Genomic DNA, 72,089 nt, shown 5'->3' with positions numbered 1-72,089 from the left:
TTTTACAATCACAACTGATTCATTTTTTCTAAAAAGATTAAATGCAATTGCTTTCATTTAAAATCATAGATTTTCTAAAGTGCATTTATATCTCATTCTGTTCTTTGGAACTTTATCAGCCTCTTGGCTTTCCTAGATAGTCACAAGGTTGAAAACCAACAATCTTTATCCCAGACTATAAAACCAAATTCAGAACACATCCCAACTTTTCCCCTGGAGTAATAAGGAACTTTTTAGACTAGAGGTCAATGAGGGAGAAACTGTACTCGTTACAGCAAATAAGGATGTGAGGGATATAGTGTACCCACAGCTCTACCTCTCAAGAAGAAAAGGTGTTTTCAAATTTGAGGTAACTGTTGCTCATCTGTATTCGCCCAAAAAAATATAGAGCTGAAAAGGCAATAAAACAGTCTCTGGAATCATTCTCTCAACAGGATGAGTCCATTGAAATTCGCTCGTCAGCCAGAGCATCTTGTATTGAGTCAAGCACATTATCAGTCATCACTCTGATGAAGAGCCTAAACAAAAATCTTATGAACACAATACAAGAGAGTGCACAGTGAAGTTAAAGGTTTTGTTCCAGAAGCAACTTCTTCATTTACCATTTTACGGTAGATAAGATGGTTGATGCCTTTACAGGTGTAAGGAGGAAACGAGGATCTCAATTGCCAAATCTTCAGGATTCTCGTCTCCCTCCCCAGATAAGAACAGATCTGGATCCAATCGGAATGGATTTCCTATTTATAGGAGATCGGCAACTCTCTGACTATGAGTCAATTTATTGATGAGTCAGTTGAGGATTGGGGATTTACGAAACCCCATTGCACCGCCAGTGACCTCTCTTGAAGGGGCTATGGTGATTTTCTCATGCAGGTACAGAAGACCATACTTTGAGTGCTGAGAGAAACACTATGAGCCAAACACTGAGAGCTAAACACTTGGTGCGATTCTGAGAAGAACCAGTGAGATATCAGAATGAGAAATCTGTGAGCATGAGTGAGTGCAAACACATAGGAAATTGAGAAGAGTGAAACACTTGTGAGGTACATATTATAATATTTAGTATCGAAAACTCACATGTTGTTGAAAGAATTGACGGAAGCAACTACGGTTCATTCCATTTCACGGTGTGAACTTGTGGTTGATGATTCTCTTGAATCAAGTGTCTTCACAGACATTGAGGAGGACTTAGGCCTTTGCCATAATTATGCCTTTGTCTAACCTCCCAGAGCAAACAACTCTGGATCCTTAATTGGATAAGCCACTTAGTGGTTGGCAACTTGTGGACCATGATTCGGATTTATCTGATGAGTCTATAGGGACTGGGAATTACGAACTCCCATTGCACCACCGGTGACCCCCTTTAAGGGTGGCTAAGGTGATTTTCTTGCAGGTACTCAGCATTTTGGAAGCTCAGTATTTGTGTGGAGGGATACACTTACAGAACTCGTGAGTGACACCCTTACCCAAAAACCGAGAGAAAATTGAGTGTTGAGTGATACACCTGCAGAACATTTTAGTGAGACACCCACTAATTACCAAATTTATACCTACAGACATAGTGGATGTTGTTACTGGAATGTCAGTTTTTATTCCTTACTTTTCCGTTTGGAACCTATTCTTTCAGCATAGGCACCAACCCAATCAAAGTAAACCCTTCTTCTGAACTCTTTCTTTGACCCCAGCTTTAGCGTTGTTTAGTTCTCTACGGGGATATTATCTTTTGGTACAGGATGTATTGGACACGTTCCTTGACCATATTTGATACCACATATCCTCGGAGGATTCCACAACTAAGGGGGAGAATATATTTAGGGGGAGAATATATGAAAGGGGGAAGAAAAAGTAAGTTAGCTTTCTTCTGCTGTCTACAACTAAGGGGGATTAAACTACTCTTTAGCTGTGTACTACTGAGGGGGAGATTCTTCTTTCAACTAAGGAGGAGGATTGATCTTTCATCTAAGGGGAGACAACTACTTATCACTAAGGGGAACCTGATCAAGGTAACGGGAGGAGAAGTATAAGGTGATACATTTATTCTTCAGTAAATGGTAGACATGAACTCATTCATTACCACTGAAGAATTCAATGAAGCTGCTGATTGTTCTTTGCATAATGGAATGTTTTGAATTCTCTTCAAGACAGACTATGAGGATTATCTGGCAGGTAAGCAAGAACTAGAGGAATAAAGGTGATATGCACATTTGTTATTTCTATTCATGAAATCTGGAAATGTATTATATGATCCAGAAACTTTGTAGCATTATTTACTAGTCCAGGACTTTACTTTTTCTAGTGTTAGTTGAGTTATCCTCCAGAGGATTTGCTTGTTATGATTAACAAACAAATAGGGGGAGATTGTAAGTCTAAATGTAAAGACAACCCTATCTGTTACATAGGGATGATAACTCAACAATAGAACAGGACAAGTAAATAACACTACGCCTGCACCGGAATTGGAAGATACGAAGACAAAGGTTGAAGAAGCCATCTACAGTCTTGAAGGAATAAGTTCACTGGAAGAAGTTCATTAATATGTTCATGCCTCAGTGAAGAATAAAGATTGAAGTATTCAAGATTGTGGAAGCAATGAAGATGTTGTCCAAGTACTCGAAAGATTTCAGTGCAACCCCTGAAGCAAGATATGTCTATATCTTGGTTGGTTAATTATAATCAACAAACTGAAGCATAAACTAACCCGGAACCGACTGATCAATGTTTGCTGACAAAGACGGTACAATGTTTAACTTCAGTGTTAGTCGCTTGTGAACCAGACCAGTGCACTAAGCGTCAGCACGTACGGAGCTTTGCAAAGTATTTATCGATCGAAGAATTGATCCAGTCATATCAAGTCATTTGTTCCACAGCCAAGCCAAGCCAAATGCCAGCTATGCCAAACTTACTGCTCAAATGCCATATGTCAAAGCTTCCACAGAAAGCCATATCAGGAAGTGACATTTTATATATGTGTGCACTTATATATTTGTATATGTACAAATATAATAATATATGTATATATATGTATATTTAATTAAATATAATATATATAATATATATGTATATATGTTCTTAAACATATGTATATATATATTTATATGTATATATATTTAAATAAATATATATGTATATAGTATATGTATTTATATTTTACATAAACATTTATATATTTAAGTGTATATATATATATTATATTATGTGCATAAATATATGTATATTTATATCTATAGGTAATTATATATATCTCTATATATATATTTATATTTATATTTACATATAATTATATGTATATTATATATATTTGAATATATGAGAATATATTTAAATATATGTATATATATATATATTACTATATGTTTGTATAAATATTATTTATATATATTTATATGTATATCTTTATTTATACATATATTTATATAATATTATGAATATAATATAATATATATAATATATGATTTGTGCCAACTCAAGATTTGAGCTAATTTGGCTAAGTTGGGAGAGGAGCAAACTCAAGTCAATCTCAGTCAAAGGAGTGATAACAAGGAAAGCTTTTACAATGGTGGAGCAACTTTTGACTAAGTCAAAAGACACTATGGTGGAAGCTATGTGAGGAGCAACATTTGACCAAAGTCAACAGCTCTTCCTCACTTAGAAAATTCTCTAAGTATCATCACAAGTGAAGACAATGCACTCTTGAGGAGCAAACTTTGACCAAGTCAAAGTTCGTCCCCAAGTGATGAGAGAGAACAAGGAAGCTATGTGAGAAGCAACATTTGACCGAAGTCAACAGCTCTTCCTCACTTAGAAAATTCTCTAAGTATCATCACAAGTGAAGACAATGCACTCTTGAGGAGCAAACTTTGACCAAGTCAAAGTTCGTCCCCAAGTGATGAGAGAGAACAAGGAAGCTATGTGAGGAGCAACATTTGACCAAAAGTCAAAGGCTCTTCCTCACTTGGAAAATTTTCTAAGTACATCACAATGGAGTATCCACACTCTTGAGGAGCAAACTTTGACCAAGTCAAAGTTCGTCCCCAAGAGATGAGAGAGAACAAGGGAGCACATTCACTATGGAGTTTCTTGGAGTTAGATTTATTTTGTTAAATCGAATCCGTCCAGGACGAACTCAAGTCGTCCAGGACGAACTCGTTAACCATGGTTAGTTTATGAAAGCCTATAAATATGTGATTGTGGTTCTCACAATTTACATCATCCTTCGGGATGGATGGCCAAGTGCTATGCACAAACTCTCTCAAATATACACACACCCTAGCCTAGTTTTGTACCATAAATATTTGTAGTGGATAGGGATTGTAATATTTAGAGGAGTGGTCATTGTAGCCAACCTTCGGGTTTGGATTTGTAGCACCTTCGAGGTATTTATCAATATACAGATATACCTTGGAAAATATTGTGTGTTGGTTTAATATTTTCATATCCTCAGAAACCGACCCGATAAATATCCGGAAAATTGTAGTGAGTATCGTATTCAACCCCCCCCTTCTACGATACTTTGGACCTAACAAAATTTACTAGAAAAAGCGGGTGCATAAAACCCGCCCCTTGTATATTTCAATTCCCGCCCACTTATTCTGATTTCAGAAAAACAAAAAATAAAACACAAAAACACTCACACTCATCTCTGTTTCTCTATTACACGAAAACACTCACGCTCTGTCTTGGCGTCTCTCTCCGCTCATCTCTCTCGGCGTCTCTCTCTGCTCGTCTCTCTCGGCGTCTCTCTCTGGGCTCATCAGCTCGTCTCTCTCGACGTCTCTCTTCGACCATCTCGACATAGAGGTAAACACATTCATCCTTTTACTTCTTCGGTTTAATTTGGGGGTTTAAAAACCCTAATTTGTTAAATTTGTTAGTCTGTGTTCATCTCTTTGTGGTTGTAATTTGTTAAATTTGGAGGTATGATGAACCCTAATTTCTGTGGGATTTTATATTTTTAAGTTGGGTTTAGCTTGGGGATATGTTGATTAATAAATGTATAAACCTAGCTAGTCTATTTATTGTTGATTTTCTCGGGCTAATTTGGGGGTTTGATGAACCCTAATTTCTGTGGGATTTTAGATTCTTAAGTTAGGGATTTTATATTTTTAAGTTGGGTTTAATTTGGGGATATGTTGATTTATATATGTATAAACCTAGCTTGTCTGTTTAATTTTGATTTTCAGGGGCTAATTTGGGGTTTTGATGTTGTGGCTTTATTTTGTTTCTTGCTTTTAGTGATTTGCTTTAGATGATTTGCTAATCTGGTGGACATTGTGTTCTGTTTTGGTTTTATGAGATAGATAACTATGCACACACATTTAAATCATGATTTTTCACAGGGGAAGTAAGTAAGCAGACCTCATGTGTGAATATTACTATGTGAAATGATAGATATCATGTGCATCTTATACTGATTATAGGATTAATTGATTAGTTAGGTTATATATTTAGGGGTGATTATATTCTTGTTATGTTTTCAAAATGTTTTAAATGTAGTTATGAGTCATAAAGGCCAAGTATGGATAAATCTTCCACGGTTCACTGAAGAGTATAGTAAAGGGGTCGGAAATTTTGTCAAAAATGCCATGGTTAAGTATGCAGTCGACGATGAATTAAAGTGTCCATGTAGTAGATGCAAGAGTAAGCACTGGTGGGGTCCTGAAGACGTCTATAATCACCTTATCTGCAAAGGTCCTTCACTGGAGATTGCAGATTGGGTGTATGATGTCTCAAATATGAATGGTGGTAGTAGTTTGGTAGATTCTGAAGCAAATATGGGGTTTGACGATGATTTGGAAGGGATGTTGAATATTACTTATGCCAACAGGGGACCGAATGCAGATGCAAGGAAATTCTATCGCCTAGTTGAAGATGGCAAAAAGCCCTTGTATCCCGGTTCCAAAAAACATTCTCGGCTAAGTTTTTTGCTTAGGATTTACCACTGGAAATGTTTTAGTGGAGTAACAGAGTCTGGTTTTAGTGGATTATTAGAAATATTAAAAGAGGCATTTCCTGAAATTGAGGTACCTAGTTCTTTTTTTGCTGCTAAGAAAGTTATTAGGGATTTAGGTCTAGACTACGAGAAAATACATGCATGTCCAAATGACTGCATGATTTACTAGGGTAAAAATAAGGATTTAGTTTCTTGTACAAGCTGTGGTGTCTCAAGGTGGAGTGATAAGCAAGAAGAAAATAAAAAGAACAAAATTCCAGCAAAAGTTATGAGATATTTTCCTTTAAAACCAAGGCTGCAGCGACTGTACATGTGTGAAGAAATCTCAAAGCTAATGTTGTGGCATGCAGTAGATCGAAAGAAAGACGGAAAATTGCGGCATCCGGCAGATGGTATATCTTGGAAGACGATGGATGCTAAATATCCAATGTTTTCATCCGAAAATCGTAATGTCAGATTAGGTTTAGCTTCCGACGGGTTCAATCCCTTTCGTACAATGAGCCTTAGTCATAGCACGTGGCCAATTATCCTAGTCAACTATAACCTGCCTCCATGGCTCAACATGAAACCTGAAAATCTAATTTTGTCCACACTTATACCAGGTCCCAATGATCCCGGGAATAATATTGATGTTTATATGCAACCTTTGATTGAGGAGTTGAAAGAGTTATGGCATGTAGGTGTAGAAACTTACGACGCTTCGAGGAATCAGAATTTTATGCTAAGGGCATCAGTTTTGTGGACGATCAGCGATTTTCCCGGTTATGGCATGTTGTCAGGTTGGAGTACTAAGGGGTACCTTGCATGTCCTATCTGTAGTTACGAGACATCGTCGATGTATTTGAAGAATAGCAGAAAAATGTGCAATATGAATCATCGACGATTCTTGGATTCAAATCATAAATGGAGGTCAGACAAAAGGCGGTTTAATGGTCAAGTTGAGGTTGGCCAAGCCCCACCAGTTATATCAGGAAGCATGATCAAGAAGTTGTTGGCAGGTTATCAGAATAAATTCGGTAAAGTGCACGGGAAACGGAAAGTCAGCTGCGATGTCAATCCTTGGAACAAGAAGTCAATCTTTTTTGACTTACCATATTGGAGTGAAAATTCAATAAGGCATAACCTTGATGTTATGCATATTGAAAAGAATCTATGTGATAGTATTTTAGGTACATTGTTAAATATTCCTAGTAAAACTAAAGATCATTTAAATGCACGATTAGATTTGCAAGAACTCGGAATTAGAAAGGTCCTTCATCCTATCACCTCTACTGATGGAAAGCATCTCGAGATCAGGGCAGCAAATTTTGACATGACAAACAAAGAGAAGGATATATTTTGTTCAGTATTTGAAAATGCAAAGTTTCCGTACGGGTTTGCTTCTAATATTAGCAAATGTGTCCAAGATAGAAAGATTGTCGGGTACAAGAGTCACGATGCACATATTATTATGCAATACTTATTGGAAATTGCTGTTAAAAAGGCACTGAAGCCTGAGGTTGCTGTTCTGTTAATTAGACTCGGTGAATTTCTTCGGAAAATATGTTCCAAGGTAATTGAGGTGGAGGATATAAAGAAACTTCAGCAGGATATTATTGAAACAATTTGTCAACTAGAAATGATTTTCCCTCCTGCATTCTTTGACATTATGGTGCACTTACCAATACATCTCTGTAATAAAATTGAGCTTGGCGGCCCTGAAAGGCATATGTTAAGCCTATTTGTATTTAAGAGTATTAACTCAACTTTGATAAGAAAGAAAGTAAATTAGCAAGCTCTAGTGAAGGAATCCGTACGAAGAACGTCAAGTGATTTATTAAAATCATATGTCTGAAGAATTTCAGGATGCTGCTGCACACCACTGAAAGAAGTTCATTAATATGTTCAAGCCTCAGTGTACAAATAATATTTTGTAGCACGTCCAGAAGTCCAGAAGATATAAAGTTTTAATACTTTATTTATTCAGAAGATTCCAAACTATTTCTACTTATGAAGATGAACTACGAAGACAAAGACTCGATGAACAAGCCACTTCTCAAATGTTTATTTGATAAAGAATATTTGATTCAGCTAGATACAGATGAACCAGACAGTACATTTGTGTGTCAGCTACTCCAATTAAATATTCTGCATCAACAATAGGTGGTCGTTCAATCAAGACAAAGAATCAGATCTTTTAAAGGATGTCAGAAGACCTGCTGCTGAAGACTGTGCTCTGTATAATTATTCTTTTAATTTATTCACATCTCAAAATAATTATATAAGTTATGTAATTTATTTATTAAATTGATTCACACTTGAATTAATTTAATTTATGAATTTATATGATTAATATAATTAAGTGAATAATTATTGAATTAATTATATTAAAGAAAAATCAATTTATATTGATTTTGGGCACGGTATGACAATCATATAGATTGTCATACCGCACCTGGAAGGTTCCATTCATCAGTGGCATGACAATGTTTCAGTTTGTCATACCGTTCCAGTTGGCATGACATTACTCAGTTTGTCATACCGAATTGAACAAGGCATGACAATCTCCTTGATTGTCATACCGAGTTCAAGTGGTATGACATTACTAGAGATTGTCATACCGACTCAACACTTAGCCACCAAGTCTCATGTCATATTCAATTGTCATACCGAAAATTGTATAGTATGACAATGCTTCAGTTCGTCATACTGATTCAATTATAGCATGACATTAGCTCCTATTGTCATACTGATTTCAATTGTAGCATGACATTAGCTCATATTGTCATATTGATCTTTGTAGCATGGTCATACCAAGTTTGTCATACAAGTTCAAGGTGTTGCCTATAAATATGGCTTCAACCTCTTCATTAGTTCTTGTTCAAAGCTTTGTAAACTTTCAAGTTGTTAGTAACTTGTTATTCGTTATATCCACAGTTTTCTGTGCTTTGATCACTCGGTTGTTTTAAGCACTAAACTAGAATACATCTTGTCGAATTTATTCTACGAACTTTAGTGGACATTAAAACAAACCATATTAATTATATAACGACTTAACAATTGTTATATTAATTAATTTAAATCTGATTAACAAGTTAAACTCCGATCAGATTATTCCGCCGCGATTATTTTGTGACGATTGTATTCAACCCCCCCCCCCCCCCCCGTTCTACAATCGTATCTGGACCTAACAATTGGCATCAGAGCGGTTGATACCATTTTCCGTATCAGATCCTATACACACTCTGTAACGTCCAAATATTTTTTATTCGAATTAATTTTATTACAAAAATTAATTTTGATTTAAAATATTTTTCTTTCAAAAATCCAAATCTCTCCAAACACTATTCACTTTAAATTCTTAGAAAATGAGTACGCAAAAAATCAGTGGCATTAAAATCCCACTGTTCAGCCAGGAACACTTTGGCCTATGGAAAAGGCACATGTTCCTATTCCTCCGAACAGCGAACAGAAAATACATCGGGATTTTGGACAAAGGTGTTACTACTCCGATGAATGTCATATTAGCACACGAAGAGGATGGTGTGTTAATACCTCATCAGGTCATTCCGAAAGAACTTTCTGAGTACACAGATGAAGAGAGTGAACAAATGAACTTAGATGACGCTCTTCAACTAATTTTGGTTGAATCTCTAAATCCAGTGATGTACACTGCTGTTGTAAATTGTACGAACGCCAAGCAAATCTGGGATACATTAGAGATTATCAATGAAGGCTCAGAGGAAGTTAGGGAAAACAAGAAAGAGATACTGATGGCTCAGTATGAACAATTTGGTTCCAATCCCGGAGAAGGGATTTCAGAAGTGTTTATCAGACTTAACAATTTGATAAACAATTTAAATCTAAATGGGAAATTCTATGACAAGAAGGAGGTCAACATGAAGTTTCTTTTAACACTTCCCGAACATCTGGAACACAGAATCACTGCCATCAGGGAAAGCAGAGATCTGAATGAGATTTCTCTGGAAAGACTCTACGGAGTTTTGAAAACTTATGAACTGGAGCAAGTTCAGAGTAAACAGAGATATGGCTGGGGTAAAACACAAAACCATTCGAGAGCTCTAGTTGTTGAGTCACCTGTACCGGAAGAAAAGAAGGATGTTGTTGTTCCTTCTAAGACCACTCAGGAATTTGTTGTACCTGAGATGGGTCAGACTGCTTCTTCCAGTGGTGACGAAGAGTTCTATACAATGGAAGAGCTTGAACAGTTAGAAGATCAATCTCTATCACTGTTTGCCAAGAAGTTTGGAAACATGAGATTCAGGAAGAACCCCTCCTACAAGTACAAACCTACTGTCAATAGGTTTTAAAAAGGAGGTTACTCATCTTCTACAAGCAAAGGATAATACAAGACTGGGATGGTGGATAGAAGCAAATTCAAATGCTTCAACTATGGTGAACCTGGACACTTTGCAACTGAATGCAAACAGCCCAAGGTTCAAGGAAAGATAAAAGATTCGTACGATGAGCTGAAGTAGAAGTATGATGCATTGGTTAGAAAGCATCAGGGTACTTCTGGAGGTCAAAGCTTCAAGAGCAAATCATATCTAGCCGAAGGGAAAAGCTGGGATGATACAGATAGTGATGAAGAAGAGCAGATTGGGAATGTTGCTCTCATGGCTAATGCTGGATCATCTTCACCTCCTCCTGCTGGAAGCTTTCAGGTAGATCCTACATGCCCTAAACTGTTTATGCAATTAGGACTTGAAAGAGATGATGCTATTAAAAAGATGAAAGCTGCCAATCTTAAAATTGATACTTTAGTCTTAGAAATTCATGCTTGAATGAGATGAAAGTATTAAAACCTAAAATAGAACAGTTGACTATGGATTTAGGATTACAATGTGCTAAAGTCAAAGTTCTAGAAAAAGGTGAGATTGCTTTAAGACTTCAGCTAGACGAAGGGAAAGTGAAATGTAAAGCCTTTAAGGATGCCTCCATGATAGTCAGAGAACTTAATGATAAACAAGAGATCAAGAGAACTGTTGGAATCGGTTTTGACTATAATAAATCTATAGGTAAGGCTAGTAACATTACTCCTTTTAAGAAGAGTGCTGAGGAGAGAGGGATTCCTTTTGTGTTGAAAGATTCCCTTAAACCTTTGTTTAAAACCTCAGAAGCTGAACCTCTTTTAGAGACTCCTGTTGTCATTAGATATGAACTCAAACAGGAAGACCTTAAATTAAAAGAGAGTAATGAGAAGAGAGATGAGATCCTGACATCACTGAAACCAATCAAAGTGAAAGGCAATGTTAGGTTGTCTAAAGCTGGTTTAGGTGTCAACTCTGAGAGAACTAAGTTCAACAAGCCTAATAATTTTATGAATAGTAAGAACAAGAACAATAGATGTCATTCTACTGAAAACTTTAAATCTGATAACAAGGTTAGAGTAGAATCTATTGATGTTCCTACTACTATGACTGATACTCCTGTTGTTCCTACTTTTGATGCATGTCATAAATCTTGTAGTGTTGATAATTGTATGACTTGTGCTTTCAATTTGATGTCTGCCTATTTTAAAAATTTGCATGCTCAAAATGAAAACACATCACCTAGACAACACACAAACAACAAGCATGCTAGATCAAAGACTGCTAGTCCTACTTGTGTTAGGAAGGAGACTTATGTTCCAAAGCCTAAAACTAAGGTTTATAAGGCTGTTGTTAAGGAAGTAAGTTCAGTCAAGTCTGAACCAAGTATCAGTCCAAGAGGCTCTGTTGTATTACCTGATAGAAATCAATTCTTTAAATCTGCTGGACCCAATCAAGTGTGGGTCCCAAAGAATGTTTAATCAAGTTGTCTTGTGCAGGGTGCCAGTGGAGTTGTTCGAGTTACTTGGGTGCTTGACAGTGGAGCGTCAATGCACACGACTGGCAATAGATCCCTGCTGGAAGACATAAGAGAAGGAGCTGGCCCAACAGTCAGTTTTGCTGATAATAGGAAAGGTCGTACTGTGGGATATGGCAAGTACAAGTTTGGAAGAATCATCATAGAGGATGTTGCTTTAGTTGAAGGACTTCAACATAATCTCCTGAGTGTCAGTCAATTTTGTGACAAGGGATATTATGTTCACTTTGAAAAGGAGATATGTATCATCAAACATATCAAGGATAAGCGTCCTTCACTATGTGGCGTAAGGAAAGGCAACATATACGTAGCTGATTTATCTTCAGGACCAGGAAACGAAGTTCACTGTTTCTACGCTAAAGCGTCTGCTGAAGATAGTTGGTTATGGCATAAGAAGCTCTCACACCTCAACTTCAAAACCATGAACTCTCTAGTCAAGAGAGATCTAGTGAGAGGTTTGCCTTCCTTGGAATTCTTAACTGATGATCTCTGTGAAACTTGTCAGAAAGGAAAAGCGAAGAGAGCATCTCACAAAGGCAAGACCATCAATACCATTACAGATCCACTCCATTTACTGCATATGGATTTGTTTGGCCCCGTAAATGTTGCATCAATTGATGGAGGAAGATATGCCTTGGTTATTGTGGATGACTTCTCTAAATTTACTTGGGTTTACTTCCTTGCTTCTAAGGATGAAACTCCGTTGACAGTGATTGATCATATAAAGTTAGTTGAGTTGGATAAGGGTGTGCCAGTTAAAGCTGTAAGGTCAGATAATGGAACAGAATTCAAGAATCAAACTCTAATCAACTTTTACTCTGAAAAGGGAATTAGAAGGCAGTATTCAGCACCAAGGACTCCTCAGCAGAATGGAGTCGTCGAAAGAAAGAATCGTACACTGATCGAAGCTGCAAGGACTATGATTGCTGAAGCAAAGCTTCCTCTGTACTTTTGGGCTGAAGCTGTGTCTACTGCCTGCTATACCCAGAATAGAACTTTGATCAACAAGGATCATATGAAAACTCCATTTCATTTGTATAAAGACAAGAAACCATATGTCAAACATCTTCATGTCTTTGGAGCCAAGTGTTATGTTCTCAAGGATGGTGAAGAGAACTTGAATAAGTTTGAGCCAAAGGCATCTGAAGCAATTTTTGTTGGTTATACAAATAATGCTTACAAAGTTTTTGTAATTGATACTCTGTCAGTGAAAGTTAGTGTCAATGTAACATTTGATGACACTAAACTACCAAGTTTACAATCTGCTGATCCATCTGAATCTCTGAAGTTTGACAACTATCCAGATTCAGATTCAGATGATGATGTGCCACCTGAGGTTGCAACAGGTGATGACAACAATGATAATGATTCAGGCAATGGTGGAGGAAATGGCAATAATGCTGGAGATTCCACTGATGCTAGTGGTGGATCATCAAGTCATCCTGGCAACAACTCAGGGGGAGCTGGTGGATCAACTAGTCACACACATCAGCCTAATGATAATACTGCTGAATCATCAAGGACACAACTTCTAAGGGAAAGGATTTGGAGCAGAGATCATCCCTTTGATCTGATTATTGGTGATCCTGATGTTGGTGTAAGGACTAGAAGTGCTACATCAAATGAATGTCTATTCTCTGGTTTTCTATCTCAATTAGAACCAAAGAAAATAGATGAAACACTTGCTGATCCTGATTGGGTTCTTGCCAAGCAAGAAGAACTCAATCAATTTGAGAGACAAGAAGTCTGGGCCCTGGTTCCAAGACCAAAAGAAAAGTCTACAATTGGAGCTAGATGGGTCTTCCGTAACAAGTTAGATGGTGATGGCATTGTTGTAAGAAACAAAGCCAGACTGGTTGCAAAAGGTTATTCTCAGGAAGAAGGAATTGACTACGATGAAACCTATGCTCTAGTTGCTCGTCTTGAAGCCATCAGAATATTTCTTGCATTTGCTGCACACTCCAACTTCAAGGTTTATCAGATGAATGTGAAAAGTGCATTTCTGAACGGAAAGCTAGAAGAAGAAGTATATCTGGAACAGCCCCCTGGCTTTGAAAATCCAGAGTTTGCTGATTTTGTGTACTTCTTATTCAAAGCTGTCTATGTTAGGGTTATACTAAAATATTTGTTTGAAGTATATAACAATTATTTGAGAATCTTGAATGCATGTTTTCACATTGTCTGTATATTATATATTGTAGACAATCTAGTATCAAATGGGATAGCAGAAGATTATATTGTCAGACTCCTTATATAATATAATAAAGGTTCACAGTCGAGGTGGTGTTAGACAAACCACTGGAACGGCTGAAGTATTATTTGGAAATAGTTTATCTTGACTATTGAATAATACTTATATACTTTGTGTATATTGAACGGGATCAAAATAGTAGAATAATTGTTTCTTTAATTCTGACAATAAAGAACTAAGATTCTATGATGTTATTAATGCTTAAGTTCTTAATCCGGATATAGTGATTGACACTTGTATTTAATGCACATGCCTTGACTCATAAATTAAGTAATTTATTTTAAATTACGAATTTATGTATTGGGCAATGACATTATATACAGAGTGGGATATTGACTATAAAAGGAAACCGTGTCCGAAAAATATATTCGGGTGATGATGTCCTCTTGAAAGCTCATAAAGATAATTATGCTTTAGTCCTGCAGGCAGATTTGTTCTTGCATAATTATAAGGTTGAGTGGATGATCAAGGATAAAAGATATTAATTAAATTAATTGTCAGAAATTAATTTAATTAATGGACATGCGATATCTTAAACATGGGGAATTTATAAGCAATTAATATGGGAGCCGAATTAAATAATTAATTTACGGAATTAGGAAAGGTAGTGCAAATATTAGTTCTTTAGTGGATAGAATTAATATTTAATGACATTGGGCCTGGCCCGGAATGTCATTGGAAGGCCTGACCTAATGATTCATGATCCCTGCTGTAGCCTATATATATTCTCGTTCTCCTAAAGCTGAAAACACACCAAAACGAATTAATCCTAGAGTCAGAGAGAGGCAGACGTTTTTCTCAAGGAGACAGCTAGGGTTTTGGGTTTTCGGAGCTTTAAGGAGAGGCACACCTTGGGAGATCGAAGGCCACACTTCATCCAAGGAGAATCAAGGAATACAGTAGAAGACGTGGATTTGAATCGCTTGCGCCGTAGCGATTAAGGTTAATATTCTGTTCGAACTTTTGATAAGTATCATAAAACGCAGGGCCAAGATCCGATTGTTCTTACAATGGCATCAGAGCGAGGTTGCGGTACTGCGATTTATGATATGTAGTCCATGTCATGATTATATATGCATGTATATAGTGATTCTGTGTTGCAGGTCGTTGTCCACTATTATGGCCGTGTTTTAATTATTCTGTTATGTTTGGATTCCACGTGGTTTATCGTGGCTGTTGTAAATCACGAGGGTTGATCGTGATAGTTTAATCTTGTAATTCAATTTGTAATTGTTTTAGATTATGATCTGATGTAATAGAATAGGCTGGTTCACCTGTACAATTTGTATGTAATTGTTTGATCAACGGGGCTGCAAGAAACTGTAAGTCTAAATGTAAAGACAACCCTATCTGTTACATAGGGATAATAACTCAACAATAGAACAGGACAAGTAAATAACACTACGCCTGCACCGGAATCGGAAGATACGAAGACAAAGGTTGAAGAAGCCATCTACAGTCTTGAAGGAATAAGTTCACTGGAAGAAGTTCATTAATATGTTCATGCCTCAGTGAAGAATAAAGATTGAAGTATTCAAGATTGTGGAAGCAATGAAGATGTTGTTCAAGTACTCGAAAGATTTCAGTGCAACCCCTGAAGCAAGATATTTCTATGTATCTTGGTTGGTTATTTATAATCAACAAACTGAAGCATAAACTAACCCGGAACCGACTGATCAATGTTTGCTGACAAAGACGGTACAATGTTTAACTTCAGTGTTAGTCGCTTGTGAACCAGACCAGTGCACTAAGCGTCAGCACGTACGGAGCTTTGCAAAGTATTTATCGATCGAAGAATTGATCCAGTCATATCAAGTCATTTGTTCCAAAGCCAAGTCAAGCCAAATGCCAGCTATGCCAATGCTTACTGCTCAAATGCCATATGTCAAAGCTTCCACAGAAAGCCATATCCAGAAGTGACATTTTATATATGTGTGCACTTATATATTTGTATATGTACAAATATAATTATATATGTATATATGTATATTTAATTAAATATAATATATATAATATATATGTATATATGTTTTTTAAACATATGTATATGTATATTTATATGTATATATATTTAAATAAATATATATGTATATAGTATATGTATTTATATTTTACATAAACATTTATATATTTAAGTGTATATATATATTATATTATGTACATAAATATGTGTATATTTATATCTATAGATAATTATATATATATACCTATATATATATTTATATTTATATTTACATATAATTTTATGTATATTATATATATTTAAATATATGAGAATATATTTAAATATATGTATATATATATATTACTATATGTTTATATAAATATTATTTATATACATTTATATATATATCTTTATTTATACATATATTTATATAATATTATGAATATAATATAATATAAATATATATAATGGTGCAAATTTGTCTAAGTGATCACTACAGGGGAAGCATCATCACTGATGAAGCGCAAACTTTGACTAAGTCAAAGTTTGCGCCTCAACCTTCCTTTAAACACTTAGAAAATTTCTAAGTCACCACTGTCACACTAAGGATGAGTGTTTGGCGCAAAGTTTGACTGAAGGGAATGGCGCCACCTTTGACCAAAGTCAAAGGCGCAACCTTTGACTTTGTCAAACTTGGCGCTAACAATTCTCCTGAATTGTTTTTCTAAGTAAGAAAATCCACTGGGCACAGAGGAGAGTCTCCTGGAGCGCAAACTTTGACTAAGTCAAAGTTTGCGCCTCCAACCATTATCTCTAGGCGCAACTTTGAAGAGCTGTGGAAAATTCTAAGTTGATCAACACTGTGGAGCACTGTATAAGCGCAACTGTTGACTGAAGTGGCGCAAAGTTTGACTTCTGTAAAGGTGGAATGTATTTGAGGCGCAACTTTGATTTATATATATATATATACTCATATATATGTATATGTAAGTTGCGCCACCCCTTGGTATTTTCTGAGTTAGATTTATTTTTATAAATCGAATCCGTCCAGGACGAACTCAAGTCGTCCAGGACGAACTCGTTAACCATGGTTAGTTTATGAAAGCCTATAAATATGTGATTGTGGTTCTCACAATCAACATATCATCCTTCGGGATGAAATGGCCAAGTGCTCTGTACGGCTACTCCCACTATACACACACCCTAGCCTAGCTTTGTAATAGAAATATCAGTAGTGGTTAGAGTTTGTAATAGTGAGAGTAGTGGCCATTGTAGCCGAACCTTCGGGTTTGGATTTATAGCACCTTCGAGGTATTTATCAATATACAGATATACCTTGGAAAATATTGTGTGTTGGTTTAATATTTTAATATCCTCAGAAATCGACCCAATAAATATCCGGAACACGAAACCCATTACAGGACTGCAATTTATTTATCCGCAAGATTCGAAAGAATTTTAAATTGTAGTGAGTATCGTATTCAACCCCCCCTTCTACGATACTTTGGACCTAACAATTGGTATCAGAGCGAGGTTGATTGATATACAAATCAGGATCCTTATCGTACGGAAAATCAAGAACCTAGCTTTTGATATTTGATTAGGGGAAATGTTCTTCCGGTTTGTGTTGCTGAATTTGTCCGTAGGCCTAAGCAAGGATTATCTGTTGGATACTGAACTTTGGACTGGGACTTATAAATTTATATTTTAAATTTTAATAAGTTTATTTTATAAATTTGATTTAATTTATTTTAAACTTATTAATTGAGTTTAATATGAATTAATTAAATTTATCTTATAAACTTAATTAAATTTACTTTATGAACTTTACTAAATTCATTTAATAAATTTGAATAAATTTATTTTCGACTTGTAAAGTTTACTCTTAGACTTTATTAAGTTTATCATAAATTTTATAAATTTATTATTTAAATTTTTATAGTTTATGATTTAAATTTAAGTTAAAATATAAAATATAAATTTAAGAGGATTTAACTGATTATGGATATAAGTTCAAGTTCAAGGGTTCAATTTCATTTGTTCTGGAAGCTATGATTTAATTGGAGATGAGACACTTGAATATTTTCAAAAATTAAATTTATCTAATAAATTTTAATATATTTACTAAATGAATTTGAAATAAATTTGTTCTAAACTTATTCAGTTTATTATGAATTTATTTGAATTTATTTTTTAAATATAATTAAATTTACTTTATAGATTTAACTAAGTTTATTTTATACTTTATTTTCTTTTATCTTTTAAAACTTATTTTTAAAAATTTTATTTTCTTTATAATTTAAACTTAGTTTAAATAATCAAGTGTCCCGTAACCTTTTTAATTATTCTACTCCAAAACAAATCAAATTGACATTTAGTTGAGACAGATCAGGCTGACAGATTACAAGACAAACATCGGACTTTCAAATACCAGATTCTCAGAACCGGTAATGGAAGTACATTGATGACCCAATCCAATTGATTTCTCAAAGGATTATTAGAAGCAGTTTTCTATGTTCGACAAAGCTGATTGTGATTCGAAGAAGATTCTATTGAAGACTAATTTGGTACTACTAAAAGTGGATTTTGAAGAAGGTACTTCAGGCCTTGATTTGAGTAATTACTCCGACTTGATTATCAGATCACCAGATCAGGATGGGAATTTGCTACATCTACAATGAAGCATCTTTCCAGGGCTCGGAATGTCAACTTTGAATGGCACCACTAGTAGTACGAAAAGAGAAGTTTTTGCAGAAGAATCTTCAAGGGATTTCAATCTAACTCAGTGATTCAGGGATATACAATTACACAGTGAATTGTATCAATGCTAAATCCATCCAGAATCAACTGAACCAAAGACAGAGAACTGTGGAGGTTTAAGGATATAATTATCGAGTTACTACCGCACCAAATCAGTTTCGTGCATTTATGTCAGAACCTTAGGATTGAACAGAAGAGTTTGTAACTGCTGAATTTGAGGAAGCTCAAGTCGACGAAAGTTAACACTTTTGAAGAATGTGAGGACAGAACTTCAAGGATTAGTATAACACTGTCTGAGAGGTTTAGTCATGTCAGATTCAGATGGAATCCATTGGTTTCAAGTGGAGACTCTTCGGGGTTCAGTTCGACAGGTTTATTGAAAACTGAGTTGGTCAGTACACACAATATTGATTGGTATTTTTAGCAAAGAAGGGTTGCTATATATATTTGATGCCTCGACAAACAAGGATGATAGGGCTTGTCTGAAATTCAAGTGGATGTTTTGAAAGAAACATCACAACAAGTTCTTATGCTATTTTAGGAAAGGTGTGAGCTGGATCAGTTGCTGATGAGAAGGATGATTATGGTTATCTGGCTATCCAAGCATTCTCTGAAGATGATTCACTTTGCACATCTCAGGCATGAATTCTTTCGAACTTTGCAATACTTATTTCTTTATATTCAAAGCATGTTATAAATCTCTGAGTAGAATTGTTTAATACACAAGCACAAGCATGATAGCATCACCATAGATAATGTTGAACTAGTATGCTAGATCACTTTTCTAGTTACTAGGATTGATGATAATCTTGTGCATGTGTCTTTAGCAGATTCTTAACATGTGTATGAATATTTAGGATTTGATTATTTGCAATGGTGAGATTAGAAGCTTTCCTTTGGAAAACAACTCTTAGTTTTAGGGGTTATGATCCTAGCATGTATAACTTTGTTAAAACACTTACTTTCAGATTCCCTAGTACAATTAGATTTGCTTATCTAATCTGAATTGTTTGTTAAGGATTTTATTTTGTTCTATGATGGAATGTCTACCTTGTGTCAGTAGAACTTTTAGAACTTCATGTTAGATCTAAAACTGACTTAGGTAATAGAGATAATATAATGCCATATAACAGCAGATTGGGATTAATATGAATTGATAATGTGATTATTAATTTCTTGTGTTTAATCCATATGCTTTTCGAAGATTATTGAATATATGTAATTCTACTTGCTACCTGTTGCACTTGTGTTAATTGGTTTAAGTAGAGAGTACTGAATCTTCTGAATTGCATAACTGCCTGTCTTGCTCTTGTCTTATCTTTGATTGTTTGCCATGTGTATTCAACATCATGTCTGCTTATTTTCATGTCATGAATGCATTTCTTTGTACTTGCATTGAATTTAGAAAAGCATGTTTGAGAATCACATTAGGGCAATATCTAAATAAGAATTAACATGTTAAGGTTGTATCTGTTGTTATCACTATTAAATAAAAATCTCTAATCCATCTGGACCCAGTTATGATTGGGGACCATAGAACTCTTTCCATTTGTGATTGCAGGTTACATATGATCCATATGATTTTTGGTGCACTCTGTTTGCTGAGTAGCTAAAATCATATGATTCACAAAAAGTACCCTGTTAGCAAATGTGATCGTGTGAGCAGTTCCGTCAATAATCTTTGAAAGATGACAACAAAGATTCTCTTGCGGGACATGCCTGTTTTCCTGGAATGTCATCATGGAAGTATATCTTTCTTGGAAGAGTCAAAGCACACAAATTCTGAGTATCAGACTGTTCTCTGACAAAGGACATTATGTCAGTTCATGGAATAGTGCTTTATCTCAAATCAGGAAAGATGTGAATCTGCTCGTAGCTAATATGGAACTTCAACTGAAGATAGAGTGAGCTATTTCGATAGTAAAGCCTCATCAGATGAGTATTAGCTATGGCACTTGAAGCTCTCGCACTTGTATGTCAAAACAAGGAGCTCTTTCTATTCATAAGAAGAGAATTGGTGAGAGGACTACCTCATCTGGGATTCTATTGGATGAAACTTATGAGGTATGTCAATAGGGAAGTCGAAGGAGCATCGCACAGAAGCAAAGATATGATCAACATTACTGAGCCGCTTCAGATGATACATATGGATTTCTACGGATCAGTTAATGTTATATCTACAACAAATCCAGATATCTTTTTGTGATGATCATTGACTACTCTAGAGTCATTTGTGTTGTTCATATGCGTTCGAAGGACAAGATGTCACAAATGAAGGTTGATCAAGATGAACCCTGATCATTGATAAATCCAGAAAGACACCATTCTTGTCAGTGGCCAATCAGAAGCAAACACTAACTCTTGGTATGTGTTTGGAGGAAAATGCCTCTTTGCAAGTCTTGCATTTGAAGCTCAAAGAATATTTTCCTCAGCTACTCAATGGAGTCTACAGTCTACAGGGTGATTGTGATTAATCAACAGAAGGTGATTGTAAGTCTGGACAGGACATTGAACGACACTTTGCTCCAAGCTGTTAAAGGTGATATTATTGGTTTAATAATAATTCAGATCCAAGCAGAATCTCTTTGCAAGGATAAGGATTATTAAAGAAATCCCAGCAACAGCTTAGGGGGAGCATTTGGTGGATCCACTAGTCAAACTCAACACCACATTGAAGATGAACAGGACATATCAAGAACGTATCTGCTTAGACAAAGGGTTTGGAGTCAATATCATTCCCGGGTTCTAGTTCTTAAGTGTTCCGAATGGTGAAGTGAAGACTAGGAGAGCTATTGTAAAAAGATGTTGTTTCTTTGGGTTTCAATCTGAAGTGAAACTAGAGGAAGATTCAGAAGCTCTTAAAGGGATCCCGATTGAGTGATTGCATAGCAAGGTGATCTCAATCAATTTGAAAAGCAGATTGTGCGGGTTCTGATACCCTGACATAAAGACAATTCAATATTTAGTATTTGTCGAGTATTTAGATTCCAACTGGATGTTTTTGGCTCTGTTACGAGGGACAAGCCAATTTGGTTGCTTAGAGTTACTTCAAAAGAGAAGGTTATGAAGATGATGGAAATAGAATCTTCAAGTTCAGGACTCTACATCTTAGAGGACTCAACGACCTTCATGATTGAACTAAAGCACCATTGACGAGACTCGGGTTCAGGATATTACAGTGAGCTAGAAGATGAAGCTTCATACAACATTTCAAGGACTTTGCAGTTGCAGATCCAACGGAATTTGTATATCTCTTTCTTCATCAGCTCTCATTGAGTTGCTATCCAACACCTGATGATCGTCACAGACATGGTATGACTTTTGACTAGCATATTATTTTAATATCTGTTTGCTAGAGTCACATTTGGTATCCAAATTATTACCTCTCATGATACAAGGCACACACAATACAACTATCTGTGCTGTGATACCATGATTATATTATATGTGGACTAACGTCACTTGTGCAAGATAATTGCTAAGTGAATGCAGATTAGTGATATGATGAGTTTGTTGGAAAGTTGCAATTCTTTATGGCCTACTAGTTAGCCTAAAGAATGATGGCAATAAAAGGAAGTCAAGGATCTTTTGAATATGCGCATTTTGGAAGATTCTAGACCTGCCAAGACTTAAGCCAACAACCACTGAACTTGATCAGTACAAGAAAGGTACATCAACTGAAATGTCAAGTCTCAGAGGCATTCAACTCATCACTTTACTCAACTGCAAGTGGATCACATACTATATTTTCTATAAGGTATTACTTCATTCATGAGCATGTCTATCGTATTTCTTGAATGAATTCATGAGTATTAAATTGTCTATACATAGGACTTGTGAATTTATTTAAAATCCAGTACCTCGTGCTTTTTGCTATTATATGTGATTGCCATGTTTATTGTTTTGCATGCTTAGATGGTGATTATATGTTTTAGCATGAGTGTTTGTTATTTCAAATTATTTAAATTATGGTGCATGACAATTAAGTGACTTATTTGTTCATGATTTAAATGATTAGAGATGACATGAAGCATGACTTAATTATGTTATTTTTCTTGATCTATACCTCTTCAACAATTGGTATCTAGTAGAGAACTTTGTCATAATCTAGTCGTGATATATCTGTATTTGTGAACATACTTAGGATTATTTTCTAGGTTGAATTCATTTTTATAGGTATAAAATCTGAAGCATGACTTATTTGTTTCTAGACTTGTGACTTGTATCAGTAATTGGTATGTGGTTAGAATCTAGTTAGAATTTAGTCATGATATACTAGTATTTGTGGAGTTACTTAGATTCTCTCTAGGCTGAATCCATTTATATTAGTGTATATACTTGAAGCATAACTGTTTGTGTTAGATATTTGATGATTTATTAATTGATATTTTATTTCATGTCTAACTACATATAGTTGTGATACTTTTAGTGTTAGTGATATTTTGGATGCTTATATGTACATCACTAATATTAATTGTTAATACTTTCTGCGAGGAGTTGTGTGAGTTTACTTGTACTCAATGCTTACATGTATAAGACTCGTGAACTTTTCTTCAACTTTCCCTCGGGCTTGCGTATATCTTTGTATGATTGTCATGATTTTAGTTGTTATATGCTGATTTGATAATTATATGATATTGCGTAGGTAATTATTATTTTATCTTAGTTAAATTGTGATCCATGACAATTATATGCTTATTTGTTTCATGATTGACTTTGATAGAATAATAGAAGCATGATTGATTCATTTTTGAAATATTTAATTGGTATCTATTTTTGATGCTTTATTGATGTTTTATTTTTGAATTGATTGTGATGTATTGGCACTAGTGAAATATTGTTGCATATTTCTTAAAACCATTGGTGCTAATATATTTTAGGTGTTTAATATTCTGAGTACAAGGGAGACAACATAATCTTTATTCTGTCTCATATTTATGTTCTGGAGTGGTGAGTTTCTTCAAAGAAATTTTCTTATCAATTGATTTCAACAATTGGTATCCACTACTCTATTTCATAAATATTTCTTAGAATATTTTGCATCTATACATGTAGCGTCATAAGACGAGATATTGATTATCTTGTATTTGTGTACTTGGTGATCTCTGTCACTTGCAACGTCTGTTTTGACGATGTGCTAGTATGAGGCCTTTTCACTAATTATTGTGGTGAGTGCTTTATACACTGTAGCGCATAAATTTTCTTTTTCCCTTTTTAAAATTGTAGTGAGAAACAGGAGTCTGTGTCTTCTTCAAAGACAAGTTCATTTAAACTTTTTATGCATAGATTCAGACTCTCGTACTCAAACCAGTTTTTAAAGGAAAACTTTGATTCTTTCATCGGTTGTGATTGTCATTCTTTATGAAAATCATTTTACACTCACAACTGGTTCATTTTTTCTCAAAAGATTAAATGCAATTGCTTTCATTTAAAATCATAGATTTTCTAAAATGCATTTATATCTCATTCTGTTCTTCGGAACTTTATCAGCCTCTTGGCTTTCCTAGATAGTCATAAGGTTGAAAACCAACAATCTTTATCCCAGACTATAAAACCAAATTCAGAACACATCCCAACTTTCCCCCTGGAGTGATAAGGAACTTATTTGACTAGAGGTCAATGAGGGAGAAACTGTACTCGTTACAGCAAATAAGGATGTGAGGGATAGTGTACCCACAGCTCTACCTCTCAAGAAGAAAAGGTGTTTTGAACTTGAGGTAACTGTTGCTCATCTGTATTCTCTCAAAAGAATATAGAGCTGAAAAGGCAATAAAACAGTCTCTGGAATCATTCTCTCAACAGGATGAGTCCATTGAAATTCGCTCGTCAGCCAGAGCATCTTGTATTGAGTCAAGCACATCATCAGTAATCACTCTGATGAAGAGCCTAAACAAAAATTTTATGGACACAATTCAAGAGAGTGCACAGTAAGGTTAAAGGTTTTGTTCCAGAAGCAACTTCTTCATTTACCATTTTACGGTGGATAAGATGGTTGATGCCTTTAAAGGTGTAAGGAGGAAACGAGGATCTCAATTGCCAAATCTTCAGGATTCTCGTCTCCCTCCCCAGATAAGAACAGATCTGGATCCAATCGGAATGGATTTCCTATTTATAGGAGATCGGCAACTCTCTGACTATGAGTCAATTTATTGATGAGTCAGTTGAGGATCGGGGATTTGCGAAACCCCATTGCACCGCCAGTGACCTCTCTTGAAGGGGCTATGGTGATTTTCTCATGCAGGTACAGAAGACCATACTTTGAGTGCTGAGAGAAACACTGTGAGCCAAACACTGAGAGTTAAACACTTGGTGAGATTCTGAGAAGAACCAGTGAGACATCAGAATGAGAAATATGTGAGCATGAGTGAGTGCAAACACATAGGATTTTGAGAAGAGTGAAACACTTGTGAGGTACATATAATAATAATTGGTATTGAAAGCTCACAAGTTGTTGAAAGAATTGACGGAAGCAACTACGGTTCATTCCATTTCACGGTGTGAACTTATGGTTGATGATTCTCTTGAATCAAGTGTCTTCACAGACATTGAGGAGGACTTAGGCCTTTGCCATAATTAAGCCTTTGTCTAACCTCCCAGAGCAAACAACTCTGGATCCTTAATTGGATAAGCCACTTAGTGGTTGGCAACTTGTGGACCATGATTCAGATTTATCTGATGAGTCTATAGGGACTGGGAATTACGAACTCCCATTGCACCACCGGTGACCCCCTTTAAGGGTGGCTAAGGTGATTTTCTTGCAGGTACTCAGCATTTTGGAAGCTCAGTATTTGTGTGGAGGGATACACTTACAGAACTCGTGAGTGACACCCTTACCCAAAAACCGAGAGAAAATTGAGTGTTGAGTGATACACCTGCAGAACATTTTAGTGAGACACCCACTAATTACCAAATTTATACCTAAAGACAAAGTGGATGTTGTTACTGGAATGTCAGTTCTTATTCATTACTTTTCCGTTTGGAACCTATTCTTTCAGCATAGGGACCAACCCAATCAAAGTAAACCCTTCTTCTGAACTCTTTCTTCGACCCCAGCTTTAGCGTTGTTTAGTTCTCTATGGGGAGATTATCTTTTGGTACAGGAAGTATTGTACACGTTCCTTGACCTATTTGATACCACATATCCTCGGAGGATTCCACAACTAAGGGGGAGAATATATTTAGGGGGAGAATATATGAAAGGGGGAAGAAAAAGTAAGTTAGCTTTCTTCTATTGTCTACAACTAAGGGGTACTCTTTAGCTGTGTACTACTGAGGGGGAGATTCTTCTTCAACTAAGGAGGAGGATTGATCTTTCATCTAAGGGGAGATAGCTACTTATCACCAAGGGGTACTTGATCAAGGTAATGGGAGGAGAAGTAATAACAACTCATGTACACCTCACCACTGTGTTGTATCTTTATTCAGGTGGTACGTGGTATGATTCCTAAGAAACAGTGGCATTGGTTCACCACTATCTCTGACAGAGGGAGAAGCATAAGCAAAGACTTGTTCTTTACTTGTGAGGAATCATGGTGATACATTTATTCTTCAGAAAGTGGTAAACAGGAACTTATTCATCATCATTGAAGAATTTAAAGAAGCTGCTGATTGTTCTTTGCATAATGGAATGTTTTGAATTCTCTTCAAGACAAACTATGAGGATTATCTGGCAGGAAAGCAAGAACCAGAGAAATAAAGGTGATATGCACATCTGTTGTTTCTATTCATGAAATCTGGAAATGTATTATATGATCCAGAAACTTTGTAGCATTATTTACTAGTCCAGGACTTTACTTTTTCTAGTGTTAGTTGAGTTATCCTCCAGAGGATTTGCTTGTTATGATTAACAAACAAATAGGGGGAGATTGTAAGTCTAAATGTAAAGACAACCCTATCTGTTACATAGGGATAATAACTCAACAATAGAACAGGACAAGTAAATAACACTACGCCTGCACCGGAATCGGAAGATACGAAGACAAAGGTTGAAGAAGCCATCTACAGTCTTGAAGGAATAAGTTCACTGGAAGAAGTTCATTAATATGTTCATGCCTCAGTGAAGAATAAAGATTGAAGTATTCAAGATTGTGGAAGCAATGAAGATGTTGTTCAAGTACTCGAAAGATTTCAGTGCAACCCCTGAAGCAAGATATTTCTATGTATCTTGGTTGGTTATTTATAATCAACAAACTGAAGCATAAACTAACCCGGAACCGACTGATCAATGTTTGCTGACAAAGACGGTACAATGTTTAACTTCAGTGTTAGTCGCTTGTGAACCAGACCAGTGCACTAAGCGTCAGCACGTACGGAGCTTTGCAAAGTATTTATCGATCGAAGAATTGATCCAGTCATATCAAGTCATTTGTTCCAAAGCCAAGTCAAGCCAAATGCCAGCTATGCCAATGCTTACTGCTCAAATGCCATATGTCAAAGCTTCCACAGAAAGCCATATCCAGAAGTGACATTTTATATATGTGTGCACTTATATATTTGTATATGTACAAATATAATTATATATGTATATATGTATATTTAATTAAATATAATATATATAATATATATGTATATATGTTTTTTAAACATATGTATATGTATATTTATATGTATATATATTTAAATAAATATATATGTATATAGTATATGTATTTATATTTTACATAAACATTTATATATTTAAGTGTATATATATATTATATTATGTACATAAATATGTGTATATTTATATCTATAGATAATTATATATATATACCTATATATATATTTATATTTATATTTACATATAATTTTATGTATATTATATATATTTAAATATATGAGAATATATTTAAATATATGTATATATATATATTACTATATGTTTATATAAATATTATTTATATACATTTATATATATATCTTTATTTATACATATATTTATATAATATTATGAATATAATATAATATAAATATATATAATGGTGCAAATTTGTCTAAGTGATCACTACAGGGGAAGCATCATCACTGATGAAGCGCAAACTTTGACTAAGTCAAAGTTTGCGCCTCAACCTTCCTTTAAACACTTAGAAAATTTCTAAGTCACCACTGTCACACTAAGGATGAGTGTTTGGCGCAAAGTTTGACTGAAGGGAATGGCGCCACCTTTGACCAAAGTCAAAGGCGCAACCTTTGACTTTGTCAAACTTGGCGCTAACAATTCTCCTGAATTGTTTTTCTAAGTAAGAAAATCCACTGGGCACAGAGGAGAGTCTCCTGGAGCGCAAACTTTGACTAAGTCAAAGTTTGCGCCTCCAACCATTATCTCTAGGCGCAACTTTGAAGAGCTGTGGAAAATTCTAAGTTGATCAACACTGTGGAGCACTGTATAAGCGCAACTGTTGACTGAAGTGGCGCAAAGTTTGACTTCTGTAAAGGTGGAATGTATTTGAGGCGCAACTTTGATTTATATATATATATATACTCATATATATGTATATGTAAGTTGCGCCACCCCTTGGTATTTTCTGAGTTAGATTTATTTTTATAAATCGAATCCGTCCAGGACGAACTCAAGTCGTCCAGGACGAACTCGTTAACCATGGTTAGTTTATGAAAGCCTATAAATATGTGATTGTGGTTCTCACAATCAACATATCATCCTTCGGGATGAAATGGCCAAGTGCTCTGTACGGCTACTCCCACTATACACACACCCTAGCCTAGCTTTGTAATAGAAATATCAGTAGTGGTTAGAGTTTGTAATAGTGAGAGTAGTGGCCATTGTAGCCGAACCTTCGGGTTTGGATTTATAGCACCTTCGAGGTATTTATCAATATACAGATATACCTTGGAAAATATTGTGTGTTGGTTTAATATTTTAATATCCTCAGAAATCGACCCAATAAATATCCGGAACACGAAACCCATTACAGGACTGCAATTTATTTATCCGCAAGATTCGAAAGAATTTTAAATTGTAGTGAGTATCGTATTCAACCCCCCCTTCTACGATACTTTGGACCTAACAGAAACAGAGATCTTCCGCTGCTGCGATCTGTTGCCGCTGGTATTTAGGGTAACTTTTGCATACGATGTCCGATTTGGGCGCATAATACCTTTTCGGGGACGGCAGAACTAGACGGACAGGCTCCAAATGGACATAGTCCATTTGTTGCAGTTTTTCAGGGCGTTCTGAGGCTGTTTAGGCCTCCAAACGGGCTCTCGAAGAATTTTCGGAATTTTTCGAAGGATGATTTCGAAGCTGTTTTTCCGGGGCCATAATAGTGGATGTGTTTCATTATGTTTTACATAATTTCTGCCTTTTCTTGATTATTGCTACTATGTGTTTCTTGTCTGTGTTGTTATGTCATGTGATACTAACCCTTCGCATGCTAGAATGACATGGACATAGGGATGTTTTTTAATTAATGCTTTAATCATGCTAGCATGCTGCCATGTTATGTGTTCTTTATGTGTTCTTTATGTTGCTATAACCATGATAGTATGCATGTGGACTTCGAAGAAATAACATAGGGCGATGCATCTAGATTAAAATCCTCAAAGTAAATTCTAAGTGGGAGAGGGAGTTAATATGGTATTAAATCCCATGGTCTCCATCATTGTTTGTATGTAATTTAACATATAAGGCGAATATAAATTATGTATACGTCACCCATCGTGGCATGTAATTTATGGTGCCTAGAATGTTATAGATATTACTGGAACAAACTTCTTGAATTAATACGAATAGATATGAATTTTCTTTATCTCTGATTTGGGGCGATTTCTAAGGCTTATGGGTATTAAGTGAGACCGATGTGACTCCTCCACTGCCTAGAAGTCAAATCAGACACGAATATTGAATTGAAGTATTCTATTCGAGAAATATTGGAAGGTATACATGCCGCCCATCGTGGCGTACCAAGTTCCATAGGTTTCGGGTAATTTAAGATTTGATGATGGTATACACTTAGCTATGAAAAATAATATAGACCATCCCAACGTGGCTTATTGTTTAGTAATAGGACCGAAGTAACGTTTAAACAAATTTAGGTGGTATACATGTCACCCATCGTGACGTACCAGAAACTTATGGTGTTTAAACGTTAGTGCATTTAATTTTAATAATTGTTAGAGGAACCAATAGGACTTAATTTTTTATGCACCCTTCTTTATGTGTAATGTGATTTTTTCATGCATGATTCTCAGGATGTAATGGGGTTTAATCCACTGTTCACCATACTTAAGGATAACAAACTTACCGGACCTAACTATATTGAATGGAAACGTAATTTGGACATTGTGTTGACTGCTGAGGAGTACAAGTTTTGCACTTATGAACCCAAGCCTGAGCAGCCCGTTGATGATGCTCCTGATGAGGAGAAAGAGTATTATAAGCGGTGGACAAAGGCTGATGAGATGTCGCGATGTTACATTCTGGCAGCAATGTCGGGTGTTTTGCAGCATCAGCATCAGGCTATGGCCACTGCTTCGGATATACTCTTTAATCTCAAGGAACTTTTTGGAGATCAGAATAGGGCTGCTAGGCAAGTAGCCATGAAGGCTTTAATGAACACTCAGATGGCTGAAGGTACACCTGTAAGGTATCATGTTCTCAAGATGATGTCATATCTGAATGAGATACAGATCCTTGGTGCAGAGCTTGACGGGGAAACCCAGATTGACATTGTCCTTATGAGCTTGCCCAAGAGTTTTGAGCAGTTCCGCTTGAATTACAACATGAACAAGAGGCAGTATAGTCTTGCGGAACTGCTGACAGAACTTCAGGCAGCTGAAGGATTATTTCGCCAGAGTGTTCAAGTGAATGTGGCTGAGAAAGGTTCTTCCTCTAAGCCGAAGGGCAATAAGAAGAAGAAAAAGGCTCAGACACAGCAAGCTGTGAAGGCAGTGGGGGTTCAAGGTGGTGTGAAAAAGCCTAAGGGGAAGTGCTACCGGTGCAAGCAGTCGGGTCACTGGAAAAAGGATTGTCCTCTTCCTAAGAAGACAAACAATACTGGTATGTCTCTTTCTCTAGTTACAGAAACATTTATAGCGGCTATATCTACGAGCACTTGGTGTGTAGATACTGGAGCCACTGATCATGTTTGTAACTCTATGCAGGGGTTCCAGCAATCCAGAATGCTTAGAGATGGCGAGATATACGTGTTCATGGGAGATGCTACGAAAGTAGCAGTAGTTGCAGTAGGAGTTATTCATTTATCTTTTGGTTCTGATAGGATTTTGGTTTTGAACAATTGTCTTTATGTACCTTCTTTTAGAAGGAATTTGATTTCGGTTTCTAAACTTGCTATGGATGGTTATAATGTTTGTTTGGATCGTAATGTTTCTATTATGATGAATAAACGGATTATATGTTCTGGTACATTGCAAGACAATTTGTATATAATTAATCCTAGTCAACCCGCACTGCAACTACAACATAGGGTATTGAACAACACATCTTCTACCTCTAATAAAAGAAAGGAACCTTCTAGTTTGAACCAAACATATCTTTGGCACTTGAGATTAGGTCATATTAACTTGAGGAGGATTCAAAGACTGGTAGTAGACGGGCCTTTAGACTAATTGGCAGTGGAGCCATTTCCAGTTTGTGAATCCTGCTTGGAAGGTAAAATGACCAAAAGGCCTTTTAAGGCAAAGGGGAATAGAGCCAAAGAAGTGTTAGGATTGGTTCACTCTGATTTATGTGGACCTATGAATATCCAAGCAAGAGGTGGTTATGAGTATTTCGTCACTTTTATTGACGATTATTCTAGATATGGATACGTTTATTTGTTGCACCGTAAGTCTGAGTGCTTTGAGAAATTCAAAGAGTACAAAGCTAAAACGGAGAAGCGACATAATAAAAGTATCAAGTCACTACGATCTGATCGTGGTGGCGAATACTTGCTTGGGGAATTCAGGGAATATTTATCAGAGAATGGGATAGAATCCCAGTTGACTGCACCAGGCACACCCCAGCAGAACGGTGTAGCAGAGAGAAGGAACCGGACTCTTTTAGAGAGTGTTAGATCGATGATGAGTTATTCGGATTTACCCAAGTCCTTTTGGGGACATGCCTTAGAGACAGCAGCTTATCTTCTGAACTTAGTACCTTCTAAGTCGGTTCCTAAAACCCCTTTAGAATTGTGGACCGGGGAAAAACCGAGTCTGAGACACATTCGGATATGGGGTTGTCCAGCACATGTGCTGAACAAGAACGCGACTAAGCTAGAATCTCGTACAGAAGTAAAGCTGTTTGTAGGCTACCCCATGGGAACAAAAGGTTATTTATTTTATAGTCCTAAGGATCGGGATGTCACTGTTAGCACCAATGCAAGATTCTTAGAGGAAGACTATATAATGAATCACAAACCCATGAGTAGTATCGTTTTAGAGGAATTTGTGGGAGGGACGAATAATGAACCTGTAGTACAAGTAGAACAACCACAGCAGACTGTGAAACCGGTCACTAATACCGCACCAGTTCCTCGTCGTAGTGGGAGGGTTGTTCGACAGCCCGACAGATTCATGTTTTTGGGAGAGTCTTCGGACTTGGTCTCTGGTGAACATGATGATGATCCCCGGACATACGAAGAGGCAATACAGGACAAAGATGCAAGTCTTTGGCAAAAGGCAATGGATTCTGAGATGGAATCAATGTATTCTAATCAGGTCTGGGAGCTCGTGGAACCACCCAAAGGTGTAAAACCTATTGGATGTAAGTGGGTCTACAAGAAAAAGAGGGGATCAGACAAAAAGGTGAAAGCCTGTAAAGCAAGACTTGTTGCGAAAGGGTATACTCAGAAAGAAGGTATCGATTATGAGGAAACCTTTTCGCCAGTAGTCATGCTTAAGTCAATCCGTATTCTTTTATCCATAGCAGCTCATCTCGATTATGAGATTTGGCAAATGGATGTCAAGACAGCTTTCCTTAATGGAAATCTTGAGGAAACCATCTATATGCAGCAACCAGAGGGATTCATTAAAGAAGGCCAAGAGCATCTTGTTTGTAAGCTGAAGAGGTCTATTTATGGACTTAAGCAAGCTTCTAGGTATTGGAACATTCGCTTTGATCAGTCAGTCCAGTCATATGGATTTGATCAATGTCGAAGCGAAGCATGCGTGTATAAGAGATGTGAGGGAAATGCAGTGGTTTTTCTAGTGCTTTATGTTGATGACATTTTACTCATTGGAAACAATTTTAAGATGTTGTCTTCAATAAAGGCATGGTTGTTCAAACAATTTGAAATGAAGGACTTAGGTGAAGCAGCATACATCCTTGGGATCAAACTTATAAGGGATCGCAAGAAAAGGATGTTGGCTTTATCTCAGGAGCCCTACATAGATGACGTATTAGCTCGTTTTAACATGCAGGACTCCAAGAAGGGTAATTTACCCTTCAGACATGGAGTTACTCTATCAAAGAGGCAGTGTCCTTCGACACCTAAGGAGATAGAGAACATGAAGGCAGTTCCTTATGCTTCGGCATGTGGGAGCCTAATGTATGCAATGTTATGTACGAGGCCTGATATCTGTTTTGCCGTGGGCATGGTTAGCAGATACCAGTCGAACCCAGGACAAGAACATTGGAGTGCTGTAAAAGCAATACTCAAGTACCTGCGAAGGACTAAGGAGTATATGCTGGTTTACAAGTCCTCTGCTTTATTGCCTCTGGGATATACCGACTCGGATTTCCAGACGGATAAGGATAAGAGAAAGTCCACCTCGGGATGTGTTTTTACTTTGGGAGGTGGAGCCGTAATATGGAGGAGTGTGAAGCAGAAATGCATCGCGGACTCAACCATGGAAGCCGAATATGTGGCAGCCTCAGAGGCAGCCAAAGAGGCTATATGGTTCCGAAACTTCCTGCTGGATTTGGGTGTGGTTCCCAATCTGCCACAGCAAATCACGATTTATTGTGATAACACTGGTGCTGTGGCGAATACCAAGGAACCGCGGGCCCATAAGGCAGCGAAACACATAGAGCGTAAGTATCACCTCATACGACAGTTCGTTAAGCGAGGAGATATCATTGTGGCTGACATAGCATCGAAGGATAACCGGGCAGATCCTTTCACGAAGAGCTTACCAGCTAAGGCTTTTCAGGAGCACGTGGAAGCGATAGGAGTCAGATACTTGGTCACATAGTTATTATAGTTGGTAGTGGATTGCTTGTAATAGACACTGATATACTTAAAGAATATCTTGAGTATAAGTGGGAGATTGTTAGGGTTATACTAAAATATTTGTTTGAAGTATATAACAATTATTTGAGAATCTTGAATGCATGTTTTCACATTGTCTGTATATTATATATTGTAGACAATCTAGTATCAAATAGGATAGCAGAAGATTAGATTGTCAGACTCCTAATATAATATAATAAAGGTTCACAGTCGAGGTGGTGTTAGACAAACCACTGGATCGGCTGAAGTATTATTTGGAAATAGTTTATCTTGACTATTGAATAATACTTATATACTTTGTGTATATTGAACGGGATCAAAATAGTAGAATAATTGTTTCTTTAATTCTGACAATAAAGAACTAAGATTCTATGATGTTATTAATGCTTAAGTTCTTCATCCGGATATAGTGATTGACACTTGTATTTAATGCACATGTCTTGACTCATAAATTAAGTAATTTATTTTAAATTACGAATTTATGTATTAGGCAATGACATTATATACAGAGTGGGATATTGACTATAAAAGGAAACCGTGTCCGAAAAATATATTCGGGTGATGATGTCCTCTTGAAAGCTCATAAAGATAATTATGCTTTAGTCATGCAGGCAGATTTGTTCTTGCATAATTATAAGGTTGAGTGGATGATCAAGGATAAAAGATATTAATTAAATTAATTGTCAGAAATTAATTTAATTAATGGACATGCGATATCTTAAACATGGGGAATTTATAAGCAATTAATATGGGAGCCGAATTAAATAATTAATTTACGGAATTAGGAAAGGTAGTGCAAATATTAGTTCTTTAGTGGATATAATTAATATTTAACGACATTGGGCCTGGCCCGGAATGTCATTGGAAGGCCTGACCTAATGATCCATGATCCCTGCTGTAGCCTATATATATTCTCGTTCTCCTAAAGCTGAAAAACACACCAAAACGAATTAATCCTAGAGTCAGAGAGAGGCAGACGTTTTTCTCAAGGAGACAGCTAGGGTTTTGGGTTTTCGGAGCTTTAAGGAGAGGCACACCTTGGGAGATCGAAGGCCACACTTCATCCAAGGAGAATCAAGGAATACAGTAGAAGACGTGGATTTGAATCGCTTGCGCCGTAGCGATTAAGGTTAATATTCTGTTCGAACTTTTGATAAGTATCATAAAACGCAGGGCCAAGATCCGATTGTTCTTACAATGGCATCAGAGCGAGGTTGCGGTACTGTGATTTATGATATGTAGTCCATGTCATGATTATATATGCATGTATATAGTGATTCTGTGTTGCAGGTCGTTGTCCACTATTATGGCCGTGTTTTAATTATTCTGTTATGTTTGGATTCCACGTGGTTTAATTATTCTGTTATGTTTGGATTCCACGTGTTTTAACATGTTTGTGTGCTAGGTTTCAAGCTGATCCTAAAGAATCACATCTTATAGCCGTCAAAAGAATCTTTAGATATCTTAAGGGTACACCTGGTTTAGGTATTTGGTACCCTAAGAATACTGGTTTTGACTTAACCGGCTATACAGATTCTGATTATGCAGGTTGCAGGATTGATAGAAAGAGTACGTCTGGAAGTTGTCAATTTCTAGGACGTCGGTTGGTTTCCTGGTACAGCAAGAAGCAACACTCAGTGTCCACTTATACTGCTGAAGCTGAGTACATAGCTGCTGGCAGTTGCTGTGCTCAGATTCTCTGGATCAGAAACCAATTAAATGATTATGGTATTTCTGTCGACAAAATTCCAATATTTTGTGACAACACCAGTGCCATAGCCATTTCAAACAATCCAGTGCAACACTCCAGAACCAAGCACATAGATATCAGGTATCATTTCATTCGAGAACATGTCATGAATGCTACTGTGGTGTTACATTTCGTACCCACAGCTGATCAAATTGCTGACATCTTCACTAAACCACTTGATGAATCCACTTTCTCTAAGTTGGTTTGTGAGCTAGGGATGTTAAATATGCCATGATTCTCTTTGTATATATATATATATTATATATTTGTTCTATATATTATTATATATTTTTGTGAATTTTCAGTATAATTATATATATTTAATTAGATTTTATATAATTGTTTGTAAATTATCTGATAATTTTCTGTGTAATTATGCATGTTCATATATGTCTCTGTAATTTTCTAAGTGCTGCACACTCCCCTGTATTATTTTTCAAGCATTTAGATAATTATTTGTGTCTATTTTGTATTTTTCAAAATTAATTAAGCATAAATATTAGATTTTAAGTTAATTCATTTTAATGAATTAAAGTTAAATTCATAAATATTTATATTTAATTAAAGTTGAATCTTACAAAATATTTGTGTAATTTATTATATATTATTTGTATTAGATTTTTGATTTTATGTGTAAAAGGTTTTATTTCAAGAAAAATCAAAAATCATAATATATGTATATATTTTCTGTTTTCTTTAATTAAGACTCGGCATGACAATTCTTAGAATTGTCATACCGAGTGTATGTGTTGTATTTCGTTAGTTCCGTATGACATTGTGGTCATTTGTCATATTAGATAAGGTTGTGTGTTTCATACGCATTATGAAACTCGGCATGACAATCTAATCGATTGTCATACCGAGTTCTTTTAAACCTCACCAACCACCGTTCAAACCTCGGTATGACAATTCTTTAGATTGTCATACCGAAGTCTAAAACCTATATGACATAACCTTCATTTGTCATACCGCACACTTTACTCGAATTTTAAAAATCCCGTATGACATAACCTTATATTGTCATACTCCCTTACTTCTTCATCTTCACCGATACATACACGCACAGACTTCGTTTCTGATCGATTTTTCAAGTTTTTTTCGGCTAAAACTTGCTGGTTACTCGTTTTCAAGCATTATTTGCTTGCTGGTTACGTTGTTTTTCACGATTTAAGTCGAATTGCTGCTGGATTTTTGAAAAACCGAAACCCTTTTCACCGAGTTCAACCGAGTCGACCGAGTCATGACGATTTTGACCGAGTTTAAGCGTTGTTTTACCGGTTCTGTGATCATTTGGCTGTGGACTATCAGTACAGATCGAGTTGTGGCTGATTTAATACAAAAGATTTTGAAACCCTATCTATTGAGTTCGAATTTTTGAGGGTTTTTAGTAAAGATAAGGGCTCGTTTGGCTAAGTGGAAGTTGTTTGTGACTTAATTGGGATCTTGTGAATCTTAATTGGCCAATTACAATTTAATTAATTTTTAATTCGAGTTTCTTCATTTAATTCGAATTATTAATTAATTGGTTAATTGTTATTTAATTATTAATTGAAATTTGCGAGATATTTGAGAATTAACATTTTATTTGAAAAATTCTCGCTTAATTCAATTCTTAATTATAAAAATGGCTGGCCAATTTGTGATCGGGGATACGAACTACAATGGGTACTTGGACCCTGATATTAGCTTAGTGAGATTCAGACCCTGGGTAAGATTCCTCAACAGTCAAAGCTTAGTCAGCACGGCGATCACTGCAGCTGCTGATTTGCAGATTAGACCACTCCAGGACTTTTATTCCTCTGCCATCAACACTACACTGCTAGAAAGCTTCAGGGTCTCGGGAAATATTGCTGGTGGACGAAGTATCACTATATCTGTGGATGATGTAAATAGGATTCTTGGATTTCCACGCAACAACTTTGCTGAGATTCCTACAGATGCTGAGATTGTCCAGTTCTTTCAGACCATTCACTATCAAGGAGAGATTCATTTACCGAGGATGCTGAAAGGGAATCTTAAACCTGAGTGGGACTTGTTCTTCGATACGCTGGCGAAAGTCTTTTCACCTACCACTCGAAGCAACTACAACATCATATCTTCCCTTCTTCAGATCATTGGATTCTGTATCGTTTACAATCGACCAATCAACTTTGGTAAGTTGCTTCTTCAGTCGATTCTAAAGAAGTTGGGACCACTCAGCAGCCGATCAGTTGCACAGAATGCCAAAGTGGTATGCTTTTTCCCTCGGTTCTTAATGCTCCTTCTGAATGATAAGATGACAGACGCGGAGAAGAACTCATATTTCAATTCTCCAATTGCACCAACTCCGCGTGTCTGTACAAAACTGATGAAATCTCTGACCAACAAGAGAAAACATGAAAATGTTCCCCTTGTCGTAACTCCATACTTGTTGGAACAGTTCAATGCTCAACCTCAACTGCATCAGTTTCAAGTGGCTCAAGAACAAGAACAGCAACAGCAACAACCTCAACCACAACCAGAACACCAACAACCTCAACAACCTGAACCACATCAATCTCCACATCAATCACCATACCAATCACCACACCATCCACCTCTACATCATTCTCTATCAGTTGAAGACGAACGTCAGGAATACAACTTCTTCGAAACTCAACCGTCTTCATCTGAACCACTACCACAACAACAACACACCCACTTTTTTCCCACAAACACAATCAACCTCACAACCACTACCTGCTGACTCAACCTCAAATCCAGAGTTGCAGTCCTTTCGACAGGACCTACAGGTAGCTCAGGTACTTTCAAACCTCTCATCTAATTTTGATATTGATATGTCTGATTATGTTTGTGACCTTGATTTTGTTTTCCAGACTACCAGCAATGAACCTGACAACACACAGGTTCATATCCCAGCTGATGACCTTGTTCAAACTACTCCTTCTTCTGCAAACACAACAATCATCACTACTACTCAACCTATTCGTAAGATTGCCAGGAAGAGGAGTACAAGCAGTTTGTCGAGTCAACCCGCAGCTCTGTCTTCCATAAAAAAGCCAAGGTTGGAAGCCCTGGAGACATCTGCAGCCTCATCCTTGCCTTCCCAACAAGGCTTGGACATGGAACAGGCACTAAAACAGTCTCTGGATTCATTCTCTCCACAGAATGAAGCCATTGAAATTGACCGTCCTGCCACGGTACCCTGTACAGAGTCAAGCACTGCGCTAGCACTCACGCTAGTGCAAGACCAAACAGATACACAGGTTACTATGTTTACTGATTGCACAGTTTTTCAAAATCAGGTTAATATGTATGAAAACTATGCTGATCGCACTTTCTTTTATGATCAGGAGGTACTTGGCAGCGTGCAAGTAGATCTGCCCTCACAGGCATCTGGAGGACATTTTGTTCCTCCACTACCTTTGAACCCATCTCAGGGGACATTGGTAGTTTATACAGGTTCAGCTGGAAGAGTTCAATCTATGAGTGAAGAAAGGCAAACACCGAGCGATACACATGCACGTGAGGCTAGTGAAACAGCTTTGAGTGTACGTGAGGTGAGTGCACACACTACCACAGCTCTGTTGGAGGAACAAATGGCTAAGCTGAAAGCTGAATTAGCCCGGATGATAGCAGAGAATGAGAAATTGAAGGGTGGACAATTGGTGACCCTAGAGAAGAAAGCTGATGAAAGGCCATCCAGTTCTTCCAGGGATGAGCTTAAAGATGAAATTCATGAGTTGACTGTCGAAATGAGATCTAATCATGCTCTATATATGGCCAAATTTGATGATATCGACAGTAAACTGGATCAACTCCTCAGGAACTCAAAGTCAGATGCTGATACCTCCAGAAAGGATCCCTCAACTAAGGGGGAGAATAGAAGAGATAGAGGAGATGGAGACAAAGGTGACAGGGATGACAAGGGAAATAGTTCAAATCAAAGCAACAAAGGGAATACTTCTGAATCTGCCCCTGACAATTTTGGAAAGTCTAAAGGCAAGGAGCCGTTACATCAATCTGAGGATGTCTTCAATTCTGATAATTATGATGATTTTCCACAAGACATGGATGATGATGACGTCTTCGATGCTACTTACCGTCAAGCAGAGGAAGAAGGCAAATTTGAGGAGAGCTATTTATTCCAGGATGAAGAACCTGTTGATGCTGAACATGAAGAAAATGTCCGAAAGTTTAAAGCTGTGAATGAAGCTAGAAAGCGTAAGCTTCGTGATTACCAAAAGTTTCTAGAGGACAAGCTGATCACTGAGGATCAAATCAAGATTGAAAAGCAGAAAATCTATGATGCTGCGTGCAAGCAGAAGAATCTTGATATCAAAAGAAAAGTTGGAAAAAGCTGGGACATTGCAAAGAGAATCTTTAATGGACCTCAAAGGGAACCTTTCAACGACAAGAAGTTCTTATCTCTGATCTATGATCTTCGAGAGGTAAACCCTGACGAGGATGTCTTTATGCATGCCTTTGCTTTGGAATTAAATTATTTGACTGTGGGAGTCAACAATCTGTTAGAAGAATGGGAGCTAATTGTCTATACACAGAGGAATGGTTCTTTCAGACTATCTGTCGAATCTCTGAAATCATTCTCTGTATCTGAGCTCTGGGTGCTTCGAAACAAGGTTAGGCGAAGCTCCAACCTGAATGAACTCCTTCGTGACAAACTGCTGGAACAAGATGTATTCAACAGTCCTCAGGTTGTCAGGAATCCTTACTGTGTTAAGTTCGTTCACAAGGAGATCTTCAGCACTGTCTATCTCAACGAAGAAGCCTTGCCAAAGTATCCAGCTAAACAACTTGCGCTTGCCTCCACTCTTTTAAGAACCAAGGGCTTTGCTTCTAAAGCTAAGTCTGATGCTGATGATGTGATTCTTGCTCACTGCACTCGAAAGAATGTTGCTCAGTACTTTCGAAGGATGAAAAATGTTACAAAATCTCAGCCATCAGACTTTCGCGAAGACCCTGTGGATTTGGAAGTGCTACATCAACTGGCTCTGGCACGAGAACGTAAGAAGCGTGGTGAGTCCACTACATCAGAAGTGCCATCCAGAGAAGAACCGTCAACTCCTGTCCTTCACTGTTCAGATATCGAAGAAGGAGAAGTTGATCTTTAGATTTGATAAGGAATTTGTAATATATGTTCAGTAAGAACATCCTTATGTAATCTAATGTAATTGTTTGAATTCTGGTGAATGTTTAATGAAATACCAGAAACTTTTTGCTATTTACAATTCATGTTTAATCCTTTGTCTTATCAGTTAGTTGAGTTATCCTCTCGATAATTTGCATGTTATGTTAACAAACAAATAGGGGGAGATTGAAAGGCATATGTTAAGCCTATTTGTATTTAAGAGTATTAACTCAACTCTGATAAGAAAGAAAGTAAATTAGCAAGCTCTAGTGAAGGAATCCGTACGAAGAACGTCAAGTGATTTATTAAAATCATATGTCTGAAGAATTTTAGGATGCTGCTGCACACCACTGAAAGAAGTTCATTAATATGTTCAAGCCTCAGTGTACAAATAATATTTTGTAGCACGTCCAGAAGTCCAGAAGATATAAAGTTTTAATACTTTATTTATTCAGAAGATTCCAAACTATTTCTACTTATGAAGATGAACTACGAAGACAAAGACTCGATGAACAAGCCACTTCTCAAATGTTTATTTGATAAAGAATATTTGATTCAGCTAGATACAGATGAACCAGACAGTACATTTGTATGTCAGCTACTCCAATTAAATATACTGCATCAACAATAGGTGGTCGTTCAATCAAGACAAAGAATCAAATCTTTTAAAGGATGTCAGAAGACCTGCTGCTGAAGACTGTGCTCTGTATAATTATTCTTTTAATTTATTCACATCTCAAAATAATTATATAAGTTATGTAATTTATTTATTAAATTGATTCACACTTGAATTAATTTAATTTATGAATTTATATGATTAATATAATTAAGTGAATAATTATTGAATTAATTATATTAAAGAAAAATCAATTTATATTGATTTTGGGCATGGTATGACAATCATATAGATTGTCATACCGCACCTGGAAGGTTCCATTCATCAGTGGCATGACAATGTTTCAGTTTGTCATACCGTTCCAGTTGGCATGACATTACTCAGTTTGTCATACTGAATTGAACAAGGCATGACAATCTCCTTGATTGTCATACCGAGTTCAAGTGGTATGACATTACTAGAGATTGTCATACCGACTCAACACTTAGCCACCAAGTCTCATGTCATATTCAATTGTCATACCGAAAATTGTATAGTATGACAATGCTTCAGTTTGTCATACTGATTCAATTATATCATGACATTAGCTCCTATTGTCATACTGATTTCAATTGTAGCATGACATTAGCTCATATTGTCATATTGATCTTTGTAGCATGGTCATACCAAGTTTGTCATACAAGTTCAAGGTGTTGCATATAAATATGGCTTCAACCTCTTCATTAGTTCTTGTTCAAAGCTTTGTAAACTTTCAAGTTGTTAGTAACTTGCTATTCGTTATATCCACAGTTTTCTGTGCTTTGATCACTCGGTTGTTTTAATCACTAAACTAGAATACATCCTGTCGAATTTATTCTACGAACTTTAGTGGACATTAAAACAAACCATATTAATTATATAACGACTTAACAATTGTTATATTAATTAATTTAAATCTGATTAACAAGTTAAACTCCGATCAGATTATTCCGCCGCGATTATTTTGTGACGATTGTATTCAACCCCCCCCCCCTTCTACAATCGTATCTGGACCTAACAGGCCCAGTTCATCAAAGATGGATGTACTCAGTTGAGAGATACCTAGGTAAATTGAAGCGATACGTTCGCAATAGGAGTAAGCCAGAAGGGTCGATGGCGGAAGGATACCTCGATGAAGAATGTCTTACATTCTGTGCAAGATTCCTATGTGACAGCCAAACAAAGTCATTAAATGAATACAGAAGCTTAAATTTAAAAACTGGTGGATATGCTATTGGTTCAGGGAGGAATAAAATGGGGAAATCTATTCATCTGCCTGAAGATGTATGGATCAAAGCTCATCGTTATGTTTTATTTAACTATGATGACAAGGATGTAGAAGAGTTGATTAAGTAAGTCTGTAACCTATTAAATTAGTAAATTAAATATTATATTATCTTACATCTATTGACATACTGTTATCGTCTAAAATTGTAGGAAACATCATGCATTATTTGACCAAAATTTGAAGTCCAACAGATTCAAGAGAGCAAGAACACACACTGATGAATTAGTTGATTGGTTTAGGAATGAAATTGCGAAAAAAGTGAATGTTTCAAGGGAATTGTCATCCTTAGCCAGAGGTCCTAATCGAGCAGCGAAGCGATATAGTGGTTATGTTGTGAATGGATATAGGTTCCATACGAAGAAAAGGGATAATATATGCACAACACAAAACAGCGGTGTTTACTTAACTGCCTTAACCACCAGCTTTGCTAGTTCCAAGGACCAGAACCCAACAGTTGGTGATGTTCATTATTTTGGTTCCATTGAAGAGATAATTGAAGTTGATTATTGGGGGGCTTCTAGTTTTGTTTTATTTAGGTGTACATGGTATGTTGCTGACAAGGATTCCTTAGGGTTCACTCGAGTCAACTTTAACAAGATTTGTCATAAAAATGACCCTTTTGTTATGTCAACACAAGCCCATCAATTGTTTTACATTCAAGATCCTGTTGAAAAACAATTTTACTATCCTGTCAAGAGGCTGTCAGCAGAGTTTTATGACCCATAAGATGATAAACACGATATAAATGCAAGTGATGATGACATTAATGGGTAGTTTACACGTGAGACTTCAGGTTATCATTCATTAATAGAAAATGAAGATGGTGAAGATGAAGGTAGCTGGTCTAGAGCAGATGTCCCAACAAGAGAATTTGTAGCTGAAGAAATAACATTAATAGTGAGTAATTATCTAATATAATCTTATATTGAAAGAATTAATATTAAAATATACTGAAAATATTGTAGATATATAGCTAGCTTATAAACATGTTCTTGTTCTTTTATTTTTAGTTATATGCTTCATTATTTTTTTTGATAAACTGCTTCATTATTTTAGTTATATGTCCTTGTTTTTTTAGTTATATGCTTCATTGTAATATGTCCTTGTTTTTTTAATCATCTGCATCATTTGTGTTGACTGTTTTGATTAACTACAGGATGGCATGTAATGGTATGAGTTTCCGGCTGCATCACAAGGGGTATTTCACCAAAGACAAGTATGTTGGAGGCGAGGAAGTAATTTACGATGTCCATGATCTTGATCAGTTTTCATATTCTGTACTGATGGAGTGGGTGCTAGAGATAGGCTATAAAGAGATTGGTGGGGTTTATATGAGAGCAGAGGAAAAAAATAAGTGGGCATTATTGTGTAATGATGCGGATATAAATGAGGTTATTCTCACGACTGATTCTTCTTCTTTGGACTTGTATATTGACAGTGATGTTGATAGCAGTGTCAAGCCGGTGAAGCAAATGCAACCTCATGTTATTGTAAGGCCAAAAACATGCCCTGTTAAGGCTATGCAGAGGATTCCTAAAAAGCGTCAATTTGTGACTATAAAGGAAATCAATCAGGAGAAGGAACGAAGGTTGAACAAGTCTCGGAAGGAAAAACAAATAAGTTCTACTTCTGTAATTCCAACAAAAAAGGCTGGTGAAGATTTGAAGTCAACAGAGCGGGAAGATGCAATTTCAACAGAGCGGGAAGGTGGACTAATGGGATTGGATGAATATATGAAAAGATTTGAGATTCTTTCGGTACATGAGGATTTGGTGGAAGGAGCTCGGGAAGTCCATGAAGGTGATCGAAGTGAATGAGTATGAAATGCATCGAATTAGAAACATTGAGGAAAACGAGAAAATTTTTGAGGAACTTGGTTTAAAGCGGAGGACTACTGAATGAAGACAAACCCAATAATGTGTTGAGTGATGAAGATGGAAGTGAATATATGTGCCCTGAAAATGACCAAAAGCAACAGAGTGATCATGAAGAGGATATAGTTGCGTCAAAGGTATATTTTTGTGATTTTTTCACAAAATTTGTTCTAGCATCTTTTAATTTCCAAAATTTACTATAAACATGTATATTTTGTTTAGGCAAAGAAACAGGCCAAGAGAGTTGTGGTTCAAACTGATGGGCCCAGAACTCGTTCTAGAGCATCTAAAATGCCTAAGCCATGTGACAAGGAAGTGAAAAGAGTTGAGGTTCAGACTGATCATCAGGTTGCAACCTTTTATTCTGCAGTTGAATTTCTTTATCAATTTCACCTAAATTATAAATATATGATAAGTATATCTATTTTATATACTATCATTTTGTAGGGAAATGATGAATCAAATAATGTTCCTACTGTGGAGAAGCTCAAGCTGCTAAAAAGTAGTGCTCCTGGTTCAATGGAGAAATATTTGGAGTTACGTGAGCAAGAAAAGCAGGCTGCGATCCTGCAGTCCCAATCCCAACCAGAAAATCAAGAGTCCCAACCAGAAAGTGGTAAAGCCAACTGAATTATAGTTTAGTTTAGTTGTGAATTCTAGTTGCTTAAATTATATTTTTACAGTGCTTTTATATGATGTATATCATATGCACCAACTGAAGTAGAGAAGAGAAAGAGAGGAAAATCCAAACTAGGTCATGTCCATACGCGAGGTGAGAAGAAGGAGATCAAGCTGTCGGATCTAGGCCAACCTATATCAGATGATGACGATCATTTGCTATCTGAGTTCAGCAATTTCTTAGGAACAACGGTAAGGGAGTTTGTTTCTCTAACATGTCGTAGTTGGAGTGAAGTTCCTGAAAAAGACATCCTATGGCAGTATGTGAAGGTAACATAATATTTTTATTTTTTACCACTTTAATCTACATCTGCATTATGAAATATATATCTTCTGACAAATAAAATTCCCCTACATTATTTTAGGATAAATACATCATTCCTGAGGAGGCTTATAAATGGGTAATGACAACGATGCGTGATCAGTTTAGGGCATACAAGGCTCGCATCAAGAGGGAACATTATAGTAAGTATGGTACTTATGAGGAGAGGCTCGAGAACAGGCCGAGGGATGTCCCTTTGAAAGATTTTAAAATGCTTTTAATTTATTGGGCTGATGAAAAAATAAAGGTAAGAATTCCTCTTATTTGCCAATGCATCACTTATATTAATTATGTGCTTTGATTTGTTCTTTTTTTCCCTCCATAGGACAAGGCGATAAAAAATATAAGGGCTCGAAGCTTTGTAAGTGAAACACATACCGTCGGGCCTAGGAGTTTCGCCCAAGTCTGCCACAAAATGGTATGTCAGCAATTAGCCTCGCTTTGTAAGTTTTAGAAATTAATCTGTCTAAAATTGAAAGTTGGTATAATTTGGCAATTTATTGGTAAAAAGTAAAATAAATAGTGATATAGATTTAGTTAATTTATTGGTAGCTAATATGCCTAAGTTTTGTTGTGGGTGAGAAGTACCAGTTTTAAATACTCACTGTGGTGTTGTAAGGTTATGTTTATGCCTACTTTTTTTTTATTGATTGTGGTATTGGTGTTTTATATGCAAGGCAATTGCAAGGGAACAGGCGGCTAAACCGGATGAACCAGCACCACCAATATCAGATGCTGACATTTATGTGAAAACACGCAAAAGAGACTCTGCACGAGAGTATAAGCTACCTACTGATGCGGTTGAAAAAAAGATTGTGAGTTTTGTATTAGTATATATATGTAAAATGTAACATGTGCCTACAGTTTCTATTTTTATATCCTGATGTACTTTAGTAAGATTGTTATATTGTTTAACATCCTTATTGTAGGAAGATGTTGAAAAACTTCTTAAAACGGGAACCGTTGAGGATGCTAACAAACTTGTATATGGTGACAAGAAACACAGCCGCTCGTACCTACTAGGTAGACTTATTCAGAGAAGGGAAGCAAAGGGGAAATCTGTGACACACACTGAGGCTACTATCTCTGATCAGGTGTTGGCCAGTTTGACAGAAAAGATCCGAGAACAACTTGCTCAAGAGATGGAAGAAAAAATGGATCAGAAGGTTCGGGAGAATGTCAAGGCAATGGTGTCCAAGTTGGCAGAAAAGAATCCAGACCTCAAGATTGATATTCAAGACCTCAGTGTCGAGCCGACGTATGATGCCTCTGTAAGTGGAGCGAACACAGCCACCACGGACACTACTTGACTTGATGTGTGATGCACTTAGATACTCTAATCATATTTTGCAAAGTTTAACTTGTAATGTAATGCATGATGACGTAGGAATTTTAAGACTTTGAACTGCTATTTTACTTGGATGGTTGAATTATGGTTGCAAAATTTGGATGTTTGGTTTATGGTTGAATCTGAATTTGTGATTAGTTGGCTTGATTTGTTTTGGGATGTTACATTTTAGATAAGAACATGTCACAATTTCTTCAATAAAGGTGTTGCCATATTTAATAAAAAATGTTGCTAAAACCTGATCAGTGTTAGAAAATGGATGTTACCATAGAGTGAGTAAGATGTTGCTATTGAATTAATGGCAACATCAACCTTTTGTTGCTGAAAAATGAACTGTGTTGCCATAGATCTTATGGCAACACCCACTTTGGTGTTGCTATTATAAACAAAATGTAGCCATATGGACCTAACACTATAATGTTATGAAACGGTAAAAAATTACACAATCCACTACGCCATATATGGTCAACGGCAACATCCAAAAAAAAATGTTAAACACCATTGCACCTCCAGATTCTTGGTTGGAAACCTGCAGATTTCCAACTGTAAAGTTTCATAAAATTTAATGTGAGTGCACAAGTTTAAAGTAAGTGTACTATTAAGGTAGCCCCTCTTGGACATGTATATTTAGATATTCTTCACATATATTGCCTTTAGAGATGTTTTTATTGTGCCAATAAATTGATGTTTTTTTAAATGGATAATAATAATAATAATAATATAAATGCATAAATTAGATTAGTTAAATAATCTAGTAAATAACATTGGGAGATAATATATGACTATTCATTATAAGTTGTAAATTTAAAATTTCCTTACACGAAAATTGAAAAAGGATTCCATAGAGGTGGAATGAAACCGAAATCACAGAACATCCGGTTAAAAATGAAAAATTACTATTCATTGACTTCACATTAGCAATATCTACCAGTTTATTTTTAATGTTTGATTGTTATTATTTTACATGTTTGTTTTATTGACAAATGTTAAAGTAGACTAGTTTGTTTCATTTTTTTCGAAAACTTGTTGGGCATTTTTTGTAGCCTTATGTGTTTCCCTACTCGCTGTGACTCAATTTGGCCTTCACAGTGATGGAATTGGCGACTATCAGTTCAAAAGTTGGTAGATAGGGTCTGCCAGGTCTATGATATGCAAAAAGTACAGGCCCACAAACTTGATGTACTATACAATTTGAGCAAAGAATTTATATTCAAACAAGATGAGAATGCTACATATGGAGCGCTCACTGGATATGCCTTTAGTTACTGCATGGATTTTGGCCTTTCATATGAGCATGCATATCCCTTTTTGGGGAGGAGAAATTTAGGCAAATCAATGCCAAGCGAAGATAAGGTAGTTTCTTTATTCTCAATATATGTATATAAGGTGATGAATAGCTACATCAAATATTAGTTTACTCATTTGCTGCAACTACTTGTTTGAGTTGTATGACAACTTCTAATTCAATTAAAATTCTGTTAGAGAGGGGTGTGTGTGTGTGTGTGTGTCTATGTATTAGTTTGAGTTAGTCAGTCCAATTATAATATAGTTCGTTTTGGTGTGAAAATGTATTTCCACTTAATCACAAATATTAGTATGCTTTGTGAGTGTTAATTTGTATTTTCTCTGTACATTTCAACTGATCATCAGTTGAAGATCATTTGTACTTCAATTGTCGTAATTAATCACATATATTAATTTTTATTTGATGTTGATGTAGGTACCTTGAGTTCCTACATGGATGAGATACTCACTTCCTTAGAAAACCAACCACTCGTTGGTAAATTATATGCCACAGAATAGTTCCGTTCGTCCGAGTCTGTTTATATTGGACGTGAAAGCGAGGTGGAGAAATTTACCAAAATTGAAGACGTGGTGATTAATACCATGGCCAACTTAGTAGTTATTATGGGCTATTTTGGAGCAGTGGATTGTTTTCTGATTCTTAATTATTGGGGTGAAAATTTTGGTGACAAAAGATATTTGCTAGTATCATTTGATCTGTTATTTGATGTAGGCTGGCCTAAATTGTCATTTCAACAAAATACAAAAGGTGAATTTCGAGGTGCACCATGCAGAAGATAGTTTTCTGAACATGTAGTTACTTACAGGGTCTGTTTCAGAAAAGGTTATACTATGAATGTTTGTATATCTTTTGTAGTGTTTGCTAAATCAGTTCAGCGAGTTTAGCGACATCTGTGAAATGGCACCATTAACTTCTTCTTTTCTGATCATTTAATATCTCTAAAACGGCTCTCGTACGAAGAGCTAAATCAATTTAATGTATTTTTTCTATAATAATAGTTTGTTCATCTTCTATAGTTGAGGGACAAACCTAGTGCCAATTGGACATTGGATTTGGCTTGTACACTTGAAGTGGGTTCTTGTTTTCAGTCTATCTGTAATCTGGCAACCCAAATCAGAGAACGGCAGTGCATCAACCAAAATGGTTTCGTATATAACATACGTGTGTGTATTTTTGCCCTACACATTTCATTTATATTGCCCTAAGTGATTGAATTTTCTTACATATGTAAGAGCTCTTTGAAAGGCATATATTCAGCCTATTTGTATTTAAAGAGGTACAATTCAACTCATATAAGAAAGCTCAGTAAATAGCAAGTTATCAGAATCCGTACATTTGTGTGTAAGCCTCAGATTAAATATTCAATGTCAAGCAAAGGTGGTAATTCAGTCGACTAACAATTCAAGTCGAAGATATTAAAATTTTAAAGAAGACTGAAGTATTTGCTGCAGAAGAAAAGATGTTTAAGTATTTAATAGATTATTATTTCACTCTTCTTATAATTCTATTAATTTTATAATTTTTCTATTGAATTAATTCACTCTTGAATTAATTTAATTTATGAATCTATGCGATTAATATAATTAAGTGAATAATTTTCTATTTTATATTTATTACAAAAAGGCCCTTACAGCTCATAAACTAATCAACAAGAGAAACGTAAAGTTTTACCTACCGAGCAGTTGGTGTACCTCACTTAAACTCAGCAAGAAAATATGTATGATTGTCCTACTGTGTGTGTGGAAGCTCCTTAAGGCCCAGCAAGACAAAACTCCCTTTTGTTCTACCGATTGTTTCAAAGACATCAGCAAGACAAACTGATACATTGTTCTACCGATTCTTCATGTAGCTTCTAAGACATTTCTTTGATTTGTCTTACTGCCGTTTCATGTGGCTTCCAAGACAAAACTCTAATTTGTCCTACTGAACTCATCAACAAGACAAAGTTGCATATCGTCCTACCTTGTGACTTGGTGGAAAATCTCCTTGATTGTCTTACCTTGCCATACTTTGTCTTGCCCATGTAATATTTGACTTACCCATGGTTGTTTTGTCTTTGCAAGTTTATAATTGTCTTACTCTTCATTGTCTTACAAGTTCAAATGTTTTGCCTATAGATATGGCATTCATTCTTCATTTCTAAGTGTTCATTCACTTTGTATCTTTGATCAAGTTTATCAACTTGCTTGTTATATATATATCCGTTTTCTGTGCTTTGATCACTCGGTTGTTTTAATCACTAATCTAGAATGCATACTGTCGAATTTATTCTACGATCATTAGTGGACATTAAAACTGAATCATATTAATTATATAACGACTAAAAACATTGTTATATTAATTAATTATAATCTGATTAACAAGTTATATTTAAATCAGATTTACTTCCGCGATTATTTGGTAACGATTGCATTCACCCCCCTTCTACAATCGTATCGGGACCTAACAATCTTCAATGTCTTTCTTTCTTATTTTCTTGATAAAGTTTAGTTCTTTGAAATTTTATGATTCCATACAAGATCTTTATATGAGTCACGATATAGTTGGTTTATCAAATTTGAAAATTTTCGATATATTTGGAATTCTATTGTGTTTGATGGTTAAAAAATTGGGTTTAGTTGATTACTACAAAATTTGCTTTCCTGTCTCTGCAATTGCATGACTCATTGTATAAGTTTAATTACTAAAATATATTCATATGTCTGTGTTTTTTCATCTGTTTTCCATTCAAAAAGGTGTTACAAGTTCAAAATCCTTTGCCAATACTATCTACATGTACTACTGGTTATCGAAATACAGAAACCGAACCGGCTTGTGTACTAGAGGAAGCAACTGTCTATCATACTACGGTTGTATGGATAGCAAAGATGCACATGTTACTGTTCCTGCATATTGTTATGATATTATATGTGCTTTTGATTAATGAGATTTGAGTCACTTATCTGCTATGATCTTGTGCATATGCCTTCATAGTGCAAGACATTTGATGGATTTTAGGTTATGGAGTCGTGTGCTATAAATAAGGATTGTGGTCTTCATGGTCTCGAATCTTCTGTTGGATGTACTATAGATGAGCGCGTTCGTGTCATCTCTCTCGCTAATTTTAGGCAAGTGATTAATTTCTTCATTTGTTATCCTTCATTGTTTTTCTTTTCTGTCTTCTGTTTATCATTCTCTCTCTCTCTCTCTCTCTCTATATATATATATATATATATATATATATATATATATATATATATATATATATATATTTCGCAGACCGTATGTTGGCGAGTTTATTGCAGCTGACCCACAAAGGAGGATTGATCTTCTAAAAGCCAAAATTGCCAAGTGGAGAAATTTATCGTGGCTTTGTAGGGTATTCTGTGAATCTGATCCATTTTGATGAGGCAAACTTATGTGTCACAACCCCCAACCATGGCCTCATGGAGACTCTTTTCAACCATCTCTTCTCGCATCTGCAAGTTTATAGAACTAGAGAAAACATGTTGTTGGCCTTTCCCCTTCATAATTGACGGAACATTATATTTGGATGCCACTACAAGGAAAACAGGGTTATACAATGGTTTATCACCGTTGTCTGTCGCACCGAGATTCCGTTGAATAGCGAGGCAATATCTGATATTGATTCAAACAATGGTGAATCAACTGTTGTTGAATTTTATCTACAACAAAAGATAAAAACTATTGTGGAAGAGTGGGTGACACAACAGTTCTGAAGGTAGAACTAATGTCGAAAGGCTTATAATCAATAGTTTTACATACCAAACCAATATATGAAAGAATTACACACATCAGTTTCTATACTTCAGAAAACGGTTCTTGACTGTTGTTTTTTACTCACATAGAAAAAGTGTTTATTAGTACAACGCTCTGAGATATAAGAATTGTTGTAGAAGTTGCATAAAAACTAGGGGTGTTCGTGGTGCGGGCGGTGCGGTTTTTTTCTAAAACCGCGGACCAACCCGCATATGCGGTTTGGTTAAATATTCAAACCGCGACCGCACCGCGTAAATTAAAAACCACGTAAACCACACCACATAAATGCGGTGCGGAGTGGTGCGGTTTATGGGGATTGTGTGGTTTAACGATTTCACTTTTAAAATTATAGAAAAATCAAAATTAAAAATCACATTACAAATACAAACTCAAATTCAACTTCATGGTTGGCATACTGGACAGGAGCCATTATAGTGCTATATTAAAGAAAAGTAAACATTTCAAATGAATAGAATCAAATAGAAATTAGAGCTAATATTAGGTTACTGTAAGGACTATTGGAATCTGAAATATAGTACGCGCCTATATGACCGGGTCTTAAATACTCTCTTGCGTCTAAATAAATCACGAAGTCAGTATAATTTAAACAAAGATGTAATATATTAATATAAGAATAATATATGTATATAATTATATAATATAAATACTATATATATAGGGATAGGATCAAATAAAAACTTTTTTAAGTTACAAACTTACAAACTTTTTTTTATTCTCCCATCGTGTTAATCCTTAGTTATATAAAGTATCCATGTTGAAAATTCTTCAAAAAACATCACAATTTTTAAAAATAACGCATGAATATATCGCATTTTCAACACATTTATAACTGGGGTTCAACATCGGGTGTTGAACACTAATTATCATTGTGTTGAATATATCTAAAAAGATGTTTAAACTATACCTCTAGGGTTTGGGTAGGGTCTAGAAACATAAATATTAATTATATAACATGTTTACCTTAGTTCTTACATTTAAAAATTGGTTTATGTACTTCTCCACTACTATTTTAATCGATGTTCAACAAAATATGTTAAAAAAATGTTAAACTCAAGTTATATATATGTTGAACAAAAAAAGTTTGTAAGTTTGTACCAGAACCCTCCCCTATATATATATATATAGAGAGAGAGAGAGTCCTACTCCAATAGAAACCAAATTAGCCTAAAAACTAAAAACCAGTTTCTGGACAGTTTTTTATCACTATATTTAACTAAAGAGATCACTAATTTGTACATAACATATCACTAATTTATATATAGCATATCACGCGAATATAAACACATATATACACATATATGCGACGTATATGACCATCATCTTCACCCAAATCGTAATAATGGACCTCTTACCACAATTACCAAACGTTTCTATGACTTGCCACCATTGTCTATCATCACCAATAGTCACATACACTTTCCATCATAACCTACAAAACTAACGACTACTTACCATCATCATACAATTTCTCTTGCGGCTTCCTACAGATGAAATTAATCATCTATAATCGATTATCAATGATTTAGATAAGTAAATTTTCTCAATTTTGATAATAAAAATCGCTGTTTACATACTGTATTAAAACAGTGATTAGTGCAGTATAAATTAGTGATACCCGTAGTTATAAATAGTGGTAGGGAAACTGGTTTCTAGTTTTTATTTTAAGAGTGGTTTCTATTTGATCATGAGCCTATATATATATATATATATATATATATATATATATATATATATATATATATGTTGGGTTTCGGGGCAACAAACGCAGCGGATAATCGACGTAAAATAAAAAAAATCCGAAACCCTAACCCGAGGATCCATCTATAAAGTATGGCTGATCATGGAGATACGAAATAGTACCTTGTTGAAGCTTTACGTTAGCGAAAGATGGAGGTCCGGAACAAGCAATCACCACGCAGCCCTCGGTCTAAGGATCGCGTCTCTAAGCAGTCCACACGAACGTCTGATCGCCAAAGATCACCGGAGCCGGTACTAGCCGAATGCAGCCTCTCTCTCTCTCTCTAGCCTCTCTCTTGATGTAGAGCTGCTAGGGTTTTAATAAAACGAATTTTATGTTACTTAACCCAAAAACAATACATCATTATGTATTTATAGGGAAGAGAGATAGATGGGCCAAACCCTAATCGGATTTGGGCTTCTCCAAACCTAATCCGATTTCGGTTTTAATATTAAATTCGAAATTCTAATTACTTAATTAAGACCGGCTCAATTAAATAATTTATTTCGAACTTAATCATTTAATTTAAATTCAGAATTTAAATTAAAACTCCTTTAAACGTTCAAAGTGTGTGACCCTTTAGGTTATTATTACGTTGGCAATAATTTTAATATCCAATAATAAAATTATAAACAATGAGCGGCATCTAGTAATACATCATTGCTACCCAAGTAATAATAATAATTGGTGATTCAATTAAACCTTTTGTGAATAATGTACAATGTAATATAATCCCTTTAACCTTATATTATAGATCAGACTCAAGGCATGTATTGTGTCATCCTCTTCATCGTCTAATCCGAATTTCCTTGATCAATGAGTAGACTATTAAACAAATCAATATTTGAGCACGGCCATGCATTTTATAGTCTCACTCAATCAAGAGGCCAATAATATCACTCCTAAAATAGGAGGGTTAAATCCTTTCTAGATCATTCATATTTCTCATACGATTCATAATATACCCAATGTACATTTCATCATCACCCGGTCAAAGGTAACTTTTAGTGCAACCAAAGTATATTAATTCTCATATAGAAATATAATGATATCAAGTCAGAGGATCATTACATCATTATCACAGTGAGAATTTCCAATGACACTTATTAACATGTAAAATCTCACGGTGGGTCATTCCAGTGCCATGTGTCGATACATGCACTTATGTTCTTGACTTTAGCATCACTATACCTATGATCAATGAGATGTGATCATCAGTCAACAAACATACTAGTCTTAATGCATCATTATTGTCCCTTAACAATAATACTCGACTAGGGACATTTAGGAATATTGATATTATTCTCATAATCTCATTTCTAAGTCACGTACTTAGAGATATAGAATTACATATAATATTCCAAGGACATTTATTATGCTTTCAATTTATTACGCAGTAAATAAAGATATAATAAATATTTATTCAATAATCAATATAACATAATCCATAAATGTCTACAATAGAACACAATAGTATTGTCTCTAGGACACCAATACTAACAATTTATATATATATATATATATATATATATATATATATATATAATTTGCGGTGCGGTTTGAACCGCGATACCTAAATATAAAACCACAACCCACACTGCACCGCGCGGTTTGTAAAAAAATTCAACCCGTGACCGCACCATGAAAATTTAAAACCGCGTTTTGTGGTGCGGTGTGGGTGGTCCGATGAACACCCCTAATAAAAACAATGGTATTTGCCCACAACCATTGTTAAAAAACCACTCAAACAACATTTTGTAGACAACAACTATTGTCGAAGAGCTTGTGACACAACAGTTCTGTCGGTAAAACCAATGTTGCAGAGTCTTACAAACAATAGTTTTACATGGTAAACCACTGTATGAAATGGTTACACCTTGGTGTTTATAGTTCAGATAACGGTTCTTGACTGTTATTTTTTACTCATATAAATAAAGTGCTTATTTGTACAACGCTTTGAAATACAAGAATTGTTGTAGAAGTCCCATAAAAACAATTGTTTTTGCCCAGAACCATTGTTAGAAAACCACTCAAACAATATTTATTAGTTTCAATGCTATTGCTGGATACTTTTTAAGAAAATAGTTTGGTTGAAAAACTTATTGAATGAATTGCTTCACACAACTGTCTATTTTATAGAATCATAATAATAGATGTAGACAACAATGATGTCAAAATATAATCGTCTTGTTGGTATGCTTTCATAAAACTATTTCTTTAGTTGGACATTGTGTGAATAGTTAACTGACAATGGTTTTATAATGTTTAGCTATTGGATTAGTTAGTTTCACTCAACTACTATAATTTACATACAGTTGTTGGAAACCTGAAGACACACTAGTCTCAAAAAAATTGAAAAACCATTTTCTTTTTAACTGCAAATCTTTGGCAAAATCACAAAAACTTTTACCTGATGCCATCCATTAATAACAATTTATCATAAAATAAAATACAATCTCAACAATATCCAACCAACAAACATAATCCAAATAAAATACCATTCATTAACATCCAAGAATATCCAACCAACAAACATAATCTATACCATTCACAAACATCAACCAAAAGAAATTCTAACTACACGTACGTACATCCAACAACCAAGCAAAATCCGACCATCCATCCAAATTTACAAGCCAACAATTCAAGTAGGATCAAAACAATTATATTAAAAGAGACCTCCACTGCACATGAGTTTATAAAAAATCTACCTCTAGGCTCCAAGACCTAGCATGCATGACGTTTCATAAAATACTTGGCAAAATCAATCTTGATCTCGTTAATGTCATCTTGTGTGTAAACCAAGTTGTTCCTGCGTATCCACTGAAAAATGGACCATATACATAAGTCATATGATTTACCAGTGAAGATAGTAGTTGTCACAAGGTAAAGAAAGCAAAAATGTCACCTTGCCTCATTATAGTCTCTAGTCCTTGACTGCACCGGAACTCCCCAAAATGCCAAATGAAATTACACATTTGTATACTTGACATAAATAGAATATGCATATGGTGAGAATAATTTATTACTGCCATGTTCTCCCAAACTACTTTCTTCTTAGCAATCTTCTTTGAATCTTCCTTATATAACTTGATGGCACTGTAACCAAACCAATAATTATTGACAAACATACAATAACTATATATTTCCTGTAAAGTTTAAAAATGAAATAATATATGTGGAACTCACTTGTCAACAACCTCTACCCATTCCCTATTGGCAATGCGGCGTTTAAGAGGGTCCATCTGGTAGACAATCTCTGCCTCGGGATTGGAAGCCGTCAATGTCCAGTGGTTCCTACGAATGCATAAACGAGATCAATTATAAAAGTTAAGTAGTAAAATTAAGAAGTAATCTGTCATCTGGAATCAAGTATTACTTCTAAAATTAAATATGCAGAAAGTATTTAATTAGCTAGCAGGCTATTGAAAATACTCACACATCATTGTACGGCATGAGAAAGCATTTGCCTTTTTTAGCATCCTTAAACCTCGCAGCAAGTGCTCGGGACCTCTGAGCAACATTACCACATCCAATGGCGCCAATCATGCTTAGATCTACGAATGCTATCAAGTTCATCATTTTATGTTTTTTCACATAGTCATTCAAGAAGCTGCATATAAATTTACACTTCACTGAGAAAAGATCACCATTCAAGAAGCAAACAATTAAGAAAAATAAAAAAAATTCTCTTACTTCATAAAAACAGAAATGACAGGCCCTGACATTTCCCCTCCAGAGCACAAGGCGTGTATATCCGATAAGAATATATGGCTCGCTTCTTCGTAATTCCAAAGACCTCTTCGGTTAGCTCAAAAGAAAGAGTCTGACCAATAGTCAAGGCATCTTTTGTCCAAGCCCACAATCATCTGAACAAAAAGCTCTGGTTGAATATCTTGAACTAGTTTGTAGGTCTTTTTTGATTTCTTCAAGGGACCTTTTTTGCCTCTCTGAAAAAGCAAAATAAAATATACACATCAAAATAGTAAAAAATCCAACATATTAAATTAGACAGACTTAAATACAACAAGTTTACTATACAAAGATTTCTAACTTTTGAATCATGTACAACCGGGGCTGTGTTATGGAAGAAGGTTTCTATATTCTTTCAACTTGAGTATTGGAAGATTTTTCCAGTTAGGCATTGTCTCGATGCAATGCACATCGCGAAAAATATATGTGAAGCTTTGGTTGGTACTCTGCTAAATATTCCAAGAAAGACTAAAGATAGAGAGTCTGTCCGTCTTGACATGGCTGAAATGGGAATAAGAACGAAGCCGAGGCCAAAAACTCTTGGAAAGAAAGAGAAAGTACCCTTGGCATCCTAGAACTTATTACATGCTGGAAAAAAAATTGTTTGCTCATCCTTTCTTGAGATGAAGTTGCCATATGGATTTTGTTCAAACATCAAGAATCTGGTAAACATGGAAAAACTTCGGCTTGTTGGTATGAAATCTCATGACTGCCATACAATATTGCATCACTTACTACCAATTGTAATACGATCAAGCCTTCAAAAACAGGTCAGATGCACACTTATTAGGTTCTGCGTATTCTTTAAGGCAATTTGCAGCAAAGTCATCAAGATAGATGCATCTCTCAATTCATCTTGTCATAGAGGTTGAGCTTTGCGGGCCAATCTTTCTACATTGGATGTATCCTTTCGAGAGGTATATGAAGACCTTCAAGGGGTATGTACGTAACCCAGCTCGTCTAGAAGGTTGTATTGCTGAGGCGTATTGTGCAAAAGAGGTTGTGCGATGTTTGGTTGACTTGGAAGATACTACAGGATTGCATCGAGATATTAAACATAATGAAGATACAATATGCAGACCCTTATCAGGTGCAACAATGATAAAGCCCAGCAGTAATGAATTGCACCTAGCTCATTTGTGTATTCTTCAAAATAGCAATGACGTTACGCCATATTTAAAGTAAGTTATATAAATTTGTGTTTGTTATTTTCTTATTTTCTACATTTTGATCAACATATTGACATGCAGTTGCTTTTACTTGCAGTGAACATATGGCGCTTTTGATGATGAGATATCCACAACATGAGAATGACGAATACTGGCTAAAAAACAAGCAAAATGATGAATTTCCTAAATGGTTTCAGAAAAAGGTATAATGACTTTTCTCTTGATAAATTAGTGTAGCTTATTGTTCTGGAAATTATTGTTCAAAACTAGATCATGGAGTGATTTATGATTTTAATTCCAGAAAAAGATATATGTTTGCAAATTTTAATTCACGTTTTTAGTATGATTTGGAATTGAGTATGATTGAGACGAGTAAATTTAATTTTAATTGGGCAGATTAAGTCAGAGTTTCTTGGCGACAAGAATAAGGTAACTAAAGAGATCATGTGGATTGAGGAAGGCCCCAACAAGGATGTTCCAACTTTCAGCGGTTACAAAATTAATGGTGTAACTTATAGCACCAAAGAGCGTGATGATAAACGACAAGTTCAGGGCAGCGGTGTTTGTGTTGTTGCAAATACAATGATTATGCAGGGTAAAAGTAAGGATATTTGTTAGGTCCTATAAACTCACTATATAATCTGATATAGTGATCACAATCTGTAACACAGTAAGACAATATAAGAGATTGAAAGTAATAAACTCTTATATTCACAAAGCTTTAATGGTTACAAAAACTCTCTCAGTGATTTATAATGTATCACTAAGAGCTGCTAGGGTTCTTAACAATGTACTCGATAACTCAACTCATCTAGAGTAACCCTAATCTGTGTTTATATAGACACAGTTACAAAATCAATCTCTGATTTGATATCCTATAAATCTGCTATGAATTCTATCAATCAAAGATTGCTCCAGTTTTCTGTTTAGTTTCCATAGTCAGTAAATCACTCCTCCGCTTCTATCCTTCCTTGAAGTATATCCGCTTCTGAGCTCTTTCCACGTGTAAACTCTGACGAGTCTTGACTATGTAAACTCTGGTCAGACTTTATCAAACTCTGTCAGACTTTATCAAACTCTGTCAGACTTTACTAAACTCTGATCAGCTTCCAGATTAAACTCTGATGATTCCTGTTCTAAAACAGACTTTAAGAATATTAGTAATCATCAATTATATCTAACAATCTCCCCCAACTTGTGCATAAATAAGTTATGTGCAAGTTAACAGATAATTGATGATGTCAAAACATTTAAGTCAAATGCAACAGAGTTTAACTATATAACAGAAAACTTTTAAAACTTACAGATACTTTACTCCTTAGCTGCATAGACACCATTTGCTGTCTGTAGATACCCTCTGAGGAGTTCTCTTTCAGCTTCTTCAAGCACTGTAATCATTTGCCTCTTGATCTCTCTCAGCTCTGGATCTGAAATTCCAGTTTGATAAATTGCAGCTCTGAGATCATAAATCTTGTTCTTCTTCAAGTCTCTATCCAGCCTGATATTGTAAGCTTTATCAGACTCTTCATTAAATGCAAGAGTTCTGATTCCACCTATTGTTTCAATCTTTGCTGAATTTCTCTTCATCTCAACCAGCTGTCCCTTATGATTGAAGTATTTAGGAATGAAAGGTCCAGCATTCTTGTTTCCTGTAATACCCATCTTTCTTCTGATTTGATCCTTGAGCAGGTTGGAGATGTGTTGACATGACTTGTTTTTCACTTGAAATATGTGTGATACATATCTCAATTCTTCCCAGTGTTTAGCATAAAGATCTGCTTCAAGTACTCTAAACACTGTTCCATCAGACATGAAGTAGATAAGAACATTATCTCCTCTGTCATTCTTCACCAACTGGACTGAATCTAATTTGTCCATTTTGTCTTGCAATACTCCAGTCTTGGGAGCACAGAGAGATGAGGGGTCATCTGGTCTTGATCCTATACTCTGATCAAATTTTTCATATTTGGATCCCAGCCCTCCTTTATCTCTTCCTGCCTTACGATGAGAGATTGGTTGAATTGAGCCCTTTTCAAAGCTTATCTCAGTCATCAGAGTAGGCTTTGCAAATACAGCCAGTGGAGTAGTTGTTGGTTTAAACACAGCTTGAGCTTTGTCAGAGGTTGTGTCTGTCTTTGCATCCTTATTAACTTGAGCTTTGTCAGAGGTTAATATTTCTTTTTGGGGTTCTGCAACATGAGCTTTGTCAGAGATTGCAGCTTCTGTCTTCTTTTCCTTTACAACTTGATCCTTGTCAGAGGTTGTATATTTCTTCTTATCCCAGCCTTTCTCCAGATGTTCATCTACTTTGCTTTTACCCTTGGAGGTGTATTCATCTTCAGAGTATACCTTTTTGACGGGTAAACTCTGATCAGCAACAGTAGATTCCTTAATCAATATCCCCTTTTCTTTTGGTTTGGCAGTTGACTTTGCAGGCTTTTGGATCTTTCCAGAGTTTATAGCTTCAATATGTTCCTTTTTCAGCTCAGCTTCCTCTGCAGCAATCAACTCCAAATCCAAATTAGCTTCTGGATTTTCTTGTTCAAAGATCAATCTAGCAAGCTCTTCATCAGTCATGGGTTTGTCTGATCCAATCACTGGTCTTTGCTTAGATCCAGATGTGAAATTATGTGTTGGAGCAGACTTTGTGCTTTGCTTAGATTGTTTCTGACTGTCAGAGTTTGAAACTCTTCCACCAGTCCCTGCTTGAAATCTCTTGTGCTTTGTGAAATCATCAATATCATCATCATCATCCTTCTTCTTTCTCTTCAGAGTTTGAGTAGTAGACTTGCATTTGACTTGAGCTACTCTCTCCCCCTTTTTGACATCATCCTCATCAGGAATCAGTATGGATGTGATCAGAGAAAGTGAAGATTGGATAGCTTCAAGCTGTTTGGACATCTTCTCTTGAGTTGATTCAATCATGGTCATCCGTTTGTCCAGAGATTCATTGGCAGTCACCAGCTTCTGTACATTCTCTTTCAGAGGTAGCATGGTCCTTTTCTTTTCCAGATCATTTGTCTCCTTGACTTTTGCCACCTCTGTTCGTAGACCATCTATTGATTTAGATGTCTGGGCATGAGCAGGATGAAATGTCTTCAGATAAAGAATTGTGCCTTTGAGGCTTGACAGAACATCTGAGTTTGAAATTTTATTCTCTGCCATGGATAAGAATTCTTCAGCTTTAGTTGGCTCCAGAGAATGTTGATGGCTCAACCAGAGTTTATCCCAGACCTCATTTGGAGGATCAACTTGAAGATCCCTGGGAAGTGGCTCAGAGTCTGTAGTCAGAGTTTGTAGCCTTGCATTGTACTGGCTAGTAGACTCCCACTTTTGTTGTGTCAGAGGAACTCCATCATTTTCATCCTTGTCAGTATCTGAACTATCATCATCCTCAGTATCAGCATCAGAGTTTGCTTTGTCAGCATCAGGAACAGGATCAGCAACTTTCTCCACAGTATCTTGAGCAGATTTTTCTTTAGCTTCAGACTGTGATTTGATAGGCTCTTCACCAGTCTGAGCAAGAGACTGTAGAGCTTCCATAGCTACTTTGTCAGATTCATCAACTACATCAGACCTGTAGTTGTCTGGAGCTGTATCATGAACTATGGCACCCTCTGGAATTTTCATTGGAGAATTAGGAAGTGGAATGGAGGGTCCATGATCAGATAATGGAGTATGAGGATCAGATATGTTAGCTCCAGCTTCAGTTGTAACTGGTTCATCACACTCTATTTCTTCATCTACTTCAGAGGATGAAGTAGATGCTGTAGGAGATGTGAGAGGAACAGCTTGGATAGGAAGCACCATCAGAGCTTGAGAATGTTCAGCAACTGGAGTTGATGGTGTGTGGTCTTCCTCAACTGTGAAGTCGGTGATCTCAGTGATTGGGACTTTTGCTCTTGCAGGCTTTTGAGCCCTCTTCTTGAATCTGGCTGGCTTCTGAGGACTGGCTTGAGCAGGTACAGAGGCTGTTGTAGGAGTAGGTTCAGAGTTTACAGCATGTGCAGGTTCAAGATCACTATAGTCATAAGCTGCAACCAGTCTTCTTCTTTTCTGCTTTGGAAGAGTAGCAGCTTCAGAGTGGACAGGAGTCTCAGAGTTTACTTGAGGGTCAGAGTTTAAATGAGCCTCAGAGTTTAAATGAGCCTCAGAGTTTACTGGCTCATCAGTGTTTGTCTGCTCATCAGTGTTTGGTTTCAGAACATGTGTGGCAACAGAGGTTCTTGTTCTTTTTGCAGTAGAAGGGGCTGCATCAGACTTTGCAGCCCTTTTGGACTTGGATGCAGAAGTTCTGGGTGCTTGGGGAGAGACTGGAGATTGTTGATTTGCTAGAGGCATGTTCAGTCTTTCCCTTATTTGTGCTGGAACCTGGAATGGCCTGAGAACTGGCCTCTTTTCATCTTTAGAGATGAGATCTTTGAAAGCCCTTTTATGCAACTTAAAAGGTCTGATCTCATCATCAAATGCTACCTCTCCAACAGATGCATTGAACAATAATTGGCAAAAGCGTGAAAAATAGACAACTTGACGATTTTCATGCATTCTTTCACCAATATTTCTAATAACTAATCTACCATAATCGAAATTAGTAGAATAGATCAGAGAATACCCAATTTGTAGCATGTCCATGGGTATTGCATCCCAGTTGGTAGATTTCTTCTGGAAGGCTCTGGTTATGCAATCAAAGAAGAAACTCCACTCCTTCCTGAGTCCAGGACGCTTCAATTGTCCCAGTTTGTCCAGAGAATCATAGTAGCCCAAGTCAGTCATCATAGTCCTTAGATTTGCATCGCCATTAGTGACATAAGCAGTGTCAAGCTCTGGTAGGTTGAATGCTGTCCTGACTGTGGCTGGAGTAACAAAATACTCCTCCCCTTCAAATGAAAACACAATTGATGGTGATCCATTTTCACCACCATTGTCGTACTTACCCGTCCTCCAAAAACTGATGATTTGGCTTCCTGAGAGTCTGGCAGGAGCGGTAAGAGCTGTTGCAATAGCACTCTGGGCAAGAAATTGCTGCATGGGATGATAATCCCTTGGAGCTTCGGCAGTGTCAAGAATGGCTGTATAGTTATTGGGGACAAAGTCCACACCTGCATGGGTGAATGTAGTAGTTGCCATTTTAACAGAGATTGTGAGTAGAGAAAAGTGTTTGAGAAAATGTATGTGAGAAGATTTGAATTTCGGAGAGAAGAGAATAAAAGTTTGTGAAGAGAGTGTGTGTAGGGATTGAGTGTATAAGAGAATAATGAGCAATAAAATCTGATGTGATAAACCCTTCAGATTTTGTGTAGCTGTACACGCATGTCTCTTTGTTCACATGGACACCTGTCAGTTTTTAACTGGCGGCCGAAAGTTAGTGGCATGGAGAAGAGAAAGTAATCATTATGAGCGCAGTAAAACAGTGCAGGTATAAATGCTGATTACACGTTCTCCAATTAAAATGTTTCAAGACACCCACTAACAATACATCCGTTTGAAAAATTCTCTTCATATTCTCTGAATATTTAAACACTTAATATGTACTAGAAATATAATCAAGATAAATTCCCTCGAATTTTAAACTCTGAGATTTAAATAAAAGAGAATAAATTCTAAATACCTCAGAATAAAGACACGATTTTTAGAAAATTCATCAAAAAAAATCAGAGTTTGTCATAAAATCTATAGCTCAATAATGTGCTTGTGAAATTATGTGTGTGATTGAACATATGAGATCAGAGACTTAAGAATTTCACAATTTCGTAATTATAAGGTAGACAAGAATAATTTATTTAAGCTCTCAAGACATAGACAATAGGCATACTCTGATGGAGAAATATAAAATAAATTAACCCCTTTTTTTTTTTTTCAAGGACGCTTTTCAGTGTAAATGAATCACGACCTTTAAATACAATTGTGCAACAGTATTTCTCCAGTAATCAGAGATTGTGACTGGTCACCATAGATTATAAAATCTTGGCAATTACTTAATACCAGTAAGTGTTTGGGTCTTCCCAGTCACTGTCATATAGACATCTAAGATCTCAAAGGAGTACTATGCTTATTTTCAGGGGTATGTATATAGCATCAGAGTTTATAATCACTGTCTAATTTTACTGAGAGAAAATTCAAATTAGTCAGTCTCACTTATAATTAAGATATGTGAAGTAATAGAGTCTCAATGATATCAACATGCATATAGTGTTAAGTGGTAGCACAAAATTGAGATCAAGATTAAGGAACTGAACTGAGATTTATGATTACTAATTCATATCATGCTTCATAATATCTTCACGGGTTTGTTTTCTCAGATAAAAAAAATGAGGTCATTAATCAAGATTCAGAGTTTACAAACTTCAGAGAATATCGTCAGAGAATGACGATCAGAGAATGTCATCAGAGTATAACACACAGAGTATATCATCAGAGGATGTCATCAGATTTTAACAATTAGAGCATATCATGGCAAATTTGTGAGCAATACATATGGTAATTTGACAATTGAAATTTGAAAGATCTGACCAGTATGTTTACTCAGTTCCTGATATCATTCCTAGCTCATTCACCAGCCTAGTGAAGGTTGCTTCACTGAGTGGTTTGGTGAATATGTCTGCTAGCTGCTGTTCAGTAGGAACAAAGTGAAGTTCAATGGTTCCTTCCTCCACATGCTCCCTTATAAAATGGTATCTTATGCTGATGTGCTTTGTCAGAGAATGTTGAACTGGGTTTCCTGTCATAGCAATAGCACTTTGGTTATCACAATAAATAGGAATTTTAGAAAAGGATAACCCATAGTCCAACAGTTGATTCTTCATCCAAAGAATTTGAGCACAGCAACTGCCTGCAGCTATATACTCTGACTCTGCTGTTGATGTTGAAATGGACTTTTGCTTCTTGCTATACCAAGAAACAAGTCTTCCACCCAGAAATTGACAACTCCCACTTGTGCTTTTCCTGTCAATTTTGCAACCTGCAAAATCTGCATCAGAGTATCCAATTAAACTAAAATCTGATTCTCTAGGATACCATAATCCCAATGATGTGGTACCCTTGAGATATCTGAATATCCTCTTTACTGCAATCAGATGAGGCTCTCTTGGATCTGCCTGAAATCTTGCACATAGACATGTGGCATACATGATGTCTGGTCTACTTGCAGTCAGATAAAGCAAAGATCCAATCATTCCTCTATAGTTTGTGATATCCACTGATGCACCAGTATCTTTGTCTAGTTTTGTTGCTGTTGCCATAGGAGTAGTTGCAGCTGAACTGTCTTGCATACCAAATTTCTTCAAAAGATTTCTGGTATACTTGGCTTGATTTATAAAAATCCCATCTTCAGTCTGTTTGACTTGTAAACCCAGAAAATAACTGAGTTCCCCCATCATGCTCATTTGGTACCTGGACTGCATGAGCTTGGCAAATCTTTGACAGAGTTTAGCATTAGTGGAACCAAAAATGATATCATCAACATAGATTTGAACTAAAAGCAGATCATTACCATGATTCAAATAAAACAGAGTTTTATCTATGGTACCTCTAGTAAATCCATTTTCAAGAAGAAATTGAGCCAGAGTTTCATACCATGCCCTTGGAGCCTGCTTTAGTCCATAAAGTGCTTTGTCCAACCTGTAGACATAGTCTGGATGCTTTGGATCCACAAATCCTGGAGGTTGTTCAACATATACCTCTTCATCCAGTTTTCCATTCAGAAAAGCACTCTTGACATCCATCTGAAATACTTTGAATTTCTTGTGAGCAGCATAGGCCAGAAAGATTCTGATTGCCTCCAATCTTGCAACTGGGGCAAATGTCTCATCATAGTCAATACCTTCCTGTTGTGAGTACCCTTTTGCCACAAGCCTTGCTTTATTCCTTGTAATGACACCCTCACTGTCAGTTTTGTTTCTGAACACCCATTTTGTACCAACTATGGATCTGTCTTTAGGTCTTGGTACTAGGGTCCATACTTTGTTTCTCTCAAACTCATTTAGCTCCTCTTGCATGGCTTGAATCCAGTCAGCATCTTGAAGAGCTTCCTCCACTTTCTTTGGTTCAGTTTGAGACAGAAAGCAATGATGTAAACACTCATTTGCTGTAGCTGTCCTTGTTTGCACACCTGCTTCTGGATTTCCAATTATTAAATCAGGTGTGTGAGATTTTGTCCACTTCCTAGCATGTGGAAGTTGACCATTTTCATCATTGGATCCTCCCCCTTGATCCATGCTCTCTTGATTCTGTTGATTATTCTCTGTAGCTCCCCCTGCATTTGTGCTATCAGAGTTTGAATCAGTATTCTCTGATGAGTTTGAGTCAGCATTCTCTGAGGAATCTTGGGTAGAGTCTGAAACATTCTGATGCTCCCCCTCAGCAAGTGCTTCATCATTATGAACTTGTAAATTTTCATCAGAGTTTGCTGTATCTTGTTCACAGTCAGAGTTTGACTGTTCATCAGAGTTTATCGAATCAGAGAATATTTCTTCATTCTCAAAATGCAGTTTTTCATGATCATCCATATCTGTTAAGCCAATAATTTTCTTGTCATCAAATGACACATGTATGGATTCCATGATCACCTTGGTTCTGAGATTGTAGACTCTGAAGGCCTTAGTTATCAGAGGGTAACCTATAAAAATGCCTTCATCAGCTTTTAAATCAAACTTGGTAAGCTGTTCTGGATGAGTCTTCAAGACAAAGCATTTGCACCCAAATATATGAAAGTACTTCAGATTTGGCTTCTTTTTCTTCACCATCTCATATGGGGTCTTGCCATGCTTATTAATCAGTGTTGCATTTTGAGTGAAACAGGCTGTTTGAACAGCTTCTGCCCAGAAATAAGTAGGCAATTTAGCCTCATCAAGCATAGTTCTGGCAGCTTCTATAAGAGTCCTGTTTTTCCTTTCAACTACACCATTTTGCTGTGGTGTACCAGGTGCAGAGAATTGTTGCACTACACCTCTTTCTTTGCAGAACTCTTCCATTGTTGAATTTCTGAACTCAGTTCCATTATCACTTCTAATGATCTTCACTTTGTCTTCAGATCCATGGTCCAGTTGTGTCACATGATCCATCAGATGCAAGGCTGTTTCATCTTTAGAGTGAAGAAAATATACCCAAGTGTATCTGGTATACTCATCAACAATGACAAGAGCATATTTCTTCCTTGCAATGGATGGTACATTAACTGGTCCAAATAGATCAACATGTAGAAGATGATATGGTTTCTTTATTGAGAATTCAGTCTTACTCTTGAAGGATGTCTTTCTCTGCTTGGCCTTTTGACATGAATCACATAATCCATCAGATGTGAGTAGTGATTCAGGGAGTCCTCTCACAAGCTTTTTCTTTATAAGCTCATTTATTGAGTTGAAATTCAGATGTGAGAGCTTCTTGTGCCACTTCCAACTTTCTTCTGCAGAGATTCTTGTAGATAAGCAAATTGCTTTTCCTTCAGAGTTTGTAGGCAGGTGGATTTCATAAATATTTCCATGTCTGTGAGCAATCACTGCCACTTTGCCTGTTGACTTGCTTACTATCTCACTGTGTTCTTCATAGAAATCAACATGATATCCTCTGTCACAGATTTGACTGACAGAGAGTAAATTGTGTTTTAGCCCTTGAACAAGAGCTACATTTGATATGCTGACATTTCCAAGATTGATGTTGCCATATCCCAGAGTCCTTCCTATGTTGCCATCTCCATAAGAAACACTTGGGCCAGCCTTCTCCACAAACTCTGACAGCAGGGACTTATTTCCAGTCATGTGTCCTGAACATCCACTGTCCAAGACTAGAATATTCTTCCTGTTGCCCTGCAATCACAAAGACCACTAATTGTTAGTTTTAAGGACCCAGACTTGCTTGGATCCTTTGGCCTTATTAAGTTTGTTAGCTTTTGCAGCGGAATATTTATTATTATCAGAGTTTGAGCTAACAGACTTTGCAACAGAGTTTGTACTAGAAACAGAGTTTGTACTTGCAGAGTTTTTATTAACCTTTAAAGAAGGTTTCAATTGATAATAATCATAATACAAACTATGATATTCTTTGCAAGTATAAATAGAATGCCATAAACTACCACAATGAAAACATGGATCTTGTGGTTTATATCTAATACTACTTTTTCTAACTCCAGACTTTGTAGGTAAAGAGTTAATGTCCTTGTTCTTCCTGTAAAAATTAGCAAGATGATTAGTATTCCCACAGTTATGGCATGTCTTCCTAGGTGCATTTGGAATAGGCATGTAGTTATTACTCTTGTCTATTCCAATCTTGCCATTTCTATTTTTCCTAGGCTCTCTGTTTTTGTCATCAGACTTTACCCCTTTAAGCTTATGTTTAAGCTGTTTCTGAGTCATCAGTCCTATGTTAACCTGTTTGGGCTTATCAGATTTTAAATTGTTGTTAATCTCTGATTTTGGTCTATTCTGTTTAGACTTAGAGGATTCAGCAACAAATTTAACAGGTTTAACCTTAGGTTTTTGAGTTTTAACAAACTCTGTTTTTGATGACTCAGCTTCTGAGTTATCAGTGTAACCTAGTCCCTTCTTCCAGTTTCCACTACCTAAGATATCCTGAGTAGTTTTGCCTGAATTAGTCCATGTCTTAATGATTTCCCTTTCCTTAGCAAGTTCTGATTGAAGAGATGCATACCTCTTTAATAATTCATCTTTGACAATGACAGCATCATCTCTTTCTTTCTGAACTTCCAACATCTGAACTAATTCTTTTTCTAGATAATCATTCCTTTTCTTTACACTCAGAGTTTCAGATTTTAATCTTTCATTTTCTAAAGTCTGATCTCTAAAGCTGATATGTAAAGTTTTAAGAAACAATCTTAACTCAGTTATATCTTCAGTATCAAAGGCAAGAGTAGAATGAGGTACCTTAGTAGGAGATTCAGAGTTGTTGTCAGTGTTTGCCATCAGAGCATAATTGACTTCTTCTTCTGAATCAGATGTATCTGTCCAGTTTCCTTTCTTGGTGATAAAGGCTTTTTCTTTTTCCTTCTTGGCTTTCTTGCATTCAGATGCAAAGTGTCCCTTTTCACCACAGTTGAAACAGGTATACTTGTCAGCTTTTCCAGCTTTTCCTTCTTTGCCCTCGTTCTTCTTAAAGTTCTTCTTGTCATAAACTCTGTCAGAGTTTCTGTCTTTCCTTGAAAAACTTTTGCCTTTGTTGAACTTTTTGTAGGCCAACTTCTTGAAGCTTTTCACCATCAATGATGCTAACTGCATCATCTCATCATCACTTTCTTCAGAGTCTGAGGGAACATCAGAGTTTGAGTCATCAGAGTTTGATGATTCAATGTCAGACTTTGTGACATGAGCTTTTCCCTTGCTCTTAGCAGTTTCCTCTTGAACTTTCAGAGCAACAGACTTTGATTTTCCCCCATGTCGTTTGCTCCTTTGCTCCATTTCAAGTTCATGAGTCTTCAGCCTTCCATAAACATCATCAAGAGACATTTCTCCAAGATCAAGATTGTCTCTTATTGTGGTGACTTTCAAATCCCATTTTTCAGGAAGAGCCAGAAGGAATTTGAGATTTGAGTCTTCAAGATCATATTCCTTATTTACCAGAGATAAGTCATTCAACAGTTTGACAAATCTGTCATACAGATCTGTCAAGGACTCACCAGATTTTGAGTCAAAGTGCTCATACTCCTGTGTAAGGATTGTTTTTCTGTTTTTCTTTATGGCCTGAGTTCCCTGACATCTGGTTTCCAGAGCATCCCAGATTTGTTTAGCAGTTTTGCACCCAATCACCCTATTTGACATTGCATTATCAAGGGCACTGTGCAGAAGGTGTTTTACCTTAGAGTCTTTACCAATTGACAAGATGTCCTCAGGGGTGTAATCTTTCTTTTCTTTTGGAACCATCTTCTGAGGTTCATCTGCAATCCCAACAGAGAGCTTGGTGGGCATATGTGGTCCATCAAAGATCCTGTCAAGGTATTCTGGATCAACAGAGTCTAAGAATATTATCATTCTTTCTTTCCAGACTGGATATTCAGATGCCTTAAGGATTGGAACTCTAAAGGATGAAGCTTGTGATTTTTCAGACATGATTGTGTTTAAGATCTCACTGTAGTAATCTTAACAGAGCTGGCTCTGATACCACTTGTTAGGTCCTATAAACTCACTATATAATCTGATATAGTGATCACAATCTGTAACACAGTAAGACAATATAAGAGATTGAAAGTAATAAACTCTTATATTCACAAAGCTTTAATGGTTACAAAAACTCTCTCAGTGATTTATAATGTATCACTAAGAGCTGCTAGGGTTCTTAACAATGTACTCGATAACTCAACTCATCTAGAGTAACCCTAATCTGTGTTTATATAGACACAGTTACAAAATCAATCTCTGATTTGATATCCTATAAATCTGCTATGAATTCTATCAATCAAAGATTGCTCCAGTTTTCTGTTTAGTTTCCATAGTCAGTAAATCACTCCTCCGCTTCTATCCTTCCTTGAAGTATATCCGCTTCTGAGCTCTTTCCACGTGTAAACTCTGACGAGTCTTGACTATGTAAACTCTGGTCAGACTTTATCAAACTCTGTCAGACTTTATCAAACTCTGTCAGACTTTACTAAACTCTGATCAGCTTCCAGATTAAACTCTGATGATTCCTGTTCTAAAACAGACTTTAAGAATATTAGTAATCATCAATTATATCTAACAATATTCAACACACTTCACATATATATTATGGAGTAATAACTAGTATATGGGAATTAGACTATAACGAGTTTAGAGTCCTTATATTCCGTTGTAACTGGGTAGATATGAACAGAGGAGTTAAGGTAGATGACTTAGGATATACATTGATGAATTCAAAAAAGTTAGGTTCTGTAAATGATCCATTTGTTTTAGGGAAACATGTTAACCAAGTTTGTTGTATTGATGACCCTCTTGAGAAAATGTCGTCTTTTGTGTTGAGATTACCGGACAAGTACTATTATGATCAAAGTGATGATGAAAATGAAGGATCCGTAGAAATTGAACTTGAGAATGAGCTATATGTGCCAACATTCCCCACTGTTGACGAAGACAAGGAACAAAAATCTAACTACATGCGGGAGGAAGACGAATTGATTCAGCTTGCATGATGGTAATATATAATAACATCTTATTTAAGTTGAATTATCTATAAGGAATTAACATCATGCACATGTATTTAATTCTTTAATTTTGATAATTCAGGGTGTGCAGGGTGCTTTCGAGAGCTCTCCAGTGGTGTCCATGTGACATGCTGTTGACATTATAATGAACAGAAATGTCTTGAAAAAGAATACCTTGATAAGATATGAATGTCTTGTTTTGATAGATGATGATTTTAACATAGCAAAAATAATCATTCAACGGACATAAGAGAATGGATAGCATCCACAATGGGATTGAC

At 36.1% G+C, this 72,089-nt stretch overlaps 1 protein-coding gene across 1 annotated transcript; it reads left to right on the top strand.

Annotated features, from left to right (window-relative positions):
• The first annotated feature begins 45,310 nt into the window (after positions 1-45,310).
• Positions 45,311-47,063, top strand: LOC135149115 (uncharacterized). The gene is made up of 5 exons (XM_064083979.1): positions 45,311-45,542; positions 45,638-45,841; positions 45,920-46,012; positions 46,272-46,409; positions 46,524-47,063. The coding sequence occupies exons 2-5, from the start codon at positions 45,677-45,679 to the stop codon at positions 46,902-46,904; spliced, it is 777 nt and encodes a 258-aa protein (XP_063940049.1). The 5' UTR covers positions 45,311-45,542; positions 45,638-45,676; the 3' UTR covers positions 46,905-47,063.
• The last annotated feature ends 25,026 nt before the right edge of the window (positions 47,064-72,089 follow it).

This window comes from Daucus carota, chromosome 9 (assembly GCF_001625215.2).
Source record: "Daucus carota subsp. sativus chromosome 9, DH1 v3.0, whole genome shotgun sequence".
NCBI classification, from domain to species: Eukaryota; Viridiplantae; Streptophyta; class Magnoliopsida; order Apiales; family Apiaceae; genus Daucus; species Daucus carota.
Note: the sequence above shows the minus strand (reverse complement) of the source record. Positions and strands in the feature narration are given on the sequence as shown.

Bases quoted from the DNA above. Each gene is read 5' to 3' on its own strand.
- LOC135149115 (XM_064083979.1), top strand. From the start codon at position 45,677: ATGACAACGATGCGTGATCAGTTTAGGGCATACAAGGCTCGCATCAAG. The intron at 45,842-45,919 runs GTAAGAATTCCT...TTCCCTCCATAG, and splicing joins GGGCTGATGAAAAAATAAAG to GACAAGGCGATAAAAAATAT. The intron at 46,013-46,271 runs GTATGTCAGCAA...TTTATATGCAAG, and splicing joins CCCAAGTCTGCCACAAAATG to GCAATTGCAAGGGAACAGGC.